Genomic DNA, 72089 nt, shown 5'->3' on the forward strand with positions numbered 1-72089 from the left:
CTGGTCGGCCTAACTTGAAGGCTTGCACCCGATCACTGCCACGGATGAAGCCTCCGTCCGCGAAGTTGAACAGCTCGTTCAACAGCCGTTGTACCTCCGCCTTCTCCAAGATCTCCGGTCGCATCCTGGTCGGGTCCACGCTTCCGGCATACTCGTACGCCGAGTGCACCCTCTTCTGGCAGGGCATCACCCAACGACAAATAAAGTTGCCGACCACGCCAAGCCCATCCAGGCGCGACCAGTCGATCAGCTTCATCAGATCCGCCACTTGACGGTTGAACTCCGGGCGGTCGGTCCAGCTCACCCTCTTCTCGGGAATGTACCCCACGTTGCAGAATGTGGAGCTGCCCGGTTCCTCCCTGACGTAGAACCACTTCCTATACCATTCGGTCAAGGAAGTGTTCCATGGACAGTGCAGGTAGTGATTCTTCATTCCATCACGAAGGTTGAGGTATACTCCACCTGCAACCTTGGAGCCTCCAACTGCTCCCTTCTTCCTCAAGCAGAAAAGGTAACAGAAAAGATCGACGTGCGGCTCTATGCCAACATAGGCCTCGCACAGATGAATAAACGTAGAGATAAGGAGAATTGAGTTCGGGTGCAGATTGCAAATCCCGATCTCATAATACAAAAGAAGACCTTGGAGAAAAGGATGAACCGGAACCCCAAATCCCCTCTTGACGAAATCTTCGAACACGACGATCTCACCGGCACGAGGGTCGGGGAAGCTTTCTCCTTCCGGCACTCTCCAGCCGCCAAGCTCCGAGCTGTGCACGAGTCCCATGTCGACGAGGTCACCGAGGGATTTGGTGGTGCTGCGGGACTTCTTCCACTCCTTGGCCATCAGTTCGGCCCTCTTCTTGGAGTCGCTCTTCGCCATTGGAGGTGAGAAGTGGATTTGGGTTACGAAGATGCAGGTGATTGAAAGAGGCGAGAATGGAAGGCTTGAGGGCAATGGCAGGGTAAGGAGTACAGGCGGAACTGTCAGGCTCTTATAACCCGCAACTCCACCCCTCCCATTTCCTGTATTCTCGGGAAGTGGGCGGGCCATGCGGCGGATGCGGCGTTTCGGTTCACAATGATTATAGACAATTAATGCGGCGGAGTTTTCGTACCAATTGATGGTTTCCTTTTTCTCAAACCACGCAAAGGGCGGCTGCACAGTTGCAAGGCGCAATTTTTCATGCGTCCATCTGACAACCCATCAGGAGGTCTCGTCATGTCAACTTTAACTGAAAAGATCGTTTCAATAAAAAGAAGACAAATATGCCAGAGAGTCAACAATCTGGGGACTGCACCGACCACCGAGCACTTGATGCTCGGGGACTGGTCGACCAGTTCATCAGCTCAGAACTTCAAAGACTGCACCGACCACCGAGCAATTGATGCTCGGGGACTGGTCGCCCAGTTCATCAGCTCGGAACTTCAAAGACTACACTGACCACCGAGCACTATACGCTCGGGGACTGGTCGACCAGCCCACCAATTTGAGAATTCGGGGACTGTACCGACCACCGAGTGTTATATGCTCGGGGACTGGTCGATTAGTCTATTCAATTGCAGACGGACTGGTAAATTCAACTTTTTAGACCTTGCTACAAGGCTCATACTTCGCCTTCCAGCAAGCTCGGGGACTACATTGGTACGATGCATCTGGCGATGCATCTCAGTTTCAGAATTTCTTTAAGGGCTTTTCTTTTGACCCTGGCACCACGTGTCTACGTCACCTACTACCAGGCTCGGGGACTAAGTGGGCACACTTCACCTTGCGGTGAATATGCTTGCTTTTTGAAAGACTATACTTTTCAGAAAAGTAAAGTGGGCACACTTCACCAAGAAAGAAATCTTTTTTAATTTAGAGCACCATGCATTCTTCAAACAACCTGCTTCTTCGATGTCAATGTTGATCAACTGTTTTTTGAGTTGGTCAAAATACTGTTGCAACTGTTTGGACGACTTTCCTGCTTATTGAAGACGTCAAGCCTCACTGATCGAAGAAGCTCAAGACGGCGTGTTACATCACAATACATGGTGCTCGGGGACTAGCTGTGGGGGGATAGACCCCTATACCCTTACGGCTAGACTTGGGCTAGGAGGCTTGGCCCATTACGAGACGAGTTCAAGGCTTGATCCGACAGCCTGGAGTTTCGCGCAAGGAAGCGAGATGTGGAGATCAAGCAGGATTCTAGTCGGTTAGAATAGGAATTGATATCGAACTATCTATGACAATTGTAACCGACTAGGATTAGTTTCCAGATCTGTAACCCTGCCCTTCAGACTATATAAGGAGAGGCAAGGGACCCCCCCTAGGATATCATATTCTCTCAACACAAATCAATACAACCAGACGCAGGACGTAGGTATTACGCCAACTCGGCGGCCGAACCTGGATAAAAAGCTTGTCCGTGTCTTGCGTCACCATCGAGTTCGTAGTTTGCGCACCGTCTACCGATAAACTACTACCATGGGTATACCCCAAGGTAGACTGCCGACCAGCTTTCGTCGACAGTGTGAGGGATAGGTTTGGCATTTTTGGCACCGTTACTAGATTTAGAGAACTTAGTCTACTTTTGGTAATGATGTTAAGAATACCCAACAAGCATTTTTGGCGCCATTGCCGGAGAAGGTTGATTACTAATCAGGAATGGAATAAAGGATTTTGAGTTATCATTCGCATCACTAATATGATTGAGCTTATCTATTCTCTCATACAGTTTTACCCCGATATTTTTCTATTTTATCTTATGCAGGGGAATGTATGAATAGAAGACATCTTCCAGGAAATTTTGTTGACAATCCTGAAGCATTATTCAAGAAGACGAGAGCCAAGCTCAAGAAGAGATCATCAACACTTCAGCAAGAAGCTTCATCCAATCAAGAAGATCACTGGAACTTGTCTTCAGAGTTCGAGGCCATGGTGAACAAATCAATCCGCGAGTTCTCAGCTCCCACTACGGACAACATCCGCACTGGACCTGCTGCAGAGATCGATGGCAACTTTGAGCTCAAGCCTAGACTTATCAACATGGTGCAATCCCAGTTCTGTGGGAAGGCACACGAAGATGCTAGTGCTCATTTACAACACTTCCTGGAGATTTGCAACACATTCACCATATCAGGAGTTTCTAAAGATGCTATACTACTTCGCCTCTTCCCATTCTCACTGTTAGGAAGAGCGAAGCAGTGGTTCTACGCTACAAAGGAGAAGAATACTACGTGGGCACTCTGCTCAACAAACTTCCTGGCTAAGTTCTTTCCCATGGGCAAGACCAATGCTCTCCGTGGGAAGATTACAAGTTTTCAGCAACAAAATGATGAATCTGTTCCAGAAGCATAGGAGCGCTTTCAAGACTACATCCTAGAATGTCCCCATCATGGAATGGAGAGTTGGCTATTGATGCAGACATTCTATCATGGGCTCAGCAACAGTGCCCGAGAAACCATGGATGCTGCAGCTAGAGGAGCATTCTTATCACTTACTATACCACAAGCCACAGCTCTTGTGGAGAAGATGGCGTCTAATCAAAGCTGGAATGAAGAGAGGACCCAGACACGCAAGAGAGGTGGAGGTATGCATCAGCTGAAGGAGGTAGACATGTTGTCTGCAAAGCTAGACCTGCTCATGAAGAAGCTCGATGATAGAGCTGGAGATAAGAAGGAAGTTATGCACATTTACGACTCTCACATGACTTGTGAGGAGTGTGGAGACACTGGACACTCAGGCAATCACTGCCCTGAGATACTTGAGGATGTGAACTACATCAACAACAACTACTACTACTACAACCGTCCTCAACAAAATCAAGGTTGGAATCAACAGAGGCCTAATTACTCAGGTAATTATCAAGGTAACAATTCTTACAACAATAATAATAATTTTCCACCTCTGAGAGAGTTAGTGTCTAATCAAGGAAAACTAATGGATAACCTATCTAAGAAATTGCCATCTAATGATAAAATACTAGAAAATATAAATAATAGAATGGATAATTTCTCTACTGCCATCAAGAATCAAATTAGCTTTAATAAAATGATTGAATCTCAGTTAAATCAAATAGCTGCTGCTGTTCCTGTTACTAACCCCGGTATACCATCACAACCGGAAGGATTAGAATCTGCAAATCTTATAGACATGTTTGATGCAGGTAATTGGAGTAACCCCGTCACTGAATTCACTACTGAACTTCTGTCGGTCAAGAGAGGAGATCCAGGACGCCCCGTCATCCCGATCTCCATCGGCATGGTTGACGTCCCAGAAGCACTCTGTGACTTTGGCTCCAGCGTCAACATTATACCCAGGGTACTCTATGAGAAATTCTTTACATATCCTTTATTAGAAACAACCATGTGTTTGCAGTTTGCAGATCAGACGATAAGTTTTCCAAAAGGAATATTGAAGAACCTTTGTGTCCGAGTTGGTACCTTGTATGCCCCAGCAGACTTCGTAGTGGTAGAGACCGGTAACGATGAGAGAGCACCCATCATCTTAGGGAGGCCATTCTTAAACACCTCGGGAGCTGTCATCTACGCTAGTGCTGCCAAGATCAGTTTCTACATCAAAGGGAGGAAGGAGACATTTTTCTTCAGGAACAAGACTACACAAATCCTAGATCAATCCAGACGTGAATCAAGGAAGAGGACCAACAGGAGGAACAGGAACAAGCAAGTGTGGACCGAGTCAGCTAAGATGGTCACTGCAATTCATGGAGGCCAAGATCACCAACTTAAGTCACCGTTTTTGACCAAGAAGGATGACCCAGGAATGCCAAGCATCTACTACTCCATAAATGAATACAACTTCTACAAGGCAACTTGTGACACCCGATCGGGCGTCAACATAATGGCCGCAGTCACCTATCGGCTCTTGTTCGGAACCATGCCACTAAGACCAACATACATTCAGCTCCAGATGGCTGATCAGACATTTCGAGAAGTTAAAGGAATAGTAACTGATGTCCCAGTCAAGATAGACGATCATTTTGTCTACACAGACTTTCAAGTTATTGACATGGGAGAAGATGAGTATGATCCACCCATCATCCTTGGAAGACCATTCCTCAGCACCGTGAAAGCAATTATCTACATTGGAACTAGAGAAGTCCATATGCACTTCCCCTCAGAGAAGGTACGCCGTTATTTTACTGACCCTAACTATATTGTTGAAGAATCTAAGCAGGTAAGAAAACAACGCAACCGCAACCAGAGGAGACAGATCATCAAGGACGGATGGGCAGACTACGAAGGAGAAGTTATAAGGTCAGAAGACGTAGAGTTTAAACAGAATTATCCTGAGGAGACCAAAGCACCAAGTCAGGTATGGAAAGAGAAGATAACTATACATGAAGAGGAGGCGCTGCCGGAAGTACCGACTACGCCACCCAACGAATCCCAGGACAATTGAGAAAACGGAGAGTCCCGTTCGGAGGACTTAAAAACACCGAACGCCTTGCCAAGAGGTAAACTTGGTAGTTATCATTTCCCTTTCAATTATTTCAACTAGTTTACTTAGTTAATCATGTTCATGCTATCCTAAAAAGAAAATAAAAATGTGAAAAACAGTAAGCCCCATGTGAGTAGACGAGTGGCATAAAACCCATAAGTACATTCACTGTGGTGGCATAAAAATAAAATAAATATTTCTTTTCTGCTCTATAAAAATGAAAATATAAAAACAGGGAGTAATATTTATTAAGGAGTCTCAACATGATAAAGGCTAGATATTTATTCTAACACTTAATCAAGTTCCACAAGCTTTGTTGTCTATTTGAGCTCCACAGAATTTAAGAATCAAGAAGACTAGCAGATGGAGGACATTCTAATCGCTGTCAGAATGCTGCTGACTTTCAAATACACCTCTGCCACCTGCTAGCTACATCAAGAGAAATTACGTCAAAATTCAGCTTGGGGGAGAGCACCCCCATTTATCCCGATAAGTATTTCTATCTATCTTTATACTTATATTATATTAGAATATTAAAATACATAACTATGGAAAACCAAATAAAGATTTTATGCTTATATATATATATATTTTTTGCTTAGTGTGTTTAATAAATAAATATAGTGGCTATGCTAATCTGTATCTAAATAAAACTCAAGCATGGATATGATGAATAGTTGCTCTGCCTAATTTGCACATTTTAAGTTCTCTCTCAAGTTTAGACATAACTGTTATAATTTAAGGCTTGCTCTAGACCTAAACTTGTGGGATGAAAACTTGATCTGAAGTCTAAGTTGTTAACGGATACGATATGGGAAGGTTGAGCTGCTGTCTATCTGTTCCTATAGATGCTAGAATTCTGGAAAATTTTATCTTTGAAAATCTTTAAAAATGTTGCATGATGAGTTCCTGTATGATGAGAGTTTTAAATTCCTACCACAGCCATATATACATGCTTGCTAGACTTTGAGCCATACAATTACTATTTACTGCTTATGAGCATTGAGTGTGGTCAAGCTGTGTAGACCCTTAGGAGCTTGTCATGTGGTTAAATCAAGATTTCACTTGCACGTTCACTCATATATGCTACTTCTACTCCGGAAGTACCATCCACATATATCCACTCATTTCCATCTCCAGAATCACCTAAAAATATTCTACTCCTAATTCGGGAGAGAATAGCCAAAAATATTTTTGTTTTTCCCTTGTGAAATAAATGCTCAAGTTATCTTGTTACTACCACTTGCTACATTATTTCAAGAGATGAGTGCTCTGAAAAAAAAATGAGGAAATAAAAAGAAGCAAGTGCTCGGAACCTCGAAAGAAAAGAAAAGTGAGACGAGAGGTAAAAATGGACAAGTGTCCGACAGTAGAATTAGAGGTACAAGATACCCACCTGAGAGAAAAGAAAAAAAAATAGAGCATCTCATTCTCCTCACAAAGTTTCAAAAAGCAAGAAAGGTATGTATCCCCTCAAAAGAGCAAAAGTAGAATTAGACTTCCATCACCATTGTTTTCACCATTGTTACCACCATCATCACCATACACCATTCATTCGCCACACATGCACATCTTGATTAAACTTATTGACTTGTTACTTTGATCCATGGTTTGACTATACAATAAATGTCTTGTAAGTATGTATACTTTATCTCCCACCTATGAGCTCCAGATATTAAAGCCTTATTAGAGTAGGGTGAGAGATAAGATAATGTCACTATGCTTTATACCACAAATACTACATATCTTGAGAGAAGGCATATACCATCACTGCCTTGGTAAGGATCCAGAAATACCACAAAAGAGAGATATGAGAGAATCATACAAGGAATCTCTGAGTTTTATTTGAAAATCTGCAAAAGCACCAGAGCTATAGCTGATCAAGAATAAGAGACATGGCACTTGACTAGACTATTCTATCTTTTAACTACTCAAGATAGAAGTGACGGTTATAAGTCCCATGGTAAAGGTAAAGTAAGTAAGTTTTAAGTCTTGACAGTTTACTCTAACTCAGAGATAAGATCTTATTTAAAAAGCATGTGTACCGTAAATTTTTAAAGATATTGCAACAACATATGATCCATAGATGAGTCTATCCTTGCTCAGGGACGAGCAAGAGGTAAGCTTGGGGGAGTTTGTTAACGGTCCTTAAGTATCAAATTTAATTATCAAATAAATAAAGAAAAGGATCCAAATGAAATCAACATCTAGACTTAGGGTTTTATCTGACAGAATTCCACGAGTTTTGGTGTTTGTCTATTTCTGCAGCGGGTTATTAGGAAATACGGAAGAAAGGCCCACACGTCGGGATTACATAGAGATATTAACGTGCCGCGCAATTATCTTACATCAAGAAGACTCCAGAAGCCACGAGACCGAAGCGGAGGCGAAACGGGGCCACAGGCAGGGCGCCCGCCCTCCTGCCCTAGGCGCCCGCCCCCTCCCTGAGTCCAATCAGGACTCTGCTTCGTGGGAGATCTCCACCGACCTAAAGGTTGAATCTAAACCATACAATCTATGTCGGTTTGATCCAACGGCCCATATTCACTTGAAGGGACTATAAAACCAGACCCCCTGGCCCCTGGAGGAGAGAGCCTCTCAACCCTAATTCATTGTTCTTCAAGGGAGAAGAAGCCTCTGATCAAGATTAGAGCCACCACATCAATTAGATATCTAGATTAGCATAGCTACATAGGATTAGAACTAGAAGGAGTCAATCTTCGATTGGTTTCTGGATCTGTCAAGAGGATTCTTGGTAATTCTCTAATTGTGCTTCTAATTGTTCTTCTAATTATCTTTGTTCTTCAATATTATGAATATGACTTTGTTCTACTTCAATATATTGCTTATGACTTTGCTCTACTTGCTTATATTCAAGATTATATTGTTCTTAGTTTATCATAGTTATGTACTTGGCTTAGTTAGATTGGATTTATATACATGCTTAGGATCGTATAGCGTTTATCCATCGGATCCATGGGTAAATGATAGATATTGTGTAGGCGTGGTGCTTATACCGTATTTATCTGCGATTGTACCCAATATGCCAGATCGTGGGGTAGTTCGTGATAGTGACAGCTTCATTGATTCTTATATAGTCCCCCTCTCGTGTATTGGGCTGGCAGAGCAATATTATTACAGGGGAGTGATTGCTATGTTTCTCATTTACCTTGCTAATATCACTATGCATGGGCGTAGTCTTGTCTCACAATGATTGCTAAGTATGCTTGCACTAACTATGATATGCTAGACTATATAGTTGAGAATAACTTAGGGAATATTCATGTAGTTCGTTCTAATACCATGCTAATGACTTTCTAGAGTATCTAATTGAGGTGCTTATCATATTTATATGTGGCTGATCAGATTAATTATCTTTGTCACTATTTATTATTTCATATATCTTTTATCTGACACTTATCCTTGTATGAAGAGTTAGATAAATGTTCTCAATTATACGTGCAATGATAGATGCTCAATCTCATATTCTATTCTGTAATCAATATTGATGATTGTTAATCCCTTCCTAGTGGTAAAAATATAAATAACGATACCTGGAATACTTCCCGGTTAAAATGCTACATCGGTATTAATCTGTGCGCTTGCAGATCCCATTCATTATTTATTTAAAAGAGCAATTGCATATTTCAATACCGCGTCTCTCATGTCATGCTGGGGATGACAACTTGGCTTAAGTGGTGTGAGGGATAGGTTTGGCATTTTTGGCACCGTTACTAGATTTAGAGAACTTAGTCTACTTTTGGTAATGATGTTAAGAATACCCAACAATGTGATTGGTGCATCCACTATCAAGCACCCAACTTGGCCCACCGGAGGAATAGACCTGCAAAAGAAGATTAAGCCTTTGGTTTAGGTCCCGAGTTGGAACCTAGGGGGTTAGACACATAAGATTTGGGCACCCAAACACTCCTCAAGATTTGTCTCTTCTTGAGGGCGCCCACATATTTCACAACAATCTTGCCATCCTTATCCCAACAACACATCTAGTCACAAATGTGATTGCGTGAGATAGGTGCTTGTTGCTTGGACACTTCCACTTGCTTCCTCTTGATGCTCTTGTTGTTTGCAAGTGGAATTGTAGGAGTGGCAACACTGTTCACCTTATCAATAAGGTCAACAAGAGGCACACTCTTGTTGAACTTCACACAAGCCACCCCATTTATCATGTTTCTTCCATTGGCCTTACCATTGTACCGATTATATCTAAGGCCATCCTTGATTATGGGGTGCCTTGATGCCTTGAACACATTTGCCGGTTGCTTGTCTTTGCACTTGCAACCAATCTTGACAATAGTGTTCAGTCTTTGAATCTCTTTGTCCTTCTTGGCTAAGTCATCAAGGTTAGTGGCACATGCATTTATATCAACATTTATGCATCTTTCACAGCTTTTACTTGTAGACGCCTTTGAATCCTTGGAGGCGGCAGAGGTGCTAGACCAAAGCTTTTCATAGTTTAGTTCAAGCTCATGATATTTTGTTGTCAAGCTTGTGAGGCTTTCTTGAGCCAAACTATGATCATTCTTTAGGCTAGCCAAAGAGCCATTGAGTGAGGAATGTTCTTTAGTCAATCGCTCAATGGAGTCTTTGACTAGAGACAATTCTACACCCAATTTCCCAACCCTCTCCTTTTCCTTGGAGAGACATACTTTGAGCCCTTGGTTCTTCTCCCTTTCCTCTAGGAACAATTCCCCTTGCGACTCGATGCATGACTCAAGCTTGTCATTAGTGTATATTAGCTTTAGAATTTTAGTTGCAGCAGTTTTACCATATTTCTTAATGAGATTTGTAGCATAGTTTTCATCATCTTCATCATCACTATCACAATCACTAGTGGTTTGAGGAGAGGAGTCAATTTGTACCTTGTCTCCTTTTGCCATAAGGCATGTACGAGAGTTATCATCGTCATCGGAGAGATTGGCAAAGAGCCTAGGCGATGAGTGGGTGTCGGAGATGAGTGCGGTGGATGAGGCATTGTTGGTGAAGATCTTGGTTGAGGAAGATCTTTCTTGTACGGCGATGGCAGCCATACTCTTCTTCTCATTATCATCATCATCATCACTGTCACTGTCCGATTGCCATTCTTGCCCGAGGTGTGCTTCCCCTTTCTTCTTGTCCTTGTACTTCTTGTCACTTTGTTTGTTGTACCTTGACTTCTTTCCTTTGTTGGGACAATCAGCTGCAAGATGGCCGGTGTCACCACACTCATAGCAAAAGCTCTTCCTATATGGTTTGTTTCCTCCATATCTCCTCATCTTCTCTTTCTTCATTCTTAGAAAATTCTTGTAATTTTCCACTAGCATGGCTGGTTCTTCATCAAGATCATCATCATCTTTGTGCTTATGCTCACAACATCCTTTGTTACAATGACTTGACTCACTTCCATGTGAAGCGGTGAGTGCTATGTTCTTCCTTTGATTTAGGGCTTCTTTGGCTTCATCATCCAAGACTTCATGGTGCATCAACTTTGCTAGCATTTCTTGAGAAGACATAGTGTGATAGTTGTCTTTCTCCATGATGACGGATGCAAGCATGTTGTTCCTTTGTCTATACACTCTACAAATTGTTCTTGCTGCAGAGTTATCATCCCATGTTTTTGCTCCAAGTGCTCTAATTTGATTGATCAATGACATGAATCTATCAAACATGGTTTTTGTTGTTTCTCCCTCAAGTATGCAAAAGTTCTCAATCTTACTTTGTAAGAGCTCAATGTTTACTACTCTTACACTTTTGTCTCCCTCAAATGACACTTTCAAGGTGTCCCAAATTTGCTTAGCATTCACCATACCATTTACTTTGTTGTTGTCCTCTGGGGTAAGACATTGTAGGATCAAGGTGGCAGCTGTTGCATTAAGATGAAAGTCTCTCTCATCTTCGGGAGTCCACTCATTTGGATCTTGCGGTGGATTCACACCAATGTCCACTACTTCCCAGCATCTTGCGGCAATGAGGTGTAACTTCATTCTATGAGCCCAATCGGTGTACCTTATACCATCAAATGGAGGTGGCGTTTCGGGGTTGATCATCGGCAATGTTGGATTCTTGCATGAGCTGCTGTAATCAAACCCAGTTTTGTTGTAGGTCTTTGACACCTTGCTAGCATCTTCATTTCCACCTTCACTATCCAACTCGTGATTCCTTTTACCTAGGAGTTCTTTCATCTTGTCTAGCTCTTCTTGCATCTTCTTCATTTGCTCTTTCTGCTGCAGCTGCAAGGACGCTGTGATCTGTGCTGTGATTTCCTCAACGATTTGTTGTTGAGTTGTTGGATCCATCTTGGCCAAAGTTGCTCCACACGTGGTGAAGCATTTGTACGAGGAACCTTGCTCTAATACCAATTGAAAGGATCTAATTGGCCTAGAGGGGGTGTGAATAGGCGTATCTAAAAACCTGAAACTAAAAAACTCAAGTTGCGGATGTTAAATGCCTGTCGGTACCACCGACAGTTTGGGCCGGTACTACTGGTGTAAGACAGCCAGTACTACCGATGCAAACTACTGGTACTACCGACTCCCTAAGATAGCTATGAAATCAGAGTAAGATGAGCTTAGATTTCAGATCTGAGTGTTATCCCACTTTTCTAGATGTAGGAGAGGATGTTGTTGAAGATTCCTTAGCTTGGTTCTTCTCCACAACGTAGATCGACCCTTGTTTACCTGTTAAAGAGTGGGAAGAGAAAAAACACAAAGAACACAAGACCAAGGGTAGTCGAAGCTACCGCCACAACAAGACAAGGTATTTTTCTTGAGGTTCGGCAATCTCCACTGAGGAGTTCCTACGTCCCCGTTGTTGAGGTGACCACGAAGGTCCGACCACTTAGGTCTCCTCCTCAAGCAACCACAAAGGTTAGCTTGATAATTCCACTAAGAATCAAGGGGTAATACAAACACTTTGGGGTGCCCTCACAAATGAATCAACATGAGCAACCATGAAGAACGCCTAGCCGGCTAGGGTTCCAAGAACCCAAGAGTAACAAATGCAAACCAAACCGGCAAGACGAGGAACCGAGTGCTCAGTCACACATCGAAGCTCCCAAATCTCTAATCTCACTTCTCTAGCTCGAATCTCTCAAGAAGTGAAGTCTAGGAGCAAGAGGGAGAGAGAGTGGGTGAGACAAAGCTTGGGGACTGTTTTCTCAGATGTGGAATAGCTAGAATGAGCAAGACAACGGTTAGAAAAGAGGAGAGAGCTATTTATACTAGAGTACTGAACACCTGCCGGTACTACCAGTGTAACCACTGGTACCACCGGCGTCCTTAGATCTAAACGAGAGAAGGTTGTGGAAGATGCGAGAAAAAGGTCTACCGGTACTACCGGCCTTGAGCCGGTACCACCGGCAATTCAAATTCCCGCATTCAGCAGTTCTGCGGAAATTTGGCCTGCCGGTACTACCGGCGTTTCACCGGTACCACCGGTCAAAGCCCGGTACTACCGTAGTTCATTTTCTCGCAAAACTCAGGAGAAGGACTGGCACTGCCAGTACCACCGGCCTTGAGGGCCGGTACTACCGGCTCACCCTGGCAGAGAAGAAAATTCCTAGTTGTTTGTGCGTGCAAGTGTGTCCCTCAAGCGCAAAAGCTAAGATGACCTGAGCATTACCAACTCAATTTGCATCCCTCTTGATAGTGCGTCGTTTCCTATAACTCAACCAAGAAACAAAACTAGGTAGCTTCTTGAGTTGAAACGTCGCTTAGACAAGGAAAAATTTGGGGGTGCTGTGATTCACCAAATGTGTTTGTTTGATTCCATCAATGAACTAGCACCTGTAGATTACACTTGATAAACATGTTAGTTCCTAATTTGATTGTCATCAATTATCAAAACCCACATCGGGGGCGAATGCACTTACAGTATGTAATCTGTGATTGAAATGCTTAATCATGTACGATCTTGGTTGTATGTTGGTTAGAATGCGATCTTTCGAGGTCTCATCAGACTACCGGGTTTATATGGGTTCAAGTATATCAGTTTGACTGCCTAAATGGTTGCTGAGGTACTTAAGCTCTTATAAATTGGACGATTCTATTACAATTAGTATCAATGAAAAAAATCTTTAAGTCTAGTTTTTTAACAATTTTTTAGAGATACAAATATTGCACGTATTTTCTATAAATCGGGTAAAAAACGTGACACGAAAACCTAAAATGACACTTATTATGAGACAGAGGGAGTATATCAAATATACGATTAAATGAATTATATTTTGTATTTTTTATAGTAAACCTTTTTTTGCAAGACCCAGTTACAGATGCAGATGCTCATATACATGAGTGCACACTCACATCTATAAATACACACACCCTACCCCTATGAACACCTTCGAAGAAGACACCATAGACATCTCGCTGTTGACGAATACATCACCTACTATTAAAAGTATAACATCGTTAAATCCTAGAATAAATCTAGAAAAATGCAAGACCTGGGTGAACATGTTTCCACCACAATAGATCCAACCATCTAATCTATTATCAATTCACATAGTAAACCTATTTAATGATACAAGTGTTAATATTATTATTTAAAAATTGAGAATATTTGACTCATGAGGGTCATGAAATTTTCAAACGCAAAATGGAGGAAAATGTGAAAATGCCAAAAGGGGTTTTGAACACCTCCCCTGAGGAGCGCTGCCGCCGTGTGCCGACAATCCACTGTCCTCCTCGACTCATCGGCACCTGACTGTCCCGGTAGGCCTACTTTGGTAGCAAAAGAAAATCTGCCCTGGAATGATTTTCCCTACGTGGAATTATTTGGACTTTTGATTCCCACCTCCACCGTGGGGGAGGAATCCACGCATGGGGTAACATCCCTGCTGCTGTTTGGCAAGCGTGTCAAAGCCAGTACAGATGAAGAAAATAAAATAAAAAATAATGTCTCAAATATCTGAAAAATCAAAGAAAAATCAGAAAAAGTAAAATACTATACAAATTCACCGCTGATCTATGTCAGAACCACAAAATCATGAAAAATAGCTGGCATAGACCCATATCTATACAAATACATAGATATTTCAAAGCATAAATCAAGGAGTAACATAACAAAACATGCAGTCATCACCAAATGTCCAACCAGCTAGTCCAGTCATCACCAAGTCAAAGTCATCTCCATACCACACATCTAAATAGACAATGATAAATAAAACAATATTTTTTTGACCAAGAACTTTGGCACTAGATTAAATTATTGTTTAACTCCTTTTCATAAGCAAGGTTCGAGGGAAAAAAGTCTATATAAGCTTCTCATAGGAACAACATTTGTATTTTTCTTCTCAAATCGTAAATTGCTTCCACCAAGAGCTCTACAAGGAAAAACATTAGCATCTCCAGACATACCTAAAGTAAACAAGAATGTGTATGGTTCTAAAAAATAAACATGAATGTGTATGGCTCTAAAAAAACAAATGTAAGGTTGTGAACAACAGCTCACTGAACTGAAACTGATATGGGCTGAATTGACTGAATGGTGCTCCATCTCTGCCCCCTAAGCTTACATCAGTAACTATCACTGTGAATGGATCTACTCTAGCAATTAGTGATTAGAAGAAATGTTTTTGTTTTCTTATCTAGGAACTGATGACCAAATCGAGCAGCTAGCTACAGATGCAAAAGAACTGGCATAAAAACAGGTGTAAAATCTACCACTGGGTAACTAACAATGATGTCAAAAATTAAAGAAGGAACGTAACACAGCAGAACAAATTCAAATTCAATCAGACAAGATCTCCAATCAGACATGTATACAAGGGCAGATTCAAACAATATACCTGCATACAATGACTGCAACTGCCTTTTTTTTCTCAATTCAAATATTGCCTCCACTGATAGCACTGCAAGTAAGCACAAGGAAAAGCATTAGCAGCTAAGGCACACAAAGTAAACTAATCGAGTGGCAGCAAAACATTACCTAATCTGCTGTTTGAGCCAAATCAAGCGAACATTTTTGTTTTTCATTTTCATGAATACCTCCCTATCAATCTCAGATTTGAAGACGTTCATAGTATATGCCTTCTGCACATCAGTAAGCTGCATTGCATCAACTTCATCGAGACACTTGTCGACTGAAAATTATTCATCTTGCTTCTTCTTTTCCTCAAGAGCTTTCATGGTTTTAGTTGTTTGTGTCTTCTTAAACTGCACAAAACCATCAATAGCAGCACCAAGACTTTGCTTACGCTTTCTCCCACCACTCGCTTCTCGCATAGAATCTCCTATAGACTGAGCTTCATTGTATGCACTTGAGATGTCTAGCCCATCAAAAGGAGTAGTTAGACTTGTGCCATCAGCAAGAGCAGCTGGAGCAGCAGGAGCAGTGGGAGCAGTTGGAGCAGCGGGAGCAGCTGGAGCAGCTGGGCCAACAATAGGAACAAGGGGAGCAGCGGGAGCAGGCAGCAAGTGCTCAGTTGATGTGAAGTTTAGATCTCCTGTAGCAACACTTTCTATGCAAAAAAATAGTGCACAGTTATACTTCAACTATAGGCATACTATTTTTTAATGGGATGAAATCAATCTATACATGTTTCAAACACTACATCAATACTACAAATTTTTAAAGAGAAGATTCAAATAATATACCAGCATACAATGATGTAAAGGAAACGGCTTCTTCTGAAACTTAGCCATATTTCCATTATCCTATTTCATACCAAGACAACATTGTAGTTAGTGCTTGCAACTAGAATATAGCAACAATTTTTTGGTTTAGTGAAAAAATCTTACACTGATCAGTTTCTTCCATTTTTCTGGTTCCGCAATGACCATGGCCAATGTGTCATTCCAGCCAACACCACTTTCCTTTCTCGCTACATGTATTGCCTTGCAACTGCCCTTTAGCTCCTTCTCCTTCTCTTGCAGCTACTGCTTTGTGAAGCGTGCTAAAGGATACATTTGGGTAACCTTCTCAGAGATACTTCTCCAACCCTCTACGGTCCATCCATTCTGACCCCTGAACAAGGGGATGTTCACATTATCCCTCATAATGTCAACAAGCCCTTTTTCATATCTAGAGTTCTATGTAGCCCTTTCCTTCGACATTGCTGCAAGTAATTTATTACAGTAATACATAGCTCATAACATATTATAGAATGTATTGAAGAATTTATTACACAATATTACATCACACAAAAATACATAACTCATAACATATTATAGAATGTATTGGAGAACTTATTATAGAATGTTGCGTCATAGAATGTATTATTGAAATACATAACTCAGAACTGATAAATTACATTCCTAACACTACTATCCTACACATGGTAGGCAACCCACATCTGATGGGCTATCTGGTCTCGTAGGATATTTCCATGGTTTGATTCCATCTCACTTGGGTAGTTAGTGTCTCCCTCTGGCAAGTCGACATAATCTGATGGGTTGATATTATCACGTAGGAAGTCAAACCACTCTTCACTCCCATTCAACCCTCTAATGATGTTGTGAAACATAGCAGCTGCTGCTGGAATCTTAACTTGGGATTCAATTGGGTAATGTGTCCCCACTTTCAGGATTGGAAACCACTTTTTAAGAACCCCAAAGGCCCTCTCAATGTGATTTCGAAGAATTGCATGCCGATGATTGAACAATTCCTTGTAGTTGGCATATGCATTTCCCCTCTGGCCACGTCTCCTAAACTCACTGAGATGATACTTAACTCCTCAGTAGGGAGCAAGGAATGATGGTGTGTTTGCATATCCACCGTCTACAAGATAGAATTTACCAGCCGGCACAGTAAACCCCTTGCTAAGAGCAGACCGCAACACTCCTGCATCTGATGCGGATCCTTCCCAACCAGATGAGATGAAAGTAAACTTCAGGTCAAAGTCACAAGCAAACATTACATTCTGCGATAGTGTTCCCTTCCTATTTCTATAGGGACTGGCCTTGTCTTGTCCAATTGTGATTGGGACATGCGTACCATCAATAGCACCTATGCAATTCTGCAGGTAAGAAAAATTACTGAAGATTTGGATTGTATTTAGGAATGGTATTAAGGAAAGTGTACTGTATGTATGAACCGACCTGAAAGAATGGCATAAATCTAGGGTCACATGTAATCTTCACGTGTGTGTTGCTTGGGTTCGGAAGTCTGATGAATCTTTGAATTAATGCTGGAATGATATCAAAGACCTCATTTATTTTCCTATGCACTGTCTCACCGCTATGTTGAAACTCCTTCTTTAGCCTATCTGTGCTTGCATTATGAGAGAGCATGAACATAAAAAGTCCAAGTTGCTCCTCAATCTTCATGCCACGTGTGTCACGTAGCAAGTTCTCGGCTCTGAGAAAGTTTGCTATAGTTCTAAATATTTCAGTCTCCATCCTAAATTCTACCTTGCACCAATTCTCGTGCCCTTCGAGGATCTCTTTAACTTTTTTAGCTCCAGGAAGAGAAGAGGTATGCTCAGGTGTTTTCTCTTCTTCGAGAAAGGGCATTATAACAGGGAGAAGAACAAAGAATAGCTCCTCATCTTCTTCTTCCTCTTCCAACAAAAAATTCCTAGCAAGGTCTTCCCAAGAAGCCATCTAGTGTTGCATATATGAAATTATATCATTACATATACATAAAATAAAAGGCACAAGGCCAATACTCGTATGTATTAAACTCAAGCACAACACAAAAAATCACAGTGATCAAAAGAGTATCCACAAAATAGACTAGAAATCAAGAGTGACCAAAAGAACATCATATGCCTCTCACGCTTCAACGATCCATACAGATAGACTAGAAAGCAGATAAAAAACTGCTAGTAGAAATCCAAAAGAGTATCCACAAAATTCCATTACTTCTAATGCAGCAAGAATCATTGTACACCAACAAAAAGCAAAAAATAACAGATGCAACAGTTATTGTCAGCAAAGAGTACCTTTTTGTCAATTTCATAAACTTTCAGTCTGTCTATATATCGAGGTGCTGAGTCTATCGACTCAATCTTAGCTTACTAACCATTTTTTCTAACTAGTTATTCTAGCATATTTCAATCAAAAAAAGTTATTCTAGCATATGCACATGCAAAATATTAACTGAAATGATTTATTTACTTGGCTAAGCTGGTATATCTCTAGATGTTGAGAAATTGCTACTAGATTATGAGTGTGTTTATATACATAATTATATTACGGAGTAGCTTATTATCATGGTTTGTTGTTGTATTTTATTATTGAATACTTATAAGTAAAAATGACCTCATTTTAGCTATAGCATATAAGAGATGTTATGTCCTTAAGCATGCACAAGTAGATTCAGCCTAAGTATATATTTTAGTGGCCATATGGAGTAGAGTGTCAGTTTCTATTTACCTCGGGGCCGACAGGCTATCTATTCATAATATATAAGACAATGCAGACTGCCATGCATGCTGAGTCGATGCCAAAAAGAAGTGCATCCAAATCAGCAAAAACAAAGAGAATAAAAAAACAGGTAAAACTACCAATACAATCAAAAAAATAAGCATAAAGAATCCAGATCAAGTATACATATGAGTTTTTGTTTCATTTGGTGACACAGACGTGCAACAAATCAATCTCACCAAAAAAAGGATATGCAAAGCATCGGTTTTCTCATGAAAAATAAACTCAAGCACATCATAGAAAATAAACTTCAACTATTATTGCCCCATGATTAACTAGTGGGCAAAAAACATTTACAAGTACCACTAGTACTACTAGTACTATCTTTCAAAGCAACTGGTTATTCGAGAGGCACATCATACAGATAGACTAATAAAGTAGGAAAAAATAACAGATGCAGCCATACAGACAAACTAGAAAGCAGAAAAAACAATAGATGCAACAGGCAACAGTAGGGGAACTAACCTGACACCAGTGTCACCTCGTCCCAAGAGCAGCAGAAAATCACTCCTGCAAAAGCATCATGCCCTTATAAATTCAGGCATTTCTTTGGTAGTGACATATCTTGCGGGAAACAGCCTGTGAACTCTTTTCAAAGAGCACCAATTCTACCATACAGAAAGCACGAATGCTATTTAAAATATTTCCACTTATATGATAGAACTCTATAAAGGCAAAAGCATGTGAATCATCATTATCATCCAAGTTGGAAGCAGTTTATGTAGACCCCACCTTAGAGCAGAAATTTACTACATAATATAGTCTAATTCATACTTGGGAGGTAAGATTAGGAAAACTAAATACTTTTGCTGTGGCAGCAACGACAACTCGAATCAGATATATAGCATAATCAAATATGTGAGCAAAAGCAAAAAACCTGAGATAATGTTAGAGCTGAAGTAGATTTGCGGGATTGCGGCTGATCACTTGCAGAATCTTCTGACACTAGCGGAATCTGGTTACACTTGCAGAATATAAACCCCACGATGTGTAATCTCTCCCGACAGAATCTGGTTACAAATTTGAAACAGGCCAGAGACTAGTTCATTAATCCCAAGTTCCCAACCCAAAATGAAAATAATATCTTCGAAAGGCAAAATGAATTCATGGGATACATGTCCTAATTTAAGCTTACAATATTTGATGCTTTGCTTATGAACTGGATGAAAACTATTCTACAAACGGTGCAAGAAGCTAAATTGTTACGGATGTGGAGCATGCAGCACGAGCTTTTTGTCTAGTGCATAAGCTTTTTGGACGTTACCCAAACATGTCATCCTACTCTATTGCAGTGGTGTTCTGAACACAAACACCAACTCACAAATGAACATTACAATAGGTACACATCCAAGTCACAGAAAGCTCAATCTAGGGAGGAACAAGGAGAAGGGAGGAAGGACTTACCAGATCTTGGAACGAGGCAAGTGGCCAGGCGCTGGATCTAGAGAAACAACCTGTGAAAAGTGAGAGTCAAGAAACTCAAAACCCTAGCAGGAGGCGCTGTTGGCGTGAGAAGAGATGTCGGGCTCACTGTTGGCTTGACCAAAACGACGAGATGGCACAGGCGACGGGAAGCCAGGGCAGAGGAGACGGGGTGCCAGGGTGGGGGCGATGGGATGCCGGCGCGTCGTCGATGGGATGTCGGGGCAGCGTCGATGAGATGCCAGGGCGGAGGCGACTCGCCGTGATGCGGTGAGCTTCCCCGTCTCGATCTGGATGGAGCCCGTCGGCGGAGCCTGGAGAACCTAGGCGAGCGGCGGCGGAGCCTGCGGCGTCGCGAGGGGAAGAAGAGGAGCCGCGCGGCTCGCGAGCGCACGGGGAAACCCTCCCGAGCTAATGAGTCGTGGATTTGTTCCCCGAGGAAAACATAGAGAAGCGGGCCTCCATCCTCGACTTCATGGGCTGCCAAACGGTGCACAATTTTGGCTCGGAGGAGGCTGGCACGGGTCTGATTAACCCATGGAAAAGGCCGGGATCCCTACGGGATACTGGGCTGCCAAAGGAGCCCGTAGTGGTTTTTGTCCCGCTGACACACCCCATGGCGGATCCCATGCCAATCGACGGGATGGGGTCTGTAGTCGTGACGGTGAGCGGCTACCGCGGCCACGAGCGGCATAGGCTCGTCAACCTCATCGCGGAGATAGGAGCCAGCTAGGTCAGATCCATGAGCAGGTCCATCACCCACCTGGTATGCCACTACGAGTCTACGAATCTCCAGCTTCCTGGGCATTGATTTTTTAGTTGGTTGATTTGATTCCATGCGGTGTGAAATTGGATCTGGTGCGCGCTTCTAGCGGGCAAGTGTACTGGAGGCTTGAGGGGGAAGAAGTACGACATCGCGAGGAGGTTGGACACGAGCGTCGTGAGCCACCGGTGGTTCGCGGAGTGTCTCAGGGAGGGAAGGCGCCTCCCGGATGACCCCTACTTGATGGAAAGGTAGGGGGTAGGTTTTGTTCAACTGTTCCGAGGCTTGTTTAGTTCCCATCCAAAAAGTTTTCACCCATCACATCAAATTTTTAAACACATACATAGAGTAGATGAAAAATAAACTAATTACACAGTTTGGTTGAAAATCACGAGACGAATCTTTTAAGCCTAGTTAGTCCATAATTAGCCTTAAATGCTACAGTAACCTTATGGCACAGACGACGGAAAGTGGTGTGGATAATTCTCCGAACCGATCTGATCCGAATTCGAATTTTGAGGATATGGAGAAGAACTTTTAACATCCGTGTGGATACGGATAATCCGAATCCGATTATCTGCGGATACAGGGTAGGATATGGAATAGGTAAAATCCGGCGGATATGGATTATCCGCAAATTTTATGCGAATTCTCCGATGTTTAAAATAGGATATCCGAAGGTTTCTCTTCCAAGACTAAAAAATTTAGGATTTTAAAAAGTTTGTTAGTTGAGGACTTTTATTTTATGAGGTGGTTGTTTAATGTTCTAATTTTTAAATTAAGAAATTTGCTAGATGCTATTATTTATTGGCTAATAACTTATTATTTTTTGTGAAGATATCATGTTAAGTGTTAATTATTAGTGTGAGAGCAACAATATGGAATGCAGTGCAAGATTATTATCTATTGCCTATTCTTGTTCTGTACTAAATAAATTCTTCACAAGCATATAATTCTCTATGTATGCACATGTTACTCGACTATTAAAATCTGTCTCCGATCCGTTTCCGCTCCATATCCGTACCAGTTCCGACTACCGAAAAAAACCGTATCCACATCCACGTCCGTGTATTAACCGCTCCGCACCGAATCCGACAAAGAAAAGCGGATTAGGATATGGAAAAGACATTATCCGACCGATCCGATCCGTTTTCATCTCTAAGTAACCTACATGTGCTAATGATAGATTAATTAGGCTTAATAAATTCGTCTCGTAGTTTTCAAGCGAGTTAATTAATTTTTTTATTAGTATCCGAATTTTTTTTACTCCAAATTTTCGTACTCGCAGTTTCCAAGCGATGTGAACTTTTTTGTTCTTTGATTTGTGTCAGTATGTTGACAATATTTTGCAGATAAAACCTATCTTTCCTTTGGATTAATAGTGGCCAAAAAGCAGGGGCAGTCCCTGTAAACTAGAAGTCACAGATACTATTCTATTCCCTTATTCTGTAAAATTGTTGGCTACTTATTTCTCAGAAAACCTTCATTTCTGTGTGGTACACAGTGGTGAAGAAGCAGGGCCAGTCCCAGTGCTGTCCGCTCATCCCCGTACACGAGGCAAGAAAAATGCCGTTATGGAGGACAGAGTTTTCCAAGAATTACCTGATGTTAGGCTTGATGATTCTGATTTTGAGTCAGCCTTATTAAAAGAAGGATCATAACGTTCACTTCATTTTGTTCTTGCATACAGATCTTTGATGTTGTACTGTCCAATCCAATGTGCATTTCATCAGGTTCCGTAGATCTCCAGTTTACTGTTTTAATGCTGTGTCTAGCATATGTATAATATTGCCCAATCATGGTTCAGCTAGACTCTTTTGCAGTGCAAATGATTTTGCAGGTATATCAGAGCGGCAGTGGGCAGTTATTGTGTATCACAATATGACCCGCCATCTGTGCATAAAACATGGCTGCTCGCTGGTAGAGCTGATGAGTCTGATTATATCTGATGATTGGTAATTTATCAGTTGATAAATTCAAATTTTTGGATGGAGTTTGACTGAAAATGGGAGAAAATATGGAGTTGCAACAATCTTTGTTTCAATTTATGTCTGATGTATTGGTATGTATAGTTTATAGGACCTGTAGTAAAAGCCAAAATAGACTAACTATAGCGTGAATGATCCTACCCCTCGGAGGAGATAATAAAGAACTTAAAGCAGACAGTATTCTACTGCAAGGGTGGTCTTAAGAATCCAAAAGAGGTTGCTCAGAAGAGATAGATGTATCCCAACCTCTATTGCTCTTGCGTAAAGCCTTTTTTTTACACGACAGGAAAAAGTGACTATGAATTCCCCTTTTTGTTTGTGACCAAAATCCAGATCGCTGAGACCCTGGTAGAATTAATGCTGATTATATTGTAAGCTTCCAATTTGAATCAGCAAACTTTACATTATATGTACCCCTCCTACAGACCTAAGGGCCTGTTTAGATTGGGAACGAAAATTTTTTGGGTGTCACATCGGATGTGTCGGAAGGATGTCGGGAGGGGTTTTTAAAAACTAATAGAAAAACAAATTACATAACTCGTTAGGAAACTGCAAGACAAATTTATTAAGCATAATTAATCTGTCATTAGCATATGTGGGTTACTGTAGCACTTAAGGCTAATCATGGACTAACTAGGCTTAAAAGATTCGTCTCGCGATTCTCAACTAAACTGTGTAATTAGTTTATTTTTTTATCTATATTTAATGTTCCATACATGTGTCCAAAGATTCGATGGGATGGATGAAAAATTTTTGGGTGGGGAACTAAACAGGGCCTAAGCGTAAAATTAGTTTCCCTAAATTTTTTGGAAGTGCACTGGACCTGTGTTTTTTTTATCCATTTTAAAATTCTAGCATTGTTAATACCTTTTTACCCTTTCATAGTGTCATGTAGCAGTTGATAATCAAATGTGTTTCAGTGTGAACCTACTTTTCCAAAAGTACCAATGTGTCTTGTACTATCTATTTTTTGATGGAGATTCCTTGACCTGTTGCCTTAAGAAAAATCATTCACCAGACTTTAAGGAAAGAAGAAAGCGTTTGAAGCATGTCAACACAGCAACAGACAAAGATGTCCTAAGCATGCAGGACAATGTGTCAAGTGTCATGGTAATATATATATACTGTGTCAAGTAGCTTAATCGCATGAAGAAGAGAGTTCAGTACCATCTGTACAGCTGCTTAAAAAGAAGCTAACGATTAGACTCGAGGCACCACACCTTTATGGTGATATTGTTTTAGATTTATGCAGGTGACATTAATTATTTTGGCGTGTGGTCCATGTTCAAGATTACAAAATCAATGTTTTTACTGCTGCATCTCATGTAGCTTGCACCTGTTTGGGTATATGTTTTGATGAATAGATGCACACTTTCGCTTATCATCACATTTTTATTTGCAATCTTATGGATGTATCAAATGACAATACAGGCAAGACAACGCCTTCATGTGTCAAGCCACACAACATCCAATAGCACATCAAAGCAGAAGGGGAACTTATGGTTTCTTCAGAATGAAGTTCCTATCAGGATGGGAGAAAGAGACGGTTTTACTGGAAACTTTGACAATGATAGTTTGTCTGACAGCTTCAGTGAACCTCAAACTTCAGATACTCTGTCTATAGGAGCTCGAAAAAAATTTAATAAGACAAGTGCACCATCATCACCAATTCCACAAAGTACCCTGGATTCTCTATATGAATATGGTGAAACTAGCAGGCATGAACCAGAGGGAAGAAAAGAGCTAGATGACGTTGAATTAAGGGAGACTTCAGGAAGCTTCCTATCATGTGATTTGTCAGGACAGGAACCAGCTTTCTGTACTCAGGAGCAGGTTGATAAATGTAGCCTTGGCACTCTAGCTGATGATGAAATGGGAGTTGATAACAAACCCATGGAAAAATCATCTAATATAGAAATGCAAGCAGAATTATCATGTGTCATATGCTGGACGGATTTTTCTTCTACAAGGGGCATCTTACCATGTGGACACCGATTCTGTTATTCATGCATTCAAGGATGGGTAGATTGTCTGGTATGTATTAGGTTGATTCTTGTTTCTTGACCTTTGCTTATATTATTTGTTTTCCAAACACACATGAGATCTGAGTATCATTGTATTAAGAAGAAAAGCTTTTGCTTAGATATTAATATTATGTTCTCCATTTACGTAATCAATGTTTTGGAGACATGTCTGTTGCCCTACTAGAACTGATTTGTGTTCTTGAACCTGGTTTGGTTCAGATTAGGACAGTTGAGAATGTAGTAATGCAGATTCAAGTCAAGATAGCTTTATGGCATAACTGAAAGAAATGAAACCAACTTATAACATGTAGGGAACACGACTAAGAAGTAAAAAAAAGGCAACACAACTAATACGTTCCATCCAATCAATGGCATAATCTCACTTTGCTATAGTTTATTTCTTATTTAGTTTTTTTTCACCACCATTAATGTTCAACAAGAAATGCTTATATTCAATTATTCTTAGAGCTGCATCATGCTTTTCAGGCTTCTAACAGTAAAGTCTCAACATGTCCCCTTTGCAAAGCCAATTTCACAAGGATCAGTAAGGTGGAAGAGGCAGGCACTTCAGATCAGAAGATATACTCGCAGACCATTCCTTGTAAATCTTCTACTGATGTTTTCGTGTTTGGCAATGAAGGCTACGATTTATCGCGATCAACGGTGAGATCTTATTATTTCATATCTCCATGCTGCTTAAATCTATTTGGATCTGCGATGCTTACCCCTCCTGTAACTGAATCTGTTGTCTAGTCTGAGCAAGGAGCATGCTACCAATGCCACTGCCGTGAGCCTGAGGAGCTTCTTCTAAGCTGCCACGTTTGCAGATCACAGTGGGTACACTCGTACTGCCTTGGTCCTCCACTAACCCCGTGGACATGCATGCACTGTAGAGATCTTCGGACGCTATATCACAGATATCGCTAGCCTGAAACATTAGGATAGTCATGTCATAGCCCCTATTTGTATGAATTATGATTTGTTTCTTACCGGAGGTCTGTTTGAGATTGTTGTGAAGCAAATTGTATCAGAAGGCATGATGGACATCTGGGCTTGTTCTTTGGTGACAATTTCTCCCTGAAGAAGTTTGCAGTGTAGTTGCAATTAGCACAAACCGTGTTTAGCTTTATTACCAAGTTCCATTTGATGTCTATACTTGTAGTATTGATTGCTGAGGTGGATGAGACCTTATTGAACTCCAGATGTTATCTTCTTTGCAACCTTAAGCATTTCCACTAGATCCTCTTTTCTCTTCCCCTTAAAATTTTCTATAAGGGATTGAGAAAATATGATTTGTAGTTTTAGGAGAGTGTTGTTGTGGCAGATTGAGAAAAGTCATCCTCTTTATTTAAGTGGAACCCACATATCAATCGATGGGTAGAAATCTTCTTCTTTTTGCTTGAGCCTATGATGTTTGTTTCGATTGCCTCTGTTTTTCATGCCCCGGAGTTAGAGGCATTGTCTTTTGAACCTGTGCCTCGTTTGTCCCCCATGTAGTCTCTGTATTGGCTGAATGGACAATGATAGTGACTTGTGCGTTGTTTCCTCTTGGTTTTCTCCACGCCACCTTTGCTGTTGCCGACTTCCTCTGCTTGTTCATCAGCCACAGTTTGTGGAACCTTGCTGCTGCTCTCATTTGCGAGCTCTTGTTGGTTGATTAGTCATCGCTGGTGGAACTAACGTTGCTTTGCTACCCAGTTGTCTCGGGGCTCTCTGTGTTGCCTGGCCTTTGGGTGGTGTTGTTGAGGCGATTACTCTATCATCATAGGTTAGTTGACGTTTGGTCGTTGCTGATGTTTTTTTTTTTTGGTGATCCAAGGCCTAGGCCTTGTTGGGTCATTGTTTCTTGGTCGTTGCTTATGGAGTTGTGGTGGATGTGCTTGGGCATTGCTTATGGAGTTGATGTGGCTGTTCTCTCGCCGCGGCGATCGGTTATTTACTCGATCGTAGTACTTAGATACGGTACAGATATTATAGTTGGCAGCAGCAAGATTTGCAATTCGAAGCTGCGCAAAGTTGAATTGAATTGAAAAGAAAAGGGTAGGCAATAGGCACGGAGGCATGAGAGCAGGGAGACGATGAACGAGCATGAGTAGTGAGCTTCAATACAACAACGTCAAAGTAGCGATCAAAGTAACCAAAACCTTAAGCAGAGTAATGCGATTGCCAAAAACAAAGACGCTGAACTGAATCCTCAAGCCAAGAGCGGCATATGACCGAACACCTTGCGGGCGTCACAGCCCGGCGTGGCCGTCGCTAAGATCCTTGAGCCGCGCCGCCGCTTTCCCCGCGTCGATCGAGTACTGCAAGCGCAAGCCAGCCTTGCGTGCTTAGACGGTGGAGGTGGGCTTTTGAGATTTGAGAAGGGAGCAGCCATGGTAAGTACCTTGGAGAGGACCCATGTGGAGTGGGTGTATGCGCGGCGGAGGAGGGCGGCGAGGTCGTCGTCCGCGGAGAGGTCGCGGTAGTTGACGAAGTTCTCGCGGGCGTACTTGGCGTAGTAGGGCCGCGTCTCCGCCGGCAGCCGCCGCACCAGGCGCAGCACCTCACGATACGCGCGCAGCCCCGCGCTGGCCATCGTTTGCGGCAGTGCGTCTACCTACGTGGGCCGGAGGCGGAGGAGGCGGCGGCGCGAGCTGCTGATTGCTTGCTGCGGGTATGTACTCCACGCACAAGCCAAAAACCCAATGGAGCTGCTGAGAGATCCGTGTGTCGTTCTGCACGGTGCCAGCTCGCATCCGCCTGAAACCACTTACCCTTTGTCTAATTTCGTGGGGATCTTAAACCATTGTTTCACGAGTTTTGGCTTCAGAAATGCCATGGAAAAACACAAAGAACAATTCCAATGTGGATGCAGACTTCATTTGTTCATATGCAAAATGGCCGTGATAGCCCACTGATAACTGATTGGCCATTTGATGAGTAAAATTTGCATGCTCGAGACTTGATTGATTGGTTTGCTCTCTGACAAACTCAACCGGAGTCCGGAGAACGACTCAAATCATTCTGGCATTATTACAGATGAAGCAGGAGAAAATTTATCATGAATGGCAGGAAAGCAGATCATGTTTTGCTCTATATGGATTCCGATTCCCCTTCGATGATCCGAAGCATACATCCTACTTTATTCAAAGAAAATATTACCAAAGGCCACAACTAACAAGACATTGTATATGGGGAGAAAAAAGAAAAATTGTTTCGATCCCGAAGAAGCCCCGATCCTTGCGGCGATCTGACACCGTCCTCTCCTCTCTACTTCTCTAGGAGGAGGACTGCAGCTTGGAGCTGGTGCTAGGGCCGGCAGAGCAGGAGGAGCGGAAGGCGTCGATGTGCGCCTGGCACTTGACGCGGTCGCCCTTGTTCTCCTCAAGGCACCTCCGCAGCGCCTCCACGTCGCACGCCGCCGCCGCCGCCGCCGCCGGCCTAGGCTGCGTCTTCTCGTCCCTCCCTCTACCGCCGGCAACGGAAACAGATGGCGCCGCCGCCGCCGCCGCCGCCTCCATGCTGGGTCTCTTGCTCGGCGGCTGTAGCGTACGGCGTAGGGTAGATGTAGATCGAGAGTACAAGTCTGAACGCGATGGGAAAGGGAGGACCGGAGGAATTTTTTTTCCCCGCCCAGCGGAACGCGAACGCAGGCACGAAGATGGCGTAAAGCGTCAAAATACGCCTTTTACGCTTTTGGGACGGGATCGGCATGCCAAGACATATAGTGTTTCTATTTTAGATTAGCAAAACAAAACATTAGATTTAAGGCTAGTTTGGCAATTGGCATGACTTCTCGCGGTTTAGGCTACTCTTAATGCAAACAATGTAGCCTAAACTATAGTAAGAACTATTTCTGGCTCCTTCGTCCACGGTAGCATGAGCACTTCTAAGTATGACCTAGAGCATCTTCAACGGTTTACCATTCTAGTTTGGCATTTGTGTTTTTTAGCAAAAAGGTAAAAATCACTCATCCAACGGTTTTGCAAACGGGTTTGCCATTTTAGTAAACTTGGCATTTGAGAGGCTCTCCTTGGCATATTTGCGAGTTGGGTTTTGCCTTGGCAAACGCTTGCAACCGGTTTTCCTGCGTCAATCCCGCGCGCGACCAGGTCTCTTTGGCGCCGTTTCCTTCATCGCTGGGAGTTCTCGCGCCAAATAGAGTCTGCGCAACCATTGGGTTGCCGCGACTGAAAGACGTGGTACGTCCCTCCCTGAAGATCGCGACTGGACAGAAAGATGCGAGCACAAGGATTTGGCCGGGTCCACTAGGTAATTGCCAAGTCAAAAATGCCAAACCCTTAGGGATGGCCATATTTTTTCTTTGCATTTGCATTTGGGAGTTGGCAAACAACAACAAATGCCAAACTAAAATTGCCAAATCAAATTTGCCAAACCATTGGAGATGCTCTTATAAGTGTGGATCTATTTTGCTTGCGAAACCACTATAGCCTAAACTAGTAGGCTTCTTGGCATGACTTTGATTCATATCGTCCGGTCCGATGGTCCTGCTCCGGTACAGTAGATCTATCCTGCTTGACCTTTGAAAGGCTAAGTCATCACATTTATTTGTGTTCCGACGAGAGACGTTGGCCATCTTTGTTGATCCCTTTGCCAGCTCCATGTGCATTCGTCAAAGTAGAGGCACGCCCGCACAAGTGAAGGAAAAAGATATAGTAATTTCTCCTGTACCAAAACAAATGTGTTTTTAGGATTCTTAGATTAGAAGAGATCTATAGTACTCAGAAATTACATGTTTACACATATGACAACCTATTTTAGCATATAATGATTGTATTTTAAAATTAAAAAACTTGACTGGGGATGATGGCTCCACTCACAGTTGCTACCGGCTGTGGAACAACCCCTAAACCCTAACTTTGCTAGGGAGGAGATTTTTATTTACCCCTAGTCTAAAATTGACCTCACTAGGGCCTTGTTTACTTCTCAGAAAATTTTACAAAATTTTTCACATTCCCCATCACATCAAATCTTTAGACGCATGCATGGAGTATTAAATATAGACAAAAATAAAAACTAATTGCACAGTTTGGTCGAAATTGACGAGACGAATCTTTTGAGTCTAGTTAGTCCATGATTAGACAATATTTGTCAAATACAAACGAAAGTGCTACAGTGTCCATTTCCCAAAATTTTTCGGAACTAAACAAGGCCTAGGGATTTAAACTTAGGACCTGGGGATGCCGCTGGAAAGATGTAACCAAATGGAGGAAAAGAAGTCTAGTATAATTAATTAGTTTGGATCATGTCATCCCTAAATACATTTATTTTGAGATAAATTTCAAATGTTAGAAGTATATTTGTTTTAGGATGGAAGAAGTATAATGATAGGACATCAAGTGACATGTTTCGTATCATTGCATATGACATTATTATATATGTTCACTCTGGCCTTGTTTAGTTGCATTTTTTTTGCAAAACGAAAACGGTACCATTTTCATCTATATTTGACAAATATTGTCCAATCATGGATTAACTAGACTCAAAAGATTCGTTTTATAAATTACAAGTAAACTGTGCAATTAGTTATTTTTTATCTATATTTAATGTTTCATGTATGAGTCGCAAGATTCGATGTGACCGAAAATTTTTAAAAATTTTGGCCTTGTTTAGATGTGAATTTTTTTTAGATTTTGCTACTGTAGCACTTTCGTTTGTTTGTGGTAAATACTCTCCAATCATAAACTAACTAGGGTCAAACGATTCGTCTCGCGATTTGCAGTTAAACTGTGTGATTAGTTTTTGTTTTTATCTATATTTAATGCTTCATGCAATAATTGCAAGATTTGATGCAACAGGGAATCTTGAAAACTTTTTAGATTTCGGGGTGAACTAAACAAGGCCGTTGTAAAGTTTTTAGAAAGTAAACGATGCCTCTGTCAGCTTGATTGGGTTGGCCTTGTTTAGTTCCAAAAATTTTTAAAAAATCGACACTGTAGCATTTTTGTTTGTATTTGACAAATATTATCCAATTATGGACTAACTAGGTTTAAAAGATTCATCTCGTCAATTCCGACCAAATTGTGCAATTAGTTTTTCTTTTTGTCTATATTTAATACTTCATGCATGCGTCTAAAGATTCAATGTGATAAGAATTCTAAAAAAAATTTGTAAAATTTTTTGGAAACTAAACAAGGCCATTAGTTGGCCGCAAGCCACAGGAGGGTCGGTCTGACCAGGCAGAAGCGCCAGTCTGGCAATGGGTGGCAGGAAGACGACTGACCCGACCAACCATTAATCAAGCGGAGGACAAAGGAGGACCGCGAGTCGCAAAGGTATGGTCTGGATCATGGGTTCCAGTAGTCAAAGTCAGGGTAACAGATGCGTTATGTGTATGTGCAGTGTGTGACGACGAAAGGAACATCTAAAATGATACCCATGGAGTCATGGACCGACTGATCTCGGTCCAAGAAATAACAGAAATGATCAAACAAATGACGTGCGTAAAAGAAATCAATCGTCCCCCATTGGACGTTGGGTTGACCTGATCGACTCCTGCAGAGATACTCTACACTATATACATGCTAGTCCATATGGCATGCAATCACTAATTGTAACTGCAAGTTAGTTCCACTTATAAATAAATCATGGCCATGGCTATGCCGTCAGCGATGGTGACGTCGATAGCCTGAGATAGACACGTTCCGGGCGGCTGCATAAATTAATGACACGCACACACACGGTGCTTCGGTTAATTTCAACACACACTCATCAACGACACGCGTTATCATTCCGTGGAGACAAAAACAAAACGCGATGAAGAAGCAGGCGAGGTATGCATCGTCGTCGTCGTCGTGGAATATCCCATCCATTATTCGTCCATATACCTGCCTTCGATGGACAATATACATATGCAAGCATTATATGTATTGCATTGCTAGCTTGCTGTTCAAAATACATTGTATAAACAGCTGATAGTCAGTATTGTTTTTCTCTCATAACAAATCTGTGAATAATACTTTTAGATATAACTTTTCAGATCAGCGATATGCGTTGCCAATTGGAGAACAAACGTTTGCAGCTCCAAGTGTTGACCTTACCCTTACCAAGAAGCTAGCAAGCACCCATCCAAGTTAGTACAACAGGATGGGATCATCCTCGAAATACGTGCATCACTACCAAATTAAACCACCAACAACGCAAGCAAGCGGCCGAGGTCGAGAGCAGAATCAATGACTAGATGCAGGTATATTCTCCCAGGACAGGCCAGCAGCTTCGTTCCTGCGCAGCTAGGCACAAGAGAAAACCAACAACTTGTACTGTTGTTGACCGGCAAGAAAAGTACAAAGAGAGGAAACTTCCGCGAAATTTAGACGAAAATTATACTATTGGTGTCTTAAATTCAATTGCTCACGACCAATAACCATCTTCCTTTTTTCTTCCTTAATTTGCAAAATAACGTAGCATCGATCTTCGTTGGGTTTAAGTTAATTAATTCTCTCATGACAGAATCCTTTGTTTATCACTAGCTAGTACAATGACATATACCATGATGCCAGGAATTAATGATGTATGATGCACAGCCGAAGCGTCTTCGTGGCAGTACGATGAATCCAAACACCAGAGGCTGAGAGAAGCATGGCTCGCAGACGCACACATAGGACAGGAGTGGCCTTTTTGTTTGTTTCTTCATGGGCGTCTCTATCTGCTGCTTTAATTAATTCTTGCATGCCTTAAAATATTATGTTTTTTCTTGCCATGTCGTCATTTTTTTCCCTATGTGGCGTCTCATTTAATGAGCTAATTAAAACCCTCATTAAAAATGGTCTCATAAATATTTATAGAAACTTTGACTAAGTTTGTCTAAATCACTTCCTTAAATTTAAGTAGCCATATCTATTAAAAAAATATGTTACTTAAATAAAAATATAAATACATATATACCATAAAAGTAGTTTTCAATTTCATTTGACACAACTTTATTTCACCAGTGAAGTTATTTTTTCTTCAGCTCCATGAGCAGACTTACCACTGGAGCTTTTTCATTAACAATTTGGCAAAACAGCTCATACATAGAGCTCTTTTAAACATGCTCTTACAGAGTTACACACAGTGCTCACCATAGTGAGTTAGAGCTCGGTAAAACTACTACTTTCAGCTCCATCTCTCGTTATGTTTTTTTTTTGAAGAAGCTGGAGGGGTGCACACCCCTACAGAGATTTATTAAAAAAGGCCGAAGCCAAGGTAAAAGTTAGAAAGCGAAAGATACAAGTAAAAATCAGAAGAGAAAGAAAGAGTCTATTAGGTAAATATGTTTTAGTTTATTTCGTTTGGTATAAAACAACTTCAGCTTGTGAAGCCAATAGAGTACCTGTGTCAAACAATGCCATATATAATGAATTACGGAGTATAATCATTAAGCTTGTGTTGTCGATTTAACTAAATTTCTGATAAACAATTGATGTTAACAAGTATATATATACGCGTATAGCGCTTTCGCTTGCTTCTTCTCTAGTGCTAACTGGACAATCTGTAGAGTAATAACAGCAAGCACTTGCGGCACATGGCAGTGGTCAGCGCCCGCGGCTCTCCCAATTCCTTCCCCTCCCCACGGTTGCCACCGTCGCCTCAGCCTCGGCCGGACGCCGAGAGGATGTTCATGCGCGGAGGGAGCAGCCGCTCCACCGGCACTAGCGGTAGCCTCAGGAGCGCCAGCCTCAGAGACATTGACGAGGAGGCTGCCGTGGTGGTGGCCGACGACGATGGAGGCGGCGGGAAGCTCTATGTGGCCGTCGGAAAGGACCGAAAGGACGGCAAGTCCAACGTCAGCGCCGCTCAGAGCCTCGGCCTCGTCGGCGGCGATCTCAAGCTCGTCCTGCTCCATGTCCACCAACCTGCCGACAGGATCATGAACGGTAAACAACAAACCATCAACTTTATTTTATTTGTTTGTTTAATTCCTAGCCCTTGTCTCTTTTCCATAGCCTAGCCTAGCTATCTGAGCTAACAGAGTCGCCACGCCTGCAAAATAAGCAACAAAAATTGTGATCATAAATGGCTTAACACCGATCTATGTTTTCTACTATGTTGATTTCTGGGTGTGTAGGACTAGGTTGCAAGGTTCTTGCAAGCCAGCTAGAAGAAAAGGAACTCAAAGCATACAGGCAGATTGAACAAGAAGAGATGGACAGACTTCTCAACACCTACGTGAACCACTGCAGGTCGTATCTCAAGGTCAGTCAATTATTTAATTTCCTTGAGCCATCTGTAAAGTTCTACTTCGTACTTCTCAGCATCATAGTCACGTAAAACGGGTTCATCACCTTCGACCCTTGACCCGGGTTCCTCGACCCCAACCCAGGTCCAAGGATTCATTTTCGACCCGAAGTGTAAAGATCTCTTGCAAATAGCGTACCACGTACCGCGACCCCGTACCTCGACCCCATCGACCCAGAAACTTTGTGACTATGCTCAGCATTTCTTTATTTTATTGTGCTTATATGCGCTCTGGTCAACTTAATTACCATGCATCTATGTGTCATCAGGTCTAGTTGAACTTCGTGGGGGCAAAAAACAGAGTACATCATGAAAAAACCCTCAACTAGTAATGAGGAAATTGCTAAGGCAGGATTTCCAAAAAAAAAAAAAATGATTTATATGGCATTGCCATCCCACTAAAACTTTAACTTTTACAGGTCGAAGCTGAAACATTGATCATTGAGAAGAACAATGTCGCAAATGGCATTGTAGAGCTAATTAATCAGCATCGCATCACAAAGCTTGTCATGGGAATGTCTTCCTTCTCAACGTATGCAGACATACAATCATTCCAACGCTATGATAAGCTTTATGATAAATCATACACAAGTTTATCCTAAACTGCATAGATTGTTATCAGATATTAACACACCATCTTTTGTTTAGTGGAATATCGGAGCATCATCTGAGTTGTGAAAGTTTTCGTGCTTGAATATAGAGGCCGAATTATTTTCCTATATATAAAAATCTGAGTTCTGAAAGTATTATTTTCATTCATTTCCACATCTGTTGCTTTCCATGTTAATAAGTTGAAGAAAGGCAACAGGATTGATAGCCAACAGAAAAGATACTTCTTGCCAAAATAAAGTATCAGTAACAAAATCCAGTTTTTTTTCCGTGTATACTTGTTACATGGTACATGGCAATCACAAGGTGTGATTGAACTTCTTATAAGCAAAATATGATTTATTAGTTACCATCGTCACCCTGTCTAAATTAGAGGTCAGCTCCGTTCTTTATGTTGTTGACCATTGATTTCCATGAACAGGAAGAGGAAAGTACCCAAGTCAAAAGTTGCAGCCATTGTGCATCAACAGGCCAAACCGTATTGCCAGATCTTCTTCATTTGCAAAGGGTCTCTTGGTTGCACTAGGTATTTACCCTTTGACCTTCATGCATCCCTGCTGTTCAAAAGTTGTATATCAATCCTGACTTGTGCAATGACTCACCATCATGTTTTTTGGGCAACCTAGTAAAACCATGTTGTTGTTGATTCGTCATCATTTTCAGGGATGCCAATCTGGGCTGTACAAAAGCCGATTCACCTAGAAGCAGTTCTGCAAGCACTCTCTCAGATGAAACTGAGATACCTACAAGATCGGTGTCACTGCCACCAGGGCATCCTGGTTACAGGGGCTCCCCTGATGAATCATTCCTACCTCGACGGTCACACTCAGTTAGTTACCCCTCGTCAGGATTGATAACCAATGTGGAAAGGATGTCACCTATAGCACCGCAGTCGATACATGTGAAAACAACATATTGCTCTCCGAACTCCAGCCTGCCGAGCAATGAAGGGTCCTCCTCATCGAGTCTAAAGGATTCAGACAGTTTAGATGGGTCGCCAGTACCAGCCTCAATTATCAGCTATGAGGAGCAACAAATGTCTATGGTAAGTCTAGAACTGACTAGTGTTCTCTAATAACGAGCTTGCCAAAATAACTACTGGTATAGTGTTAACCTGAAACCATTTGCTATGCTTCAAAGCAAGGTCAACTGAAACCAATTGCTATGTGTTAAAAAAAATATCAGGTACCAGGTGCCCCTGTGCTCAAAAGGATCTCAAATACATAATTACTATGAGTTCTAAACTATACCTGATGACCAATTCATACACAAATAATTATTCTTGAATGTCCGAATCGCATGCAAAATTTCCTAGTAATCATTGAGCCATAGAGATTTTTATGACCAAATGCCATAAACAAGTTGTACTTTGAACTCTTTTTTCTCTCTCTCTACATTTCTAGGAACAAATTAAAACCTTTTGAAGTTTTGGGAATGCAAACTTAAAATGCTACTAATCATGTGGCATTGATGCCAATATGGTTGTAACTCAATGTAAATACGTGGGATGTTGATATTTTATTCCAAGATCTAAAGAAAATGTAAATATGCGGGATAGCTCCCTTGTTATGATTGATGGTGTTATCTGGTGTAAACAAAGGCTCACCATTTGTTGATAACTTAGAATATGTTGCTTTGCTCTATCATATATTTGCAAATTTGTAACAGTCATCGGACATTTGGCTGATATTCTTGATTTTGCACAAGATACAGTTGGATAATGCTCTGTTATTTGTTGAACTCAAAGCAGATCTTAACCTTTTGTAGGTGGAAAACGGCATGCATAATGAAGTGTTTGAGCGTCTACAGCAAGCCCGCACTGAGCTAGAACGATCAAGAAAGGAAGCATGTGAGGGCCGGCAAAAAGCAGAAAGGGACCTGTTTGAAGCTTCCATGAAGGTATGACTTCTGTGCTTTCGTAAACTACTTTCTTCTTGCTTAATCATAATGTTACAGGTTTACCCTTACCCTTATCCCTGAATAGAAGAAATCCTTTTTTTTTCTTTGAGAAAACAAAAGATCCAAATGCCAGCAAGGTAGTTTTTTTTTTCTCGAAAATGTGCGCTGCACGTACCTCATTAAGCGAAGGGGAATAGTTCATTACAAGCTTGCTCGTTAGCCATGGCGCTAGAGCAAGGCACACTACACAAGTCGCCGGTTCTACGGTGCCGCTGTTTGGTGTACTTAAAAAAATAACAATTGGGCAATAAGGGGCTTAATCGAGCAAGAAAAAGAACAGTATTTGAGGCTCTTACTGAGGGGAGGTGGGTTGCAGACATAAGGGGATCTGCACTTACAGTAACTGTTTTAATTGAATATCTTGATCTGTGGGAGTTGTTGATAGAGGTGGAGCTGCAGCCTGAGGCAGAGGATTCCCACACCTGGCTATTTTCTTCTAACGGGAAATATACGGCTAAGTCAGCTTACGAAGCAATGTTCACTGGGGCCATTCAGTTTCGGTCGTGGGAGAGAATATGGAAGAGCTGGGCGCCGAATAAATGTCGTTTTTTCATGTGGCTGGTCGCGCATAACAAATGTTGGACAGCGGATAGACTTGCAAAGAAGGGACTCCCACACCCTGAACATTGTCCCTTATGCAGCCAGGAGGAGGAGACAATTGACCATCTGCTTGTCTCTTGTGTCTTCTCACGTCAAGCTTGGTTCTTTGTACTGCAACGCTTTGGTCTTCAACATTTGGCTCCGCAACCTGATGAGCAGTCCTTTGAAGATTGGTGGGAGGTGGCCTCCACTAGGGCGGCTGACTATATGAATCAAGGCCTGAACTCTCTTGTCATCTTAGTGGCTTGGGCGATCTAGAATCACAAGAATCGCTGTGTGTTTGAAGGAAGGCAACCAGATTTGATTGGGCTTATCGCCTCCATTAGAGAAGATCTAAACTCTTGGGGCTATGCTGGGGATCGAGGGATTTCACATCTCCTCGCCTTGCAACCGAGTTGATGGCTTTGTGTAGTTCGGGTCTAGGCGTGTGTTTATTTTTTCAGTAGGTATTTTAGTGGGTTTTGTTGGTTTTGTGGGTTCGAGCCCCCTGCCCAACCCCCAAAAAACTGATTTTGTATTTGGATGATCCACCCTTTTTTCTCCTTCTTAATATATTGATACGCAGCTCTCCTGCGTGTTCGAGAAAAAAAAAGGGGGGCTGGAGGCTTCGGGCTGAGCGATCAGCTGGATGAGCGGCCCCAGGGCGCGGAAGCCAGCGCTGAATTCACCGCAAATAATTTTTTTTTCTTAAAAGGTCAACAAGGAAGCCAGCAAGGTAGTTTTTTTCTTAAATGGTCAACTAATCTTTCGTGCATTCAAATAAATTTCTTGCAGTCCAAAGCACGGGAGAATTCACTCCACAAAGAAAAAAAGGAGGTTGAGGAAAAACTGACCAAAGAAAAGTCTATTCTTGAAAAGGAGAAGTTGCAGATATACAATGAGCTACAGAAGGCAAATGAGCAAAGGGCACAACTGGAGAATAAGCTTCTCCAGACCAACTCTCTTTTGGAAGAGCTCCAGCAGCTGCAAGGAGAGCTGCAGCGTGAGAAAGAAGATGCTCTACGAGAAGTTGAAGAGATGTGCAAACTATATTGCAACAGAAATTTTGCCTCTGCTGGTGAAGTTTCCTTGACAGAGTTTAGCTACAGTGAGATTGAAGAAGCAACCAACAATTTTGATGGCTCTAGGGAGATTGGACAAGGTGGATGTGCAAGCGTCTACAGGGGTTTTCTCCGTCATACCACTGTGGCCATAAAGAAATTCAACCGAGAAGGCGCAGTAGGAGAGAAAGAGTTCAATGATGAGGTAATTTAATTTTCAGCCACTTCAAATTTAGGCTTCTTTCAGTACAGGCTTCTTTCAGTAGAAACATGAACCTAAATCTGTGACTTTTGCAAATATTACTTACAGGTGGAGATTCTATGTAGGATGAGACATCCGAACCTTGCCACTCTCATTGGATTGTGCAGAGATCCCAAGGTGCTGGTTTATGAATTCATGCCAAATGGAAGCCTAGAGGACCGCCTCCAGTGCAAGCTACACACTGAGCCACTCCCATGGAGAATGCGCGTCAGAATTGCTGCCGACATCTGCACAGCGCTCATCTTCCTTCACTCCAACAAACCAAAAAGCATCGCCCATGGTGATCTGAAGCCTGACAACGTCCTCCTTGATGCTAACTTTGTAGGCAAGCTGGGTGACTTTGGAATTTCTCGCTCCCTAGACCTGACAAACACCACTGTCACCCCTTACCACAGAACGGACCACATAAAAGGCACATTGGGGTACATGGATCCAGGGTACATTGCTTCGGGGGAGCTTACAGCGCAGTACGATGTCTACTCCTTTGGAGTTGTGCTGCTGCGTTTGCTAACAGGCAAGAGCCCACTAGGACTTCAGAGTGAAGTGGAGGCATCCATGAGCAGCGGTGTCTTGCATGAGATACTTGATGCCTCTGCAGGGGAATGGCCTCTTGAGCACGCCGAGGAGTTGGCAAGACTAGCTCTGAAATGTTGTCGATTAAACAGAAAGGACCGCCCTGATCTTGCAAAAGAGGCATGGGGTATCCTGCAAGCTATGATGAATGAGCCGCCACCTTCTTCAGCGCATCCTCCGAAGGCAGAGGCACCATCATATTTCATCTGCCCAATGACACAGGTCAGTTGCAATTGTTGAAGCTGACTCTATATAATGCTAATACTCAGCAGGACTGCAGGAGTAGCTAGCGTAGATGAAAAATAAATCTTCACCCAGTATCACAGTCACATCACCTATATATATATATAGCCTATAATCTCCTACCTATAAGCCTGACAGTAAATTTACCACACAGTAATTACATACAACTCTTAACAGTCAGCCACCAGAGTAAAGTTTTAATTCCTTTCAACTAATATAATGTTGCATATGCATTATTGCAATGTTTCAGGAGATTATGCGAGATCCACATATTGCCGCTGATGGATTCACATATGAAGGTGATGCCATTAAAGATTGGATCCAAAGGGGGCATACAATGTCTCCCATGACCTACCTTAATTTGTCACACCATGAGTTAATTCCCAACAATGCCCTTCGCTTCGCTATACAAGAATGGCAAATGGGACAGCAGCAATAATTTTGAGTTTCTGATTGACCACACATTTGGTTTGCGCTGTGTCGTGTTTCTGAAGTGAGTAAAGTGATGCCAACTTCGAAGGTGTACATACACATTCTAGGCAGCCTTTTTTTCTCTTATATCAAAAATTTTATCAAACTTTAGAGCTCGGAAATAAAGTTTGATGTGCGTGCCACTCTGACAGCTCACGTATTTGGGATAAAGTGATATGTAATGCTCTTTCCATTCCAAATTATAAGATGTTTTAGGTTTTCTAGATGTGTAGCTTTTGCTATGCACTTAGAGCATGTTTGGGAGCATGGCCTAGGAGCCCGGCTGCGCTCCTAGGCTGCAACTCCCGTGGCTTGGCCCGCTCTGCAGCTCGGGCAGCGGGAGCCAAAAATCCCCAAGCGCCTAGCCCCGAGGAAACAAAATTAGGGTTCATTTTTCCTAGGCACGGCTCTGTGCGGCGCGAGGACGGGGAATTTGGGGGCGATTTTGGCGGCGGTGGGTGGCTCGCGTGGGAAGAGGGAAAACTCCACGCATGCTCTCCCTACCAGCGAAATCCTCTGCCTTTATAAGCGACGCTTGGTGCTGCTTCTCCTTCCTTCCTCTCTGAGCTCTTCGCCTTCCTCTAGCCACGTGAGAGATTGGCAGCGGTGGTGAGCTGGTGTGCATCATGGAGGCATCTCCCCCAGCGGCCTTGGTCTCCGTTCTTCCGCCTTCGATCTGCTACGACGTGTCGCCGCTCCGTCGACCGTAGGGACTCCGTGTAGGTGGCCGTCTTCTTCCCTTTTCTTCCTTGGTTGCGGTGGTTGCTTCCTCGCCGGCCTGATCTGCTTCCTCTGTCTCGCCTGGCTTCTTCCTTCCATTGCACTGCTCCTTTGCACCTACGCCAACACCGAGGTGAAATCAACCCCCAAACTTCTCTCCTTCACAGTGATGATGTTAGTGTCGACAAAATATGGTTGACGGTCTACCTAGGGGTATGCCCGAGGTATTAGATTGTCGGCAGACACATGCGCAATCTACGAACTAGACGGTGATGCAAGACAAAGACAAGGATTTATCCAGGTTCGGCCGTCGTGAGGACCTATGTCCTGCGTCTGATTGTATTATTGTATGATGATATGAGAGATGACAATGACACTGCCCCTCCTTATATAATGTAAAAGGACAGAGTTATAAGTAAAATATATTAATTAGTATAATATCTTCTTGTAGCCTTGTGGTGCACATCGACCAACGTCGTGCATCGCATTTCTTCATCCTGTGGGTTGGGCTACCTTCGATGGTGCGGCCCATGTCGAGCCAGGAGGGTATAGGGGTTTATACCCCCACAGCTTCTCTGAGCTCTATGTATTGTGATGCGACGCACCATCTTAAGCTTCTTTGACCGGTGAGGTTTGAGTTCTTGTTGTCCCTGAGGAACGTTGCCCAAGCAGTTGCAACAGTATTTCGACCAGCGTAGACGAGAGTCGACCACCGTTGATGCCGAAGAAGTAGGTTGTCTGAAGAATGCATGCATTATGCTCTTAAGAAAAAGATTTCTTTCCCTGTAAAGTGTGCCTAATTTATTTTCTACGAAGAAAAGCAGTAGTAACTTGTATAGGTGTGATTTTAATCATCAGAAGCGTAGGGGTTGAGAAACACATTCACCGTAAGGTGAAGTGTACCCACTTAGTCCTCAAGCCTAGTAGTAGGTGACATAGACACGTGGTGCAGGGTCCAAATAGAAAGAATCTTCAACATGGTTGAAAAATTCAATCATCGTACGAGCGATATAAGATGCATCGTCAAGTGCATCATACTGATGTAGTCCCCAAGCTTGCTGGAAGGTGAAGTATAAACCTTGTAGCAAGGTCTAAAAATAAAAAGCATCTCTCGGTTGTATATGTGTCTAATTTATATGTAACTGAAAAGAGCAGTCCCCAAGTAGTGGTTGGAGAGTGACCGAAGGAGTACCTAAGCATAGCGTAGGGAGTGGTCGACGAGTCTCCGAGCGCGGTTGGAAACGTAAACATATTTAGTGGTCGGGGCAGTCCCTGAGCATAACATAGGAAATGGTCGACGAGTATCCGAGCGTGGTTGGAAACATAAACATGCTTGGTGGTCGGGGCAGTTTCTGAGCACAGCGTAGGGAATGGTCGACGAGTCCTCGAGCGTGGTTGGGAACATAAACATGCTCGGTGGTCGGGAAGTTCCCAAACTTGGCATCCGAGGAGTACTAAGGGGTCCTCAAGCATAGCTTGTTGACTGAGCCAAGCTCCTAAAAATAAATATGGAGAATAAGTAGTATATGATGTACAAATGAACTCTAGAGAAAAAAATTTAGCACTAGTATAATATGCAATCGTAACTTTAAGCAAAAAAAAATCTATTTTTAGCTTTTTTTACTAAAGTTAGCATGAGTAGTTCTCGAGTTTCACCAGCTTTAGTCTAACCAATAATATGGAGCATGAGACGCGGAGCCCAGGCATGCGTAAGATTGCGGGCCTCGCCAAAGAGATACTTTCGACCACCTGGAATGTAAAGGATAAATCTCGTACACGTGTGGGGAGGAGTCAGAGATAGTGCCAGCTCTAGGAAACTCAAGTAGGAGAAAGAACTGGTCGGCTAACTATTAAGCAAAAAATATTTGGAGATGATATACATAGAGAAAAGTTGTTTGGAGAATAATCATGTTGAGGATATTATGGAGAACATCATGCTAAAATTATATTAAATAAAATATTAGAAGTGTACTTATCTTTGGACAGAAATCTAGTCGGTGGTGATAAAATTGTTTGGCCCTAACGCTGGTTAGGTAGATCTATTGTGGCCTTGTGGGTACCTGCTCGGTAGATTGATTCTAGATTGAGTCTACTGGAGCTAGGGTTTAGAGAGCCTATGGCCGACTTGATCGATAGCCTCGAGCATGTCGATGTAGTCGATTCGCCTCCCTTCGCAGCAAGAAAGCGGGCGACGAGTTGTCGACGTGGTCAGAGATGTTGCTAGAGTGGTCGGAGCTATAGCCAGCATGGTCAGAGCCACAACCGATGTTAGTGAAGAAGTAATCGACACAGATCAGATCAACGCCTCCTCCATGGTCGTGGTGGTGAAGCTGTTGAAGCTGGTGGTCTAGGTGATCTGGCCGATGGTGAACGTGAGGCTATTCACCACGACCACAGAGTCAAGGATGATGACCACCTAGTTCGCCTGGAAAGCTATACACATACCCCCTACTTGGTGTGCCACTGTCGATGAAATATAGTTGGTAGTGTACCTAGGGGTATACCCAAGGTAGTAGATTATCGGCAGACAAGTGCGCAAGCTACGAACTAGATGGTGACGCAAGACAAAGATAAGGATTTATCTAGGTTCGGTCGTCATGAGGACGTAATACCTACATCCTATGTCTGATTGTATTATTGTATGATGATATGAGAGATGACAATGACCTATCCTCTAGGGCACCCATGCCCTCCTTATACAATGTGAAGTGATAGAGTTACAAGTAAAATATCCTATTTGGTACAATATCTTCTTATAGCCTTATCGTGCACATCGACCAGCATCGTGCGCCGCATGTCGTCATCTTGTGGGCTAGACCACCTTTGATAGTGCAGCCCATGTCGAGCTATGAGGGTATAGGGGTTTATACCCCCACAGTTAGGGTTTCTTATCGTAGTTGTTGTTCCTAATTCGTTGATCTAATTTCAGTACAACTTGTTGTTCTTATATGGATTAGGGTTTGCTACCATTGTAGTTGATGCTCATTATTACGGTCTTTCTTCGTTGCTACTATAATGTGCTTGTTCATGCTGATGTTGTTGTTCATATGGTTTGCTTCTGTATTTCTATGATATGTCAATGACGTTATCCTGAGCACTTGGAGGCATTGACCTAAATGCGGCCGTGCTTATTGCTAACTGAATCATTGTACAATCATGTTGAGGCCAGGCAGGGTATGATGATCCAAATTTGTGTTACATTGTTATATGCATGTGGATGGATCCCTCTTTGAGCCATGAGATGATGTGTAGGCAAGCAACTACCCTAGTTGTAATGATGTTATTTGCTGTTACTAGCAGGCTTAAAAGGAAAAGACCTAGAACTGATAGTGAACCTAACCCTCTTATCTATACACTTAGGGATGGAGCTGACCAGCACATGCATCACACACTTAACCTGATTTTTAACTATAGTGACATAGAATGCCTAGCCATGCTTAGGATGACCAGAGCCCCTTTTTTCCTTGTGCAATTTGTTTAGAGCTTGGAACCTATTTACTGATAGAGAGGGTGTAACAGTGGAGGAGCAGGTTGCAATGTTCCTTCATATGGTAGGTCACAACCAAAGATTTAGAGTTGTCCACCAGTTTTTTACGAGGTCCAATGAGACAGTATAGAAACACTTCCATCATATTTTGCATGCTATTGGTGAGCTTAGGAATGAGATGATCAAGCCTCCGAGCACTGCCACACACCTAAAGGTACTTGGAAGCCATAGATGGAATCCTTACTTAAAGGTAATTGTAAGCACATTCTACTTGATTAGAAAGGTGTACATATTCACATGTATTGTTATCTCACTTACATGGATTTTAGGACTATGTTGGTGCCATTTATGGCACACATGTATTGGCAAGGGTGCCTAGACACATGCAACAAGCTTTCAGGGGTAGGAAAGCAAATCCCACACAAAATGTTATGGCTGCTATGGACTTCGATCTCAAGTTCACATATGTCCTTGCTGGATGGGAGGGCTCTACCCATGATGCACTTATCCTGGCAGATGCCATAGAGAGAACTGATGGGTTCACACTACCTAAAGGTAATTGCACTATCTAGTCACTGCACTTATGTCCAAAACATTTTCACACACACACACACACACACTCATAGTAGATGTCCAATTGTAGGCAAATTCTACCTGGTAGATGTTGGCTATGCATGCAGAAGTGGTTTCCTACCCCCCCTATAGGGGGGTCAGGTATCATCGATTGAGTTTTAGAGCAGAAACCACCCAACCAATGCAAGGGAGCTTTTCAACCTAAGGCACTCTTCACTAAGGGTCACTATGGAGAGGGCTTTTGGTGCTTTGAAGAACATGTTTAGAATCCTAGACAATAAGCCCTTTCACACATACAACGCACAGGTGAAGTTTGTATTGGCCTACTATATTTTGCACAATTGGATCTTAGGTTTTGGCATGGACTAAGTAGTGCCACCTGAGGAAGGTTTCACTAGAACCCAACTTGACCCATCCACTTCACACACTGGTTGACAATGAAAGCCAGTCCCAAGACTCCAATGCCATGGCACTTAAAAGGGATGCCATCTGTAATGCTATGTGGGAAGGGAGGGGTGCCACTAGGGTGTGATCATTCATTAACTATGTTCTTAAATTCAGTTTGTGTACCGTACCCTGCTATTGAACTCATGATTGCATAATAACTATGTAATAACTTGTTGGACACGGCTGAGACCAAATTTATTTCCTTCCCAACTATTTTTGTTTGGATCATATTGTTTCTCATCATGTATGACTGTTGCATGGTCTTTGGCTATGAAACTTAGCCATTCAGTGGTAGCACCATAGATCAGTTATGTTGCTCCTATTGTATGGCTATGTCCCACTGCCAAAGCCTAAAAGGTACTGGTGCAGCAGCTGGTGCTAATGATGGTGCTACTAATGTCTGAGGCCTGGTGCTGATAACAACACTAATTATATGGTTAATTTATTCAAAATTGTTGTCATGGATATCAATCTCTTGCTCATTGCATTACCACATCACGATTTGTGCATCGTGACTTGGGGCCTAGATGAATGTACCTTGTACCCAAACAAAATCTTGGTTTGGTAATTGAGGTAGTTGGCTTCTTAGCTCGGTTACATGTGGACAAACAAATACAATCTCATCTAGGCCTGACCCGTTTCATACATGTTGCCAAATATGAGCACTACTTGCAGTAGTTGGGGCAGGCCTATCATGACCTATGCTTGGTGGGTGGGCCAAGCTAGCCTCAGCCACCCTCCCAAACATGCCTTTAGGGTCTATTTGGATCCATCCGTGACTTAGTTGCATGGACATTTTACAAGTCTGTGACATGTCTGCCAGTGGTTGCAAAAATGCTTGGTCAGGCAAATCAAGAATTAGCTCAATTGTTTGGTTTAATCCCACGGTATGTGCATGAGCAGGGGAAAGAGACTAGCGGCATTTGGTTTCTTAGTTGCATGGGGATGCACTCAGTTTTATTTAGGCCTTGTTTAGTTCACCCAAAAACATTTCAAGATTTCTCATCACATCGAATCTTATGGAACATGCATGGAACATTAAATATAGATAAAAAACTAATTGCACAGTTTGCCAGTAATTTGTGAGACAAATCAAGTGGACTAGCCAGACAGTCCAACCGAACCACACTGTTGATATTTGGGAACGCAATAAGGAATTGATCCGCAAGCGCACGGATATCGGTGAGCACTTCACCCGGGAAATTATCCAGAGTATCGTATTTATTTTTTTACCACTAGGAGAAAGAGTGCATCTTACTAACCGGTCTATTACTACTAACCTTTAGGCACAAAGAATGTCTTTCGATGTGAGTGATAAATAGAGAAGACTGCAACCGTAGTCTCCTTCTAACCTTGGTAAGGATGATCTACTGTTCTAATGGGGAGGCTAACGGAATCTAGACACCACAAAGGATGTTCAACCCGCACCTATAAACCCTATCCTTCCTGCTAACGAGATGTGATCTACAAAGGTAGCTCGGAATTGTCACGTTCCTCACTACTACCACGGTCCAGCTAGTCAGGGAATATCTATGAGTACCCCAGCCTAAACACCACGTTTACGCCAGCAATGATTACTCTAAACTCTACGCGAAGAGATTAAAGTAAACTCATAAACCATAAGAACAATACTTACTAGAATTTAGAAGTTGAATTACTGAAGAATCCTAGGAGCAAGCTTCGGGTTAGGAGAACTTGATCCCGCAGGTACAAGCTTGGAGTAGACACCGACAGGCCGGGCTTCCTCCAATCTACACCTCCACTCTATCTCTCTCAATCTAGTAGAAACTAGAAGATCTATTTCTACCTTACATTGGTTGCTAAGCCCTAAAAGAAATATTAATTAGAGAAGAGGTTTTCCTTCGAGGGCACCCCTCAGTCTCTATGATAATTTCTTCATGTCTTCTCCAGAGGCCAGGGGGGCCTTGCTTATATAGTCCTCCCCTTCTATGCGTTTTTTGGGACGATAGGCGAGGTGGTACTATGTTTTTCTTGATCCAATAGGTCGGTGGAATATCCCGAGCGAAGAGAGTCCTGATCTGGCTCCAGAGGGGGGCGGGCGCCCAGGCTACCAGGGCGGGCGCCCTGGGCCTGGCCCAGTTTTGCCTCCGCTTTTGTCTCGTGGCTTTTGGAGTCTTCTAGATGATGCAAAATTACGCGGTGCGTTGATATCTCTATGTAATCCCGACATGTGGGCCTTTCTTCCTTATTTCCTGATAACCCCCTGCAGAAACAGATAAACAATAAAACTCGTGGAATTCTGTCAGATCAAACCCTAATTCTAGGTGTTGATTGCATATTGGTCCTTTCTCTTGTTTATTTGATAATTAAAATTGATACTTATGAACCGTCAACAAATACCCCCATACTTAGGCTTTTACTCGTCGTCGAGAAAAGGATGGTTAAGAAAAATATCTGGGGTAAACATTTAAAAATATTCTTTATATTTGCAGGGTGTTAAAAATCCACTGTGTACCATAGTCAGGAAGTATATGGTTAAGAGTAAAGATCCTTTCTTCTCAATCCTATCACTTGGAGTTTTTGTATATTTTTGAAAGAAAGTAGCATACCTTTTGATCCTCATAGGTTCTCTCAGATCACTCATTATCTTTTATATATATCTCACTGAGGCTGTTTTATTTTGCAAAAATTCTCAAGCAATCTTACTTTGCATTTATTGCCTGATCAAAACGGGATCCGAGGAGGGGAATGTCATACTCTTAGATCAAAGACTTTGGAAAAAAAACTTTGTCAACTCTTGCTGGCATATTGCTTATTAGAGGGACCATGGGCTATCATTTTTTTCTCTTTTCTCTTTTCTCTCTTTTTTTTTAAGTGGATACCGAGGTACCCCTAATTCTACTGCCGGACACTTGTCCATTTTTTTCTGCGAGGTTGTCGAGCACTTGCTCCTTTTTATTTCCTCGAAATATTTTCTATTTTTGCATAGCCCATGCCTCTAATGCAATAATACTTCGGAAGAGTGAATCTTACTGAAATAATGTCTTGATCTTGGGAGCATGATAAATCTCTCAACAAGGGTCTAACTCATTTTGAACAAACTCAATACAGAGCAGATAGCTTTTATAATCATAATTAATATTTTCATTTTTATCAGGCATATGAAACACTGAGGATGGTAGCTAGAAATTTGAATATTTTGAAATAAATTCTCCAAGCAACAATGATATCAAGAATAAGAAACTCATACTCTACCATCACATATTCCAATTGACTTAAGTAACACAGGGTTTTTAAAATAATTTTATAATAATTGCAAGTTTTCAGGAAATATCATAAATTGAGATTAATCATGATTAGGAATATTTTAATCTTTTTATCTTATCATGTCGGAAACAGTAATCTGCATAATTAAAGTAAAGTGTGCAGAGTGTGTACCTGAATCGTGGAATGGTGTAGTCGGAGTGTGTTTAGCATGTTGAGGGATCTCCCCCATACTTGTTTTCTGCCTTCTTGCACAAAAATAAAGTAGAGACACACAAGACATAATAATAATAATACTCTTTATTGATCTTGAGGCATTTATTACAAAAGACTGATGGCAAAATGATGATAATAGCAAACTGATGATAATTGCAAACCTAAACCGAATTTAAAGATAAATGACTAAGATGCATTGCCTCAAGGTCTAATCTAGATAACTTAGCGGCGCTCTAATTCCTTGATCTTCTTGTTGGCACTGGCAAGATCCTGTCTAAGGCCTAGTATAACGGTGTTGTGGTTAGAGAGCTGCCTAGTGAGGGAATTAATCGAGGACTGGAGGTCTATGATAACTCTATCTAGCCTGCGAACTTCCTCATCAATATCCATTATAGCCTTGCGACGCTTGGGAGGTGTCTCAAAAGCATTGAGAGAGTGCTTCGGGGCTGTCTTTGGAGGGATGAAACGGACTTTGGCTGCTCTAATCCCTTCAAAGTAAGGCCTTTCCTCCTCTGTAGTGTAGCAAATACTGCTGATCTCGCCGCTCCGGTTGGTCTTGACTCCAACGACCCTCTCATTGGGTCTAGGTGGAAGGATCCTTGTGCTGATTGGCACCTTGATAGTGGTCTTCGTCTTGGATGATGATCCTTTAAGGAGTAGGGGTTGTGGTTGTTGACGGTCCTTAAGTATCAAATTTAATTATCAAATAAATAAAGAAAAGGATCCAAATGAAATCAAGATCTAGACTTAGGGTTTTATCTGACAGAATTCCACGAGTTTTGGTGTTTGTCTATTTCTGCAGGGGGTTATCAGGAAATACGGAAGAAAGGCCCACATGTCAGGATTACGTAAAGGTATTAGCGTGCTGCGCAATTATCTTACATCTAGAAGACTCCAGAAGCCACGAGACCGAAGCGGAGGCGAAACGGGGCCAGACCCTGGGCGGCCGCCCAGTTGGTCAGGGCGCCCGCCCACCTCCTGAGTCCAATCAGGACTCTGCTTTGCGGGAGATCTCCACCGACCTAAAGGATGAATCTAAACCATACAATCTATGTCGGTTTGATCCAAGGGCCCATATTCACTTGGAGGGACTATAAAACCAGACCCCCTGGCCCCTGGAGGAGAGAGCCTCTCAACCCTAATTCATTGTTCCATCAAGGGAGAAGAAGCCTCTGATCAAGATTAGAGCCACCACATCAATTAGACATCTAGATTAGCATAGCTACATAGGATTAGAACTAGAAGGAGTCAATCTTCGATTGGTTTCCGGATCTGTCAGGAGGATTCTTGGTAATTCTCTAATTGTGCTTCTAATTGCTTTCTAATTATCTTTGTTCTTCAATATTATGAATATGACTTTGTTCTACTTCAATATATTGCTTATGACTTTGCTCTACTTGCTTATATTCAAGATTATATTGTTCTTAGTTTATCATAGTTATGTACTTGGCTTAGTTAGATACGATCTATATACATGCTTAGGATCGTATAGCGTTTATCCATCGGATCCATGGGTAAATGATAGATATTGTGTAGGCGTGGTGCTTATACCGTATTTATCTGCGATTGTACCCAATATGCTAGATCGTGGGGTGGTTCGTGATAGTGACAGCTTCATTGATTCTTATATAGTCCCCCTCTCGTGTATTGGGCTGGCAGAGCAACATTATTCAAGGGGAGTGATTGCTATGTTTCTCATATTCCTTGCTAATATCACTATGCATGGGCGTAGTCTTGTCTCGCAATGATTGCTAAGTATGCTTGCACTAACTATGATAATGCTAGACTATATAGTTAAGAATAACTTAGGGAATATTCTTGTAGTTCGTTCTAATACCATGCTAATGACTTTCTAGAGTATCTAATTGAGGTGCTTATCATATTTATTATGTGGCTAGATCAGATTAGTTATCCTTGTCACTATTATTATTTCATATATCTTTTATGTGACACTTATCCCTGTATGAAGAGATAGATATAATGTTCTCAATTATACATGCAATGATAGATGCTCAATCTCATATTCTATTCTGTAATCAATAGTGATGATTGCTAATCCCTTCCCAGTGGTAAAAATATAAATAACGATAGCTGGAATACTTCCCGGTTAAAATGCTGCATCGGTATTAATCTGTGCGCTTGCAGATCCCATTCATTATTTATTTAGAAGAGCAATTGCATATTTCAATACCGCGTCTCTCATGTCATGCTGGGGATGACAACTTGGCTTAAGTGGTGTGAGGGATAGGTTTGGCATTTTTGGCACCGTTGCTAGATTTAGAACTTAGTCTACTTTTAGTAATGATGTTAAGAATACCCAACAGTGGTGGTGCGGTGAGAACTGGTTGAGCATGGTAAGATTGGGCGGAGCTGCGTTGGCGTAATGGCATGGCTTCTAGCTGACGCTCTGTGTTGGCCGGGACGAGAGCACGGGCATCGGGGTCTTCCACAGGCTCTATGTTGAGGTTGAAGGGGACGACTTCCCAATCATCGTGGTACTTCTCGGCCATTGGAGTAGCAAGGAACTAATAAAATTTTAATTGAAGGAGAGCTAATCAAGCTCTAATTGAAGGAGAGAAAGCTTGGTGGCTTGGTGTTTGAAAACTGAGGTCAGGGGTCTGTTTATATAGGGGTCAAAAGGGTGCCTCTATGGGTTGTTCGGGTTGCTCCCGTCAATGTGCGTGCAAAACTTTCCATCCGAGGGATTATTCGGATCACCCTAAGTGCATTTTCCATAACAGAGAAAGTCGGGATCGAGAGGGAAGAGGGGCTGGGCGCCCGCCCACTTGACCTGGGCGCCCGCCCTCTCTCTGGCCCCTCTGTGGGCCCACTTTTCCGAACGCGTTTCTAGATGCGAAATTATTTAGAAATATATATATGACCCAAAACCATCAGACCAAAAGTGTCGGGCTCCAATTCTCCATGGGAAGGTAAAAATGGACTACGTCTATTTCTTCAAATTCCTCATTGGGCTCTAAAAATAATTTAAGACGTTGACCATTTACCTTGAATAACGTACCTTCGCTGTTTTGAAGTGTGATAGCTCCGTGGGATGATGAATTGATTACCTTGAATGGTCCTTCCCATTTGCTCCGGAGTTTTCCATGCCCGAAAAGCTTTACCCTGGAATTAAAAAGTAATACCTTATCTCCGGGTGTGAACTCCTTCTTCTTGATTCTCTTGTCATGCCACCTCTTGACTCTTTCTTTGTAGATCTTTGAATTGTGATATGCCTTCTCTCGCCATTCTTCCAATTCTGATACTTGCATTCTTCTATAATCTCCAACAGCATCTAGGTCCATATTCCATCTCTTTATGGCCCAGTGTGCTTTGAACTCTAGTTCAACAGGTAGATGGCAAGTCTTCCCGTACACCAATTGGTATGGAGACATTCCGATTGGGGTCTTGTATGCTGTCCGGTATGCCCAGAGTGCATCGGGTAACTTGTCTTTCCATGCCGTTCCCATTTCATTTACTGTCTTTTGAAGAATATTTTTGATTTGTTTGTTGGAAGTCTCTGCTTGGCCACTTGTCTGAGGATGATAAGGGGTAGCGACGTTGTGACGGATTCCATGTCTTGATAGATATTGCTTGAAGCGTTTGTCGATGAAGTGTGCTCCTCCATCACTTATCACTACTCTGGGGACTCCAAATCTTGGAAATGTAATTTCTTCAAACATCCTCTTTGAACTGACGTTGTCGGCATGCTTGCAAGGTAATGCTTCTACCCACTTGGAGACATAGTCAACCGCCACCAAGATATACTCGCACTTCTTTGATGGAGGAAATGGACCCATGTAGTCTATTCCCCAGACATCAAAGAGCTCAATCTGAAGGTTGTTGGTGAGTGGCATTGCATCCCTTGTATTTATGTTTCCGTGTCTTTGACATGGCCCACATCTTCTGATATATTGCTTCGTGTCTTCATACATTGTAGGCCAATAGAATCCACACTGCCAGATTTTTGAATGTGTACGGAATGCTCCATAATGACCTCCATATGGTGACGAATGACATCTGTCGATGATCTTCCATCCTTCCTCAGTGGTCACACATATCCTGAGTAAGCCGTCAGAGCATACTCGGAAGAGGTATGGCTCATCCCATATATGTGAACGACTTTCTTGAATAAGCTTCTTCTTGTTTGCTCCTAGTGGTACATACCCTGAAACCATAAAATTAACAATATCTGCATACCAGGGGTCAGACCTATTAATCCCGTAGAGCATGTCGTCCCGGAGTGAATCATTGATGGGGGTTTCCTGTGGACTCATAAAATACATTCTAGACAAGTGATCAGCAACAGAATTTTCTACTCCCTTTTTATCTTTTATTTCTAAGTCAAATTCTTGGAGTAATAAGATCCATATAATTAGGTGAGGTTTAGCATCTTTTTTAGTGAGCAAATTTTTTAGTGCAGCATGATCAGTGTAAACAATTATTTTAGCTCAAACTAAATAAGATCTAAATTTATCAATGGCAAAGACAACAGCCAGGAGCTCTTTTTAAGTGGTTGCATAATTAAGTTGAGCTCCTGTCAAAGTTTTACTGGCATAAGCAATTGCATGATGCTTCTTATCTTTAGTTTGTCCCAATACTGCCCCCACAGCATAATCACTAGCATCACACATAATTTCAAAAGGCAACGACCAATCTGGGGGTTGAATGATTGGTGCAGAGATGAGTGCTTTCTTTAATAAATTGAAAGATGTTAGACATGCATCATCAAATTCGAAAGGAGCATCCTTGGCTAGCAAAAGAGTAAGTGGTCTAGCAATAAATGAAAAATCTTTTATGAATCTACGATAAAAACCAGCATGGCCAAGAAAGCTTCGAATTCCTTTTATGTTCACAGGTGGAGGTAGTTGTTCAATTACTTCAATTTTAGCTTTGTCTACCTCAATACATCTTTCAGACACTAGGTGTCCTAGCACTATTCCTTCTCTAACCATAAAATGACATTTTGCCCAATTAAGGATTAAGTGCTTTTCTTCACATCTTTGCAAAACCTTGTCTAAGTTTTCAAGACAACTATCAAAAGTTTTTCCATAAACAGAGAAATCATCCATGAAAACTTCCATAATCTCTTCAATCATATGAGAAAATATAGACATCATGCATCTTTGAAAAGAAGCTGGTGCATTACATAACTCAAAAGACATTCTACGATAAGCATAAGTTCCATATGGGCATGTAAAAGTGGTTTTGCTTTGATCATCGGGATGGATCGGGATTTGATGATACCCTGAATATCCATCTAAGAAACAAAAGAACGAATGGTTCGCTAACCGCTCTAGCATCTCATCTATGAAAGGCAAAGGAAAGTGATCCTTTCTCGTGGCTTTGTTTAGTTTTCTATAGTCTATGCACATCCGCCATCCTGTGACGGTGCGTTGCGGAATTAGTTCGTTCTTTTCATTCATAATAACAGTCATGCCTCCCTTTTTAGGCACAACTTGTACTGGGCTTACCCACTCACTGTGCGGCACAGGATATATAATCTCTGCATGCAGCAGCTTTATAACTTCCTTTTTAACTACCTCTCTCATAGTGTTGTTAAGTCTACGTTGGGGTTCTCGAGAGGGTGTAACAGAAGGATCTGTTGGAATACGATGTGTACAAATCATAGGACTGATTCCTGTAAGATCTTGAAGTGAATAGCCAAAAACCGAGTGATGTTTCTCAAGGATGGTCATTAATCGCAGAGTTTGATCCTGAGTGAGTTTATCGCTAATGATCACAGGGAACTCTGGATTATTGTTTAGGAAAGCATAGGTAAGACCGGGTGGTAAAGTTTTAAGCTCTATGGGAGGTCTAGGTGTTTCTGCAAACTCATCTAAGGGTTCAGGCTCGGAAGGTTCGTCTTCTTCTTCTGTGAAGAAAGGAGTTTCGTCTTCTAAGTCTGGTTCATCTAAAAGCTCCAGAGATGCAGCCTTTACTTCCTCCATAGGATCAGGCAAAAGATATGACTCGTCCTTATTGTTTAAGGAGTGTGAAATTATTATTGGGATTTTAAAAGTTTTTCCAAAAGAAATGTGTAGCTTTCCAGTATGACCTTCATAAAGGAGTCTTCTAAAAGGTTGTCCTATTAACAGGTCGAAGTCCCATGTATCAAAGATATAGAAGCTCAAATGAACCATGGAGCCTTCTACCGTAAGAGGTAGGATATTAATAATTCCAAGACTGGGGACTAATCGTCCCGAAGATTCCTTTATGACCTTTGTTGTGGGGATTAAGACAAGATTTTTAAATAGTTTAAGTGCAAAAGATTCGGACATAATGTTGATCCCCACAACAGGATTATAGAGAGCATTAAATCGATCAGAATTATAAGCACAGCGTATAGTTATAGAGGGTGTGTCCAAACGGATCACATCAGAGGAAAGCTCTGATTCCTCCAACCATTCGCTACTCATGACTGAGATAAGCTCTCTCAATTGATATTCACTTGGCAAATAAATGCCAAACTGGCCGTTTTGGGGTTTGTCAATAGAATGGTAGTTTGAAATATTTCCAAAATCGGCAAAAAGATCAGATTCTATATCCAGCATGAAGTCCGGTGGTGGAATTTCTTCCTCTTGTGGCTCAGAACTTGGGATAGCTAAAGTAGATGAAGAATTTGGCAGAGTGTCTACTTCGGCTTTGTAGGTTTCATCATGAAGGGTATTATCCATCTCAGCTTCTAGGATTCTATCTAGGATCACTCTAGCTTCATCAGCAGGGATGCGAAAGAAAGAACCTCTAGACATTGTGTGAAGCATTTGTTTGTGATTTTTCTGAAGACCTCGAAAAAAGTGAAATAAAAGAACAGGGTCTTCAAGATTAAGGTTTGGACCAGATTATAAAAGATCAGAAAAATGTTTCCAGGATTTTCCCAAAGTTTCATTATCTTTTTGTTTAAAAGATAGGACTTCGAGTCTAAGTTCGGCTATACGGTCAAGGGAATAGAAATCTAGACAAAAGTTAGCTCGTAAAACTCCCCATTCTCCTTGTTGTTGACTTACCTTCTGACTGTACCATTGTCTAGCTTCTCCCCTTAAGGAAAAAGGAAAAAGCTTCCAACGTAAAGTCTTATCAGAAATGCCTTCAATGCGAAGACAATCACATGTTTGCTCAAAATCTCTAATATGAAGGTAAGGGTTTTCGTCTTCCTTTCCCGAAAAAGATAGGTTTTGAATCATGGCAATCAACCTAGAACTTAACTTATACTGGGATGTTTGGATAGGCTGTGATGATTCCCATGGTAAAAGGTCAGTTGCTAAAGGGATTGCAGACTCATGGATCGATTTAGAATTTTGGTTTTCCATAAGGTAAGAATAAAGAAAAATAAAGGATAAAAAAGATAAAAAAGATAAAAGTATAGATACAAGCTAATAGCAAGACTCAGGTTATCTCAGCAACCGTCTTTCTCCCCGGCAACGGCGCCAGAAATGCTTGTTGATATTTGGGAACGCAATAAGGAATTGATCCGCAAGCGCACGGATATCGGTGAGCACTTCACCCGGGAAATTATCCAGAGTATCGTATTTATTTTTTTACCACTAGGAGAAAGAGTGCATCTTACTAACCGGTCTATTACTACTAACCTTTAGGCACAAAGAATGTCTTTCGATGTGAGTGATAAATAGAGAAGACTGCAACCGTAGTCTCCTTCTAACCTTGGTAAGGATGATCTACTGTTCTAATGGGGAGGCTAACGGAATCTAGACACCACAAAGGATGTTCAACCCGCACCTATAAACCCTATCCTTCCTGCTAACGAGATGTGATCTACAAAGGTAGCTCGGAATTGTCACGTTCCTCACTACTACCACGGTCCAGCTAGTCAGGGAATATCTATGAGTACCCCAGCCTAAACACCACGTTTACGCCAGCAATGATTACTCTAAACTCTACGCGAAGAGATTAAAGTAAACTCATAAACCATAAGAACAATACTTACTAGAATTTAGAAGTTGAATTACTGAAGAATCCTAGGAGCAAGCTTCGGGTTAGGAGAACTTGATCCCGCAGGTACAAGCTTGGAGTAGACACCGACAGGCCGGGCTTCCTCCAATCTACACCTCCACTCTATCTCTCTCAATCTAGTAGAAACTAGAAGATCTATTTCTACCTTACATTGGTTGCTAAGCCCTAAAAGAAATATTAATTAGAGAAGAGGTTTTCCTTCGAGGGCACCCCTCAGTCTCTATGATAATTTCTTCATGTCTTCTCCAGAGGCCAGGGGGGCCTTGCTTATATAGTCCTCCCCTTCTATGCATTTTTGGGTCGATAGGCGAGGTGGTACTATGTTTTTCTTGATCCAATAGGTCGGTAGAATATCCCGAGCGAAGAGAGTCCTGATCTGGCTCCAGAGGGGGGCGGGCGCCCTGGGCCTGGCCCAGTTTTGCCTCCGCTTCGGTCTCGTGGCTTCTGGAGTCTTCTAGATGATGCAAAATTACACGGTGCGTTGATATCTCTATGTAATCCCGACATGTGGGCCTTTCTTCCTTATTTCCTGATAACCCCCTGCAGAAACAGATAAACAACAAAACTCGTGGAATTCTGTCAGATCAAACCCTAATTCTAGGTGTTGATTGCATATTGGTCCTTTCTCTTGTTTATTTGATAATTAAAATTGATACTTAAGAACCGTCAACACACACCATGATCCCTATGGCTCACCGTCGGCTAGGGATGAAAATGATACGGATATTTTCCGATCGTATTCGAGACCAAATTTGTTTAGATAGGTTAAGATCTATCCATATCCGAGTCCGAATATTCAACATCTGATACCGTATCTGTATCCAAATACTTAAATTATATATTTATGATGTCAACATCCAATTATATCTTATCCGACATGATTGACATTATCCGTATTGAAATCTGAATCCGAACAGAAATATGAAAATAAATATGATATCAGTAATATCCGTTTGTATCTGATCCGTTTTCATCTCTACCGTCGGCCCACCCAAACCCTAATCCCTACCCATCCACCCCCGACCGACCACCAGCCCTTGCTGCGTGCCCTCCTCACCCTCGCCGGGGCCCTCACCCACCCCCAGCACCCTCCCCCACCACCTCAACGCCCTCCCCACCACCACCTAGTGAGATCCATGGAGGGCTACGGTGGTGGCCCATCCCCCACCTCGGTTGCTCCCTCCCACTCTAGTGGGCACAAGCACGCGGTGCCGCAGACCACAGGCATGTAGGGGAGGGGGGGGGGCGTGCAGGGGTGCGAGTGCATAGGCGGTGGGGAGGACGCCCTCGAAGTCATAGCCACACACAGGGACGACTACGGCAGACGGCAATGGCCGCACGTCATGGATGAGGAGCATGAAAGCCTTAGTTTAGTTTTGGATAATTGATGAAACCCTAGTACTAACCTCTATACTAAGTGTGTGTGTAGACTTAATAAGGTTAGTACATGCGAAGTGATGGAGCAAGTGATGATCATAGTGATGATGGTGATGACCACAAGATATGGACCAGACGCGTCCAATGTGAGACCAGACGCATCCTGTGTGTGCGTCCGGTGTTCACTCTGTTTGCAAGGCTCTCTGCGCATGTGTCCGGTATGGACCAGACGCGTCCGGTGCTACACCGGACGCGTCCAATGTGTGCGTCCGGTGTTGCTATCACTTTGCGGAGCTCTCTATGCACGCGTCTGGTATGGACCGGACGCGTCCAGTGTGACCAAGTTGTGAGTCTGGTGCTGTGTTTTTAGGGGGACACTTGTTGGCGGCAACGGATACTTTTCAAATGTTCAAAAGCACCGGACGGTGTCCTAGCCAACACCGGACGCGTCTAATGTGAACTAGGACGCGTCTGGTGTGAGCGCAGATAGTGGGATTGTGGCCAACGGCTCTTTGAAGCTTGGGGCTTCTATAAATATATGTTGGCCGGTTCTTGCTCACTCTCTTGACTCTCTAACTTGTTGATACATCTTGTGAGCACACTCCCACACATCCCACTCACCTTGTTCAAGTTTTGTTCATCCAAAGTGAGATTGGGAGAGATCCTAGTTGCATTTGCTTATAGTTTGAGCACCTAGTGGCACTAGTGATCGTTGAGCAGCGGGTTTGCTTGTTACTCTTGGTGGTTGCCGCCACCTAGATGGCTTGGAGCTGCGGTGGAGCTTTGGCACAAGTTGGTGATTGTTTGTGGCCATCTCCCGATAATTGTGAGGGGTTTTGTACCTTCCCGGCGGAGATCCAAAAGTTAACTCTAGTGGATTGCTCGTGTCATTGAGCTACCTCACTTGTGGGTCGGTTTTTGCGGTGTCCTAGTGAGGACGAGTTTCGTGCTACACCTCTTAGCCACCGAACCACCAAGTGTTGGTCAACACAACTGGGACGTAGCGTGTCGACAAGCACGTGAACCTCGGGAGAAAATTGTGTGTCTCCATTGTGATTGTTCTTTGGATTTCTCCCAGTTCCAAGTGCATTTGCTTGAGTGATTGCATCTAGTGGCACTTGGGGATCGTTCTAGCTGCGGTTTTCTTGTTACTCTTGGTGGTTGCCGCCACCTAGACGGCTTGGAGCAGCGGAGGAGCATTGGCACGAGTTGGTGATTGTTCGTGGCCATCTCCCGGTGATTGTGAGGGGTCTTGTACCTTCCCCGGCGGAGAGCCAAAAGGTAACTCTAGTGGATTGCTCGTGTCATTGAGTTACCTCACTTTTGGGTCGGTTCTTGTGGTGTCCTAGTGAGGACGAGGTTCGTGCTACACCTCTTAGCCATCGAACCACCAAGTGTTGGTCGACACAACGAGGACGTAGCGTGCCGGCAAGCACGTGAACCTTGGGAGAAAATCATGTGTCTCCATTGTGATTGTACTTTGGATTTCTCCCGGTGATTGGACTTCATATTATTAATTGGTTCATCCTCTCTACGCGGTGGTATAAAGATCAAAACTTCTCTCTTACTTTCTTGCAAACTAGAGTAGCTTACATACTTGTATAGAAACTTTAGGTAGCTCTCTAGTGTAAGTAGAGACATAGCTCTTGTGTGCCTAGTGATCATATCAACTAGAATTGTTGGATAGGTGGCTTGCAAACACCCCTTTAGAGCTAGAGCAAAACGCTTCGCTTGTTATTTACTAACCTCTTGCTCTAGTGAATTTGTAGAATTTTTAAATATTCTATTCACCCCCTCCCTCTAGCCATATTAGGACCTTTCAAGTGGTATCGGAGCCAGGTTACCGTTTTGTGAAGGCTTAACAACCTCGGTGCTCAAATTATGGCTCAAATAGTGTTCAACCATGTTGGGGGCAAACCAACATTCTTTGATGGCACAAGTTCTTTTGACTATTGGAAAAGAAAGATAAAAATGTACCTTGGATCAATAAATGATAGAGTGTGGGAAGTCACGGAGAATGATTTTGTGATCCTTGACCCCGCTAACCCCACCGACAATGAGAGAGCAAACAAGCAATGCAATACAATGGCTCTCAACACAATCTATAATTGCATTGATTCAAAGGTATTTGAACAAGACAAAGATCTTGAGAAGGCAAGTGAAGTGTGGAAAAGACTAGAAGAAACATATGAAGGCACTATGACGATAAAAAGTGCCAAGTTGTACATGCTCAAGGACAAGCTATCCAACTTCAAGATGAAGGATGATGAGTCAAACCCGGAGATGTTCTATAGGCTCCAAGTTATCATCCATGATCTAAAGGGCCTTGGTGAGAAAGTGAAGGATGAGGACTTCATTCATAATATCTTGATGTGCTTGCCCAAGAGGTTCAAGACATTGAGAACAATCATCTTTAGAGGTGGATTAACGGGTGTATCTCCCAATGAGGTACTTGGAGATGTCATGACCGAAGATCAATACAATAACAATGATGATGATGAGGTCATGAAGAAGTATGATGATGACAAGAGGAAGAAGAAGAGTGTAGCATTCAAAGCTAGCTCTTCATCCAAGAGCAAGAACAAGGGCAAGGCCAAGAAGGAAGAATCAAGTGATGAGGAGTGCTCCAATGATGATAGTGATGATGAAGCACTAGCACTCTTTGTCCGCAAGTTTGGCAAGATGAAGAAGATGAAGGGCTATCACACAAGAAAGAGAAGAGATCACTTCAAGAACAAGGAGCATGTGAGGCTATGCTATAAGTGCAAGAGCCCCGATCATATTGTGGCGGATTGTCCTTACAATAGTGACAATGATGAGCATGACAAGAAGAACAAGAAGGAGAAGAAAGAAAAGAAAGAGAAGAAGATGGTCTTCAAGAAGAAGAAGAAGGGTGGATCCTATGTTGTGACATGGGATAGTGATGCTTCTTCGGATGATAATTCTAGTGATGATGACAAGGCATCCAAGAAGAAGGCGCTTGCAAGCATTGCTATCAACAAGCCATCACTCTTTGACACTCCTTCATGCTTCATGGCCAAGGGCCACAAGGTACAATATGATGAGAGTGAAAGTGAAAGTGAACATGAACATGATAGTGATAGTGATGATGAAAATGAATTAACTAATGAACAACTCATGGACATGTTAGAGTAAGCCGATTCACTTATTCAATCTAAAAACAAGAAGTGTAAAGAATTGGCCAAGAAGTTAAAAGCTCTTGAGGAATCCTTCGATGAGCTCAATGCTAATCATGAGAGGCTAGTGGAAGCCCATGAGAAGCTTGGCAAGGCTCACACCGAGCTTGAGAAAGCTCACTTCTTGTTGTTAGAAGAGAACAAGGAAAAGGTTGTTGTATCATGTGATGTGGGCACAACATGTGACTTAATTAAAGAATCACCCAACCCACCTATTGTTGTTGCCACTAACTCTTCTTGTAGGTCTTCATCCACCACCACCAACTCTACCTCTACTTCTAGTGTTAGTATCACTTGTGATACCTCACTAAAGGTTGAGAATGAGACTCTCAAGAGAGAGGTGGATGAGCTCACTCACACCCTAGGCAAAGCCTATGGTGGTGAGGCCCGCTTGCTAAAGTGCTTGTGTAGCCAAAGGTTTTCTCTCAACAAAGAGGGATTAGGCTATACCCCCAAGAAAGGCAAGGTGGCCTTTGCAACTCACAAGCCTAGCTTTGTGAAGAGCAATGGTCGGTATTGCAATAAATGCAAGCAAGTTGGGCACCTAGAGCATAATTGCAACAAAATAAACAAGAACAAGAAAATTGCTAATGTACCTTACATTCCTTTTGATTCTTGTTATGTACTTACCAAGGTTGAGAAGGGTGTCCATGCTAAGTTTGTTGGTACACCAATTGTGGGTCCAAAGAAGAAGGCCATTTGGGTACAAAAAAGCTTAGTCACTAACCTCCAAGGACCCAAACATGTATGGGTACCTAAGAAACATTGATTTGTTTTGTAGGTAAACTATAAAGCCGTAGGAAGGCATTGGGTGCTTGATAGTGGGTGCATACAACACATGACTCGTGATTCAAGAATGTTCAATTCAATCAATCCAAATGATGACAATGGTGTTTATAGTATCACATTTGGTGATAATGGCAAAGGCAAGGTCAAAGGGCTTGGTAAAATTGCTATATCCAATGACTCGAGCATTTCCAATGTGCTACTAGTAGAGAACTTGAACTTCAACTTGCTATCCGTAGCTCAACTTTGTGATCTTGGTTTCAAATGCATATTTGGAGTTGATGATGTAGAGATCATAAGTGTAGATGGCTCAAACTTGATATTCAAAGGCTTTAGATATGAGAATCTATACTTGGTTGATTTCAATGCTCGTGAAGCTCAATTATCAACATGCTTGCTCACTAAATCTAGCATGGGTTGGTTATGGCATAGAAGGCTTGGTCATGTTGGAATGAAACAATTAAACAAGCTAGTCAAGCATGATCTTGTTAGAGGCTTGAAAGATGTCACATTTGAGAAAGATAAGCTTTGTAGTGCATGTCAAGCCGAAAAACAAGTTGGCAACACTCATCCAAAGAAGAGTATCATGAGTACATGCAAGGCATTTGAGTTGTTGCACATGGATCTATTTGGACCAACCACATACACAAGCATTGGTGGAAACAAATATGGATTTGTGATAGTGGATGATTTCACAAGATACACATGGGTATTCTTTCTTAGTGACAAAAGTGATGCTTTTGCAACCTTCAAATCATTTGTCAAGAGAATACACAATGAGTTTGAAACAACCATCAAGAAAGTGAGAAGTGACAATGGAAGTGAATTCAAGAATACAAGAGTTGATGAGCTTTGTGATGAATTTGGCATTAGGCATCAATTCTCGGCCAAGTACACTCCACAATCAAATGGTCTTGTTGAGAGGAAGAATAGAACCTTGATTGATATGGCAAGATCAATGTTGAGTGAATACAATGTGAGTCATTCCTTTTGGGCCGAAGCAATCAACACGGCTTGCTACTATAGCAACCGACTCTATTATCACCCAATGATGGAGAAAACACCATATGAGCTCTTGAATGGTAGAAAGCCCAATATTGCATACTTTTGGGTTTTTGGTTGCAAATGCTACATATTGAAGAAAGGCACTAGATTGAGCAAATTTGAAAAGAAATGTGATGAAGGCTTCTTGCTTGGTTACTCCACTACTAGCAAGGCTTATAGAGTTTAGAATTTGGCTAGTGGTACTCTTGAGGAGGTGCATGATGTTGAGTTTGATGAAACCAATGGCTCTCAAGAGGAAGATGAAAATCTAGATGATGTGAGAGGCACTCAATTGGCCGATGCAATGAAGGATATGGATATTGGTGATTTAAGGCCAAGAGAGGTGATTGATGTTGAAGATGACAAAGATCAAGTGCTTCCTACCTCTAATGTGCAAGCTAGTGGTTCTCATGATTAAAATCAAGCTAGTACAAGTGGTACACAAGTGCAAGATCATCAAGCTAGTACATCATCTCATGATCAACCAAGTGCAAGCAATCAAGTGCAAATACTCCAACCAACAAATATTGCAAGAGTTCATCCATTGGATCATATCATTGGTGATATTCGAAGAGGAGTGCAAACTAGATCAAGGCTAGCATCATTTTGTGAGCATTTCTCCTTTGTGTCTCACATTGAGCCAAAGAAGATTGATGAAGCATTGAGAGATGTTGATTGGGTCAATGCTATGCATGAAGAGCTTAACAACTTCAAGAGAAATCAAGTATGGCAATTGGTTGAGAGGCCTAGTGATCATAATGTCATTGGTACTAAATGGGTCTTTCGCAACAAGCAAGATCAAGATGGGATAGTTGTAAGGAACAAAGCAAGATTGGTAGCAAAAGGCTATACTCAAGTTGAGGGTCTTGACTTTGGTGAAACATATGCCCCGGTTGCAAGATTGGAAGCAATTAGGATCTTGTTGGCCTATGCTTGTGCCCATAACATCAAGCTATATCAAATGGATGTCAAGAGTGCATTTCTCAATGGCTATATCAATGAAGAAGTCTATGTTGAGCAACCTCCTGGTTTTGAAGATGACAAGAAACCCAACCATGTTTACAAGCTAAGAAAGGCATTGTATGATTTGAAGCAAGCACCTAGAGCATGGTATGAGAGATTTCTTACTCTCTAAAGGTTTCAAGATGGGCAAGGTTGACACCACTCTCTTCACCAAGAAGATTGGCAAAGACTTGTTTGTGTTGCAAATATATGTTGATGATATCATATTTGGATCAACCAACCAAGAATTTTGTGAGGAGTTTGGAAACATGATGGCTAATGAGTTTGAGATGTCAATGATTGGAGAGCTTAGCTACTTCCTTGGTCTTCAAATCAAGCAATTGAAGAATGGCACATTTGTGAGTCAAGGCAAGTATATAAAAGACATGCTCAAGAAATTTGGTATGGATGATGCAAAAGCAATTAGCACACCAATGGGAACAAATGGAAGCCTAGATAGTGACACAAGTGGAAATATGGTGGATCAAAAGTTATATCGGTCTATGATTGGAAGCCTACTCTATTTGACCGCATCAAGACCGGATGTAATGTTTAGTGTATGCATGTGTGCAAGATTCCAAGCCTCACCAAGAGGAAGTCATTTGAAAGCAACAAAGAGAATATTGAGGTACTTGAAGCATACACAAAATGTTGGTTTGTGGTATCCCAAAGGTGCAAAGTTTGAACTTGTTGGATATTCCGATTCGGACTATGCAGGATGCAAAGTTGAAAGAAGAAGCACATCGGGCACATGTCAACTATTGGGAAGATCACTTGTGTCATGGTCATCTAAGAAGCAAAATAGTGTTGCACTATCAACCGCCGACGCGGAGTACATTGCGGCCGGTAGTTGTTGTGCACAAATCCTATGGATGAAGGCAACATTGAAGGACTTTGGAATCAATTTCAAACAAGTGCCCTTGCTATGTGACAATGAAAGTGCCGTGAAGCTCACCGACAATCCGGTTCAACGCTCAAGAACAAAGCACATAGATGTCTGCCATCATTTCATAAGAGATCACCAACAAAAAGGGGACATTTGCATTGGGAGCATAGGCACCGATGATCAACTTGCTGATATATTCACCAAGCCACTTGATGAGAAGAGGTTTTGCAAGCTAAGGAATGAATTGAACATACTTGACTTCTCAAATATGTGTTGATGCACCCTCATTATATGACTTGCTTAGTGCATCTAATCATTCTTTACATGTCTTAGGCTCATTCATGAAAATCAAATGAATTTGATGCTTATATGGTACCACTATTGCTTCTATGCTTGACTTGATCTAGTGGTAGCATATGACATGTTTGTGGGCTTGCAATCCTAGTGTTTGATCTAAAATATGAGCTATAAGTGTTTAACTCAACATGGTACAATATAACCCTTATTTGGAGGTGTGAAAATGCTTGTCCTTGGATCAAACTGAGTTAAATATCTTAGGCAAGTAATCTAGATTGAACCAATTTGGTAAATTGATCTCACTTCACATGGTTTCATACTAACCCATCTAAAATTTGAGCTCACCTTTTGTGGTCATTGATGACAAAGGGGGAGAAAATTTCCCAAAGATTTAAGATAGGGGAGTAACATGGTAAAAGAAGGGGATCTATTAAAATTTTGAATCACACAAGTAGGGAGAGCAAGCTCATAAACTTGTATGTTGCATTTGAATGTGCATCACATATGTTTGCTTGCATTTGCATTAGCTTTAGAAGTTTTCTCTCTGATGCCTTGCTTGTGTGGTGTATGCTAGTTGTAGGCTTGATTGATGAAATGAAGAACTAGCATGCATAGGTAGTGTAACTAGACTTTTAGTTATTTCACAAGTGGTACTAGAACCTTGTTTATAATGTTGATCTCACGGGGTGTTCTAGTTTTTGTGAATGTCTAGTTACTAATGGTGCTAAGGATGGTATACATTGGTAACTCCGATTGGTATCACGCTTCAAAGGTCTATTCTTTACACCTTAGCATCATTTGGTAGAAATTGACTCCTACATTTCCTATTCAAGCATATGTGCAAGCTTTCAATCCAAACTCTTAGCACATATGTAGGGTGAGCAATTGCTACCAATTTGGGTTTATGAAACTTGTCCATAACCTTTGCACATGGTAAAATGCTTGGGCAAGCAACATGAATCCAAGAAAATCTTATTGAAAATCTTTGTAAAAAGGGTTGTTATCAATTACCAAAAAGGGGGAGATTGAAAGCCCTAGTTTGGTTTTGGATAATTGATGAAACCCTAGTACTAACCTCTATACTAAGTGTGTGTAGACTTAATGAGGTTGGTACATGCCAAGTGATGGAGCAAATGATGATCATGGTGATGATGGTGATGACCACAAGATGATCAAGTGCTCAACTTGGAAAAGAAGAAAGAGAAAAACAAAACCCTATGGAGATTAAGGCAAAGGTATTGCTTAGGGTTTTGGTTTTGGTGATCAAGACACCATAGAGGGTGTGATCACATTTAGGATAGATAGCCGTACTATAAAGAGGGGAATTCTTTGGCTAAGCGGTTATCAAGTGCCACTAGGTGTCATTGTTCATGTGCATGCATTTAGAATCTAGTGAGCTAACTTAACTCCTTCGAAGAAAATGATTGTTAAAATGCTAACACATGTGCACACTTGTTGGTACATACGTTGTGTTGTTGGCACACTTTGAGAAGAAGGTGGAGTTTGAAGGGTAGAGATAGGATGGGTTTTTCGAGAAAATGAAGTGCATATTTTCTATTGCGCCGATGGAAAGTTTGGAGAAGTCGCGGGAGTGTTTCTCAGTAGGAAACACTCACCGGACGCTCTGCGCGAAGGCACCGGACGCTGGCCTTTAGCGTCCAGTGTGCTGTCGTGTGCATCAGAGTGCACCGGACGCACCGGAGAGAGTCTGGTGCTCAGCGTCTGGTGTGCGGGCGGTTTGGTGACCCTCTCTGCGCATGAGTCCGGTGAGCACCGGATGCTCAGGGGGCGTCCGGCGGCTTGCGTCCAGTGACCTTGCGAGTTTGTTAAGTTCTCTGCGCACGAGTCCGGTGTGCACCGGACGCGTCCGGTGCCAACTTGCTCAGCGTCCGGTGCGTTGCAGGTTACCGTTAGACTCTGACACGCGGCTGACTTTGGAGCACCGGACGCAGGCGTTGAGCGTCCGGTGCCCCTTTAAGAGCGTCCGGTGACCCCGAGTTAGACCCAGTGAGAGAGCCAACGGCTCTTTTTTGTTTGAGGGGTCTATAAATAGTTGTTGGCCGGCTTGGGGCTCACTTTCTTGGCATTCTTGACTACTAGACATCCTTGTGAGCCTAAGCAAACTCCTCCCACTCATCTCCTTCATAGATTATTCATCTTTGTGAGAATGGGAGTGATTCCAAGTGTATTTGCTTGAGTGATTGCATCTAGTGGCACTTGGAGATCGTTCTAGCTACGGTTTTCTTGTTACTCTTGGTGGTTGCCGCCACCTAGATGGCTTGGAGCAGCGGAGGAGCATTGGCACGAGTTGGTGATTGTTCGTGGCCATCTCCCGGTGATTGTGAGGGGTCTTGTACCTTCCCCGGCGGAGAGCCAAAAGGTAACTCTAGTGGATTGCTCGTGTCATTGAGTTACCTCACTTGTGGGTCGGTTCTTGTGGTGTCCTAGTGAGGATGAGGTTCGTGCTACACCTCTTAGCCACCGAACCACCAAGTGTTGGTCGACACAACGGGGACGTAGCGTGCCGGCAAGCACGTGAACCTCGGGAGAAAATTGTGTGTCTCCATTGTGATTGTACTTTGGATTTCTCCCGGTGATTGGACTTCATATTATTAATTGGTTCATCCTCTCTACGCGGTGGTATAAAGATCAAACCTTCTCTCTTACTTTCTTGCAAACAAGAGTAGCTTACATACTTGTATAGAAACTTTAGGTAGCTCTCTAGTGTAAGTAGAGACATATCTCTTGTGTGCCTAGTGATCATATCAACTAGAATTGTTGGATAGGTGGCTTGCAAACACCCCTTTAGAGCTAGAGCAAAAAGCTTCGCTTTGTTATTTACTAACCTCTTGCTCTAGTGAATTTGTAGAATTTTTAAATAGGCTATTCACCCCCCCTCTAGCCATATTAGGACCTTTCACCGGTGATTGGACTTTATATTATTGTGATTGGTTCATCCCCTACACGACGGTATAAATATCTCTTCCACTCCATTTAATTACCGCAAACTAGTGTAACTAGCTTAGTTGCTAGTCTTGCCTTGTGTAGCCTAGTTCACTAGTGTAGGTTGTAGTGACATAGTTCTTGTGTGCCTAGTGATCATATCAACTAGAATTGTTGGATAGGTGGCTTGCAAACACCCCTTTAGAGCTAGAGCGAAAAAGCTTCGCTTTGTTATTTACTAACCTCTTGCTCTAGTGAGTTTGTAGAATTTTTAAATAGGCTATTCACCCCCCTCTAGCTATATTAGGACCTTTTAGAGCGGCGTCCCCAGATCTAGTGATGGGGTTGGTGATTGCGGGCTAGTGGCATCTTGGTGCGCCTTCCCTACCTCGGCCTACGTCGACAGCTTAGGCCTCCTAGCACCACCTCTCCACCACAGCCTGAGTTGGCACCTACATCCCGATGTCCCCTATCCACCATGTCCTACGGTGGTAGCTCTGGCCTCTTGGTGCCCCTTCCTACCACAGCATGCGGAGGCACCTCCTTGAAAGGTCCAAATGGCTAGAGGGGGGGTGAATAGCCTATTTAAAATTTCTACAAACTCAACTAGACAAGTCAATTAGTAAAACAAATAGCAAAGCTATTCTAGCACTAGCTCAACTAAGCTATGCAAGCCACCTAAAGTCTAGTACAAGGCTAAACACTAAGTCACAACAACAAAGCACAACTAAAGGTAACTACACTCCTAAACAAGCTACACAAATAGCAAGGTATGCAAGTAAGTAAAGGAGTGGAGTGTGATTGTTATATCAACATTATAGAGTAGAAATATATCCAACCAATCACTCTCAATCACAAGAGATTCCTCGGCAAGAGATGACACAAGATTTTTACCGAGGTTCATGTTGATATTTGGTAACGCAATTAGAAAATGATCCGCAAGCGCACGGATATCGGTGAGCATTTCACCCGGGAGGTTATCCAGAGTTATCGTATTTATATTTTTACCACTGGGAGAAAGGGTGCATCTGACTAACCAAATCTATTGCTACTATCCCTTTAGGCACAAAGAATGTCTTTCGATGTGAGCGATGTATAGAGAAGACTGCAACCGTAGTCTCGTTCTAAACTTGGTAAGGATGATCTACTGTTCTATTGGGGAGGCTCACGGAATCTAGACAACACAAAGGATGTTCGACCCGCACCTATAACCCTACCCGTCCTGCTAACAAGATATGGGATACAAAGGTAACTCGGAAATGTCACGTTCCTCGCTACTACCACGGTCCAGCTAGTCAGGGGATATCTATGAGTACCCTAGCCTAAACACCACGTTTACGCTAACAAGTGATTACTCTAATACTCAACCGGAAGAGGATTAAAGTAAACTCATAAACCAAAGAACAATAAAACAAGAACTTACTAGTATTAGAAGTCGAATTACTGAAGAATCTTAGAAGCAAGCCTCGGGTTAGGAGACTTGATCCCGTAGGTACAACTTGGAGTAGACACCGACAGGCCGGCCTTCCTCCGATCCACACCTCCACTCTATCTCTCTCAATCTAGTAGAAACTAGAAGATCTATTTCTACCTTACATTGGTTGCTAAGCCTAAAAAGAAATATTATTTAGAGAAGAGGTTTTCCTTCGAGGGCACCCCTCAATCTCTATGATAATTTCTTGTCTCCTCCAGGGGCCAGAGGGGGTCTCCTTATATAGTCCTCCCCTTCTATGCGTTTTTGGGTCGATAGGCGAGGTGGTACTATGTTATTCTGGATCCAATAGGTCGGTGGAACGTCGTGTGCGAAGAGAGTCCGGAACGGAGTCCAGAGGGGGGCGGGCGCCTAGGTCCTCAGGGCGGGCGCCCTGGGCCTGGCCCCTTTCGGGCTCCGCTTCCTTCCCGTGGCTTCTGGAGTCTTCTAGATGGTAGAAAATTGCGCGGTGGGTTGATATCTCTATGTAATCTCGACATGTGGGCCTTTCTTCCTTATTTCCTGATAACCCCCTGCAGAAATAGACAAACACCAAAACTCGTGGAATTCTGTCAGATAAAACCCTAAGTCTAGATGTTGATTTCATTTGGATCCTTTTCTTTGTTTATTTGATAATTAAATTTGATACTTAAGGACCGTCAACAAACTCCCCCAAGCTTACCTCTTGCTCGTCCCTGAGCAAGGATGAACTCAAGAGTTTCTACAGTGGTTTCATTTCTTAGAAGTACACACGCATTTAAGCAAGATCTCATCTCTGAGTTAGAATAAACTGTTAAGACTTAAAACTTACTTACTTTACCTACACCATAGGACTTGTAACCGTCACTTCTGTCTTGAGTGGTTAAAAGATAGAACAGTCTAGCCAAGTGTCATGTCTCTTATTCTTGATCAGCTATAGCTCTGGGTTTTTTCAGATTTTCAAATAAAACTCAGAAATTCCTTGTATGATTCACTCAGGTCTCTCTTTTGTGGTATTTTTGGATCCTTACCAAGGCAGTGATGGTATATGCCTTCTCTCAAGATATGTAGTATTTGTGGTATGAAGCATAGTGACATTATCTTCTCTCTCACCCTACTCTAATAAGGCTTTAATATCTGGAGCTCATAGGTGGTAGATAAAGTATACATACTTACAAGACATTTATTGCATAGTCAAACCATGGATCCAAAGAAACAAATCAATAAGCCAAATCAAGATGTGCATGTGTGGCGAATGAATGGTGTATGGTGATGATGGTGATAACAATGGTGGTGGAAGTCTAATTCTACTTTGCTCTTTGAGGGGATACATACCTTCCTTGCTTTTGAAACTTTATGAGGAGAATGAGATGCTCTTCTTTTTCTTTTCTTTCGAGGTTCCGAGCACTTGCTCCTTTTTATTTCCTCGTATCTTTTATTTTCTTTTTCTCTTTTTTTTCAGAGCATTCATCTCTTGAGATAATATAGCAAGTGGTAGTAACAAGATAACTTGAGCATTTATTTTACAAGGGGAAACAGAAATATTTTTGGTTATTCTCTCCCGGATTAGGAGTAGAATACTTTTGGATGAACCTGGAGATGGAAATGTGTGGATGTATGTGGATGCGTACTTCCAGAGTAGAAGTAGCATGTATGAGTGAACGTGCAAGTGAATCTTGATTTAACCACATGACAAGCTCCTAAGGGTCTACACAGCTTGACCATACTCAATGCTCATAAGCAGTAAAAAGTAAATGTGTGGCTCAAAGTCTAATAAGCATGTATATATGGCTGTGGTAGGATTTTAAACTCTCATCATGTGTTATTTTAAAGATTTTTAAAGATAAAATTCTCTAGAATTCTAGCATCTCTAGGAACAGATAAACAGCAGCTCAACCTTCCCATATCGTATCCGTTAACAACTTAGACTTCAGATCAAGTTTTCATCCCACAAGTTTAGGTCTAGAGCAAGCCTTAAATTATAACAGTTATATCTAAACTTGAGAGAGAACTTCAAATTTGCAATTTAGGCAGAGCAACTATTCATCATATCCATGCTTAAGTTTTATTAGATACAGATTAGCATAGCCACTTTATTTATTTATTAAACACACTAAGCAAAATATATATAAGCATAAAATCTTTATTTGGTTTTTCATAGTTATGTGTATTTATATTCTAATATAGTATAAGTATAAAGATAGATAGAAATACTTATTGAGATAAATGGGGGTGCTCTCCCCCAAGCTGAATTTTGACGTAATTTCTTTTGATGTAGCTAGCAGGTGGCAGAGGTGTGTTTGAAAGTCAGCAGTATTTTGACAGCGATTAGAATGTCCTCCGTCTGCTAGTCTTCTTGATTCTTAAATTCTGTGGAGCTCAAATAGACAACAAAGCTTGTGGAACTGATTAAGTGTTAGCATAAATATCTAGCCTTTATCATATTGAGACTCCTTAATAAATATTACTCCCTGTTTTTATATTTTTGTTTTTA

General features: G+C 42.1%; 4 protein-coding genes and 1 pseudogene across 4 annotated transcripts; 2 read left to right on the top strand and 3 right to left on the bottom strand.

The window, feature by feature from the left end:
- Positions 16622 to 20539, bottom strand: LOC8061706. The gene is made up of 6 exons (XM_021454837.1): positions 20336 to 20539; positions 20209 to 20258; positions 19682 to 19814; positions 19270 to 19314; positions 17476 to 17979; positions 16622 to 17393 (listed from the first exon to the last, which is right to left on the bottom strand). Exons 5-6 carry the CDS (start codon positions 17977 to 17979, stop codon positions 17112 to 17114), a joined length of 786 nt encoding a protein of 261 aa, XP_021310512.1. The 5' UTR covers positions 19270 to 19314; positions 19682 to 19814; positions 20209 to 20258; positions 20336 to 20539; the 3' UTR covers positions 16622 to 17111.
- Positions 20855 to 26313, top strand: LOC8061707 (annotated as a pseudogene).
- Positions 27066 to 27765, bottom strand: LOC8062557 (LYR motif-containing protein At3g19508). Its single transcript, XM_002461957.2, has 2 exons — positions 27388 to 27765; positions 27066 to 27304 (listed from the first exon to the last, which is right to left on the bottom strand). Exons 1-2 carry the CDS (start codon positions 27577 to 27579, stop codon positions 27236 to 27238), a joined length of 261 nt encoding a protein of 86 aa, XP_002462002.1. The 5' UTR covers positions 27580 to 27765; the 3' UTR covers positions 27066 to 27235.
- Positions 28039 to 28662, bottom strand: LOC8061708. The gene has a single exon (XM_002461958.2). The coding sequence runs from the start codon at positions 28502 to 28504 to the stop codon at positions 28262 to 28264; it is 243 nt and encodes an 80-aa protein (XP_002462003.1). The 5' UTR covers positions 28505 to 28662; the 3' UTR covers positions 28039 to 28261.
- On the top strand, positions 33446 to 40201 carry LOC8061709 (U-box domain-containing protein 33). The gene is made up of 9 exons (XM_002459807.2): positions 33446 to 33859; positions 34051 to 34178; positions 34640 to 34752; positions 35251 to 35355; positions 35493 to 35874; positions 36597 to 36728; positions 38163 to 38633; positions 38739 to 39485; positions 39757 to 40201. The coding sequence occupies exons 1-9, from the start codon at positions 33508 to 33510 to the stop codon at positions 39943 to 39945; spliced, it is 2619 nt and encodes an 872-aa protein (XP_002459852.1). The 5' UTR covers positions 33446 to 33507; the 3' UTR covers positions 39946 to 40201.

This window comes from Sorghum bicolor, chromosome 2, assembly GCF_000003195.3.
Source record: "Sorghum bicolor cultivar BTx623 chromosome 2, Sorghum_bicolor_NCBIv3, whole genome shotgun sequence".
Lineage (NCBI taxonomy): Eukaryota > Viridiplantae > Streptophyta > Magnoliopsida > Poales > Poaceae > Sorghum > Sorghum bicolor.

Coding starts and splice junctions, on each gene's coding strand:
- LOC8061706 (XM_021454837.1), bottom strand. CDS start 17,979: ATGGCTTCTTGGGAAGACCTTGCTAGGAATTTTTTGTTGGAAGAGGAA. Junction 17,394..17,475: donor GATTTATGCCATTCTTTCAG/GTCGGTTCATAC, acceptor TCTTACCTGCAG/AATTGCATAGGTGCTATTGA.
- LOC8062557 (XM_002461957.2), bottom strand. CDS start 27,579: ATGGCCAGCGCGGGGCTGCGCGCGTATCGTGAGGTGCTGCGCCTGGTG. Junction 27,305..27,387: donor CCACATGGGTCCTCTCCAAG/GTACTTACCATG, acceptor TTGCGCTTGCAG/TACTCGATCGACGCGGGGAA.
- LOC8061708 (XM_002461958.2), bottom strand. CDS start 28,504: ATGGAGGCGGCGGCGGCGGCGGCGGCGCCATCTGTTTCCGTTGCCGGC.
- LOC8061709 (XM_002459807.2), top strand. CDS start 33,508: ATGGCAGTGGTCAGCGCCCGCGGCTCTCCCAATTCCTTCCCCTCCCCA. Junction 34,179..34,639: donor ACTGCAGGTCGTATCTCAAG/GTCAGTCAATTA, acceptor TAACTTTTACAG/GTCGAAGCTGAAACATTGAT. Junction 34,753..35,250: donor GGAATGTCTTCCTTCTCAAC/GTATGCAGACAT, acceptor TTCCATGAACAG/GAAGAGGAAAGTACCCAAGT.